Source organism: Gossypium raimondii, chromosome 13, assembly GCF_025698545.1.
Source record: "Gossypium raimondii isolate GPD5lz chromosome 13, ASM2569854v1, whole genome shotgun sequence".
Lineage (NCBI taxonomy): Eukaryota > Viridiplantae > Streptophyta > Magnoliopsida > Malvales > Malvaceae > Gossypium > Gossypium raimondii.
Window position 1 is genome coordinate 23,324,602 of NC_068577.1, and position 72,089 is coordinate 23,396,690.

Sequence of the window (72,089 nt, forward strand, 5' to 3'; positions counted from 1 at the left end):
CTTTCTCATTGGTTATCTTCGATTATTTTCCTATTTCATTCTCTGTTGCGTTCTGAGTTAAATTAGGTCATAAAATTTAGATTAAAAACATTCACTCCAATTTGTCGGCTAAATAATAGAAAAATAATAATTTCCAGTACTTTTAGTCCTCATGAATACAATATTCTCTACTCACCATAACTATACTATTGTTCGATAGGTGCGCATGCCTTACTCATATTTATAGTTAGTTTAGTGGCCATCAGTAAGCAATATATGTGTGTTTAATAATGGATATTTTGGCCTTCATACACTTGATACCATTGGATAATGTTGGCATGCCATGGGATTGTGAGTACTTACCTATATGTATAGTGATTTTGGGCGTTGAGGCCCTGGGACATGTTGGAGGGATAAAGGAATGTGAGCTAAGCTCTATTCAACAAGACATGTGAGGGGAAATAAGGAGAGTATTAGCTATATGCTTCAGTTATGGGACATGTTCAGCTCTATAAGTTTATGTGGTGCGTTAGAGATCCGTTATCCAATGAGTGGTGATAGTGCACACTTTTACATTACATAGCTCAAGTGCCAAATTATCTTAAATTGTAAATATGTTTGTATGTATTGTGATGTATGCATGAGTATGTATATATTGACTCTGTAAACAGGCTATTCAATATGCTAAAGATGTAAAATGTGTCAACTAAGTTGAAGCTATTATAATTATGCTACCTATATGCTCCACCAATGCTTGATGAATTGTTTGCATGGTAGTTGTTCTAGACATTCACTAAGCTTGTTAAGCTCACTCACTCCCTTTTTTACCCATTGTAGATTAGTTGTGTGCCGGTCTGAGCCGTATGGTTCTCAAGGAGTGATCTAATCAAGTCTTTGTGTTACTTCGTAGATGTTTATTATCTATTCGTTTATGTTTTGGGAATAAGGCAATGTGGTAGATTATATGCTGGTTTTGCTATGATTTTTAAGTTGTTTACATGATTATTTTGCCTTAGGACTTATGGATTTTACATTTGAATTATTGGTTTTTTGCCCATGATTATGAAGTTTTGAACTGTTATTTCGGACATTTTGGTGCCCATTTGATGAAGTGAATGATGCATGATGATTAGACACTAATTGGTATGAGTTATATGTTTGAAATTGCTATATTTTTTTTATTTCTAAAGCAGAGGTATCGATATTCGGGTTTTAATATTGATACCTCCATGGTTTTTGAAAGTGTAGAAAGTCAATAGTGTAATTTGGTATCGATACCTTATCACGAGTATCGATACTCGGGGTAAAATAATTGATACTTTTCGAGAGGTACCACTAATTTCTAAGGCTTTTGCTTTTGTGTGAGAAATAGAATGCAAGTTTGATATCGATTTTGCAAGCGGTATCTATACGACTTGAAAGAAATATCGGTACCACACTTTTAGTATCGATACTTATGTGACAATTTTACAATTTTTGCTCAATGGTCCTAGTGCATGATTAGCTGTTATTCTAAGGCTATTTGATGTATGAATAGCTTGTAACAATGATAACTAAGGAGTAAAATTGACTTGAATCCTATAAAAATACTATAAGGGAAGACATTTTGTTAGAATGAGATTTTACTTGTTGTATATGGCATGAAACAGTGGTATGGCAACCTTATACTCGAGCTTGGCGACCAGGAGAGGTATAAGTTGTTACATACCTACTAATATGAGAACCAAGTTAGATGAAAAGGCTTGGAAGGAAATCTTTGTTGGTTATTCTTTTTAATCCAAGGGGTATAGAGTCTTTAATCTAAAAAGTAAGAAAATTGAGGTGAGCAAAGATGTCATCTTTGATGAAGATTCTTGCTGGATTTGGGAGAAGGATGATGTGCAGAAGCACGATTTTGGATTAATGCCTAAAGAGGCTGATATAACCGATGATGTTGAACATGGTGTAACTAGTAATGAATTTGGTGTAGTTGATACAACTGATGTTGTGGTTATCAAAACCAAATCCGTAGTGAATGTGTATGAGAGGTGCAATTTTGTCTTTGTTGAACCAATAAGTTTTGATGAAGCTGTAAAGGTACTTGAATCGATTGATGTAGTGAAGGTAGAAATTTCTGCAATTGAGAAAAATGATACCTGGTTCTTGATTGATCTACCTAGCGGTAAATATGTTATAGGTGTAAAGTGGGTGTATAGGACTAAGTTCAATCCTGTTGGCACTATGTTCAAGCATAAGGCTAGGTTGGTCGTAAATGGGTATGCAGAGGTAGGTGGAGTTTACTACAGTGGCACTTTTGCACTAGTTGCTAGATACGATAACATCAGATTACTTATTGCTATTGCAGGTCAATTGATCTAGAATGTGTTTCATTTGGATGTAAAATCAGCTTTCTTGAATGGAGAGCTTGAAGAAGATATCTATGTTTGCCAACCTGAAGGTTTTGTGGTTGTTAGAAAGCAACATCAAGTGTACAAGCTTAAGAAGGCTCTTTATGGCCTAAAATAGGCACCAAGGACCTGATATTGCAGAATTGATTCTTATTTGTAGAAGTTGGGTTTTTAGAGGAGCATTAATGAAGCTACTTTGTACCTTAAGAAAGGTATGAATCCTGACTTGCTTGTTGTTTCTCTTTATGTTGATGATTTGTTGGTGATGGTAAGTAATGATGAAGCTCTCTCAGAAATTTAATTGAGTATGAAAAAAGAATTTGATATGTTTGATCTTGGCTTGATGAGCTACTTTCTTGGGATGGAAATTAATCAAAGGAAGGTTGGTATCTTCATTTTACAACAAATGTATGCCTTAGATGTTCTAAGGAAATTTAAGTTGGAATTTTGAAAAGGAGTTGACTCATCAATGCCTCTGAACTTGAAGTTACCAAAGAATGATGGTTAGAAAATCTGTGGTCCTTCTATTTATAGAAGCATAGTTAGAACCTTACTTTACTTGACTACAACATGACCTGATTTAATGTTCCCTGCAACATTGTTATCAAGGTTTATGAGTTCACCTATTAATGTTTATTTGGGAGTTGCCACGAGGGTTCTCAAATATGTGAAGGGCACAACAACTGAAGGGCTGAATTATTTAAAGGTAGAAAGTGTGAAGTTGATTGGGGTATTTTGACAGTGATTGGGCAAGGAGTTTGGGTGACATGAAGAGTACATCTGTAACACCTTAAATCCGTTTCCTTCATCGAATTAGGTTTGCAGAGCGTTATTATACAAAACAGAATAATAATTAAACTTAAGTATAAATTTTCAATAATTTATTCCAATTATAGCAAACATACACATTTGGGCCTTAAATCGAGATTTCGGGGTCTTAAAAACAATTTTAAAACGATCAGGGATCATTTTGAATAAATAAAAAAATTGGAAAATTGGGGTCACATGGCTGTGTGACATAGCTCAGGCCGTGTGAGCATTCGAAGTAGGGACACACGACTGTGTCCCAGCCTGTGCCATAGACCATGTGAATCCTGCACCAAAACTAACAGAGCACACACGACCGTATGGGGTGACCGTGTGTGGCACGCGGCCGTGTGACAGACCGTGTCCTAGGCTGTGTACTTCCAAATTAATTCCTTAAACAATCTAAAATCAAGCCAAAACTTACACATTTAAAACACACCATTTCCACAATCATTTATAAGACCAAAACTCATTCTAAACTTGCTCATAATATACTAAATCAATCATCTTATATGTTTTAACCAATGTACCAATAGTAGGTACCACAATTACAATCAATTTTGAACCTATTATACAATATAGTTTCCATCCCATAGCATACCTTATGCATACCAAATGACCATATCACAAACATATCAAACAATCTTCTTCTTTCTACCCAAATGAGAGTATGCGTAGCTACTATTATCTCATATGAATAAACATCATTTACAAGCTTTCATCCAAAGACATAAGCCAAAATGAACTTGGCATCATTTAAAAACAAATCAATCTCTAAAACAACATTTAAAACCTGATTACATTCTAATCATACCAAAATAACACACAACCTTATACATGCCACTTATAACCATTTCAATATGTTCAAAAGCTACCAAATTAATTTGATGGATAGTGTGATCATGCTTCGATAAAGTTTCCAATTGTTCGAGCTTTCTGGTGATCTACAAAACAAAGAAAACAACTATATAAGAAACTAATGCTTATTAAGCTCATATAAAAGGAGTTAAACTCACCAGTTGTAATAAATTAATCAACTATGAGTAATTCCATTTAGCCATAAATTATATTTCCCTTTTCCTATACACCAAACCTCACAAGGTTAGTAGGTGAAGAAATACACATATAATTCCAACCCAGTCAAGGTATATAACATATCAAGCATTTCAATTTCATGATTCATCTATCATATGACTACCGTATACCTTCATTTTCTTTTAACTATTCTTATCATATGTTCCATACTCTTACTTTAAATCATAGATCATTTCATATGATTATATACTCAGAAAACTTCAATTACCCATTCATACCATGAAAAGAATTTCACTATATAAATTATTCATCCACATAATTCAAATATTGCCTTTCCAATCCAAACACATCAACACAAAGTTCATTTCAAAGAACTTTTCCATACCATAAATCACATTTACTCAAGGTAACAAACTATACTTGTAACTAAGAAACTCATTACAATATCTTTTACTTACCAATAATATAAATATGTCACAATATATATAAGCACATAAATAAATTGTAATTCAATTATTTCATATCTCGATGAACTAGTAACTTAACTACACCAATTCTATGTAACAATCCATATCATTTACTCCAAATCATTAGTACTCGGTTCACATACTTGGTCATTACTCCATTTTCAGGGGCATTATAGATGCAGAATAGGGGCACATACGTGCAGTCAGGGGCACCAAAGTGCGAACAGGGGCACTGAAGTGCAAACAGGAGCATAGACGTGCAAATAGAGACACCGAAGTGTATATAGGGGCACCGAAGTGTGAACAGGGGCACAATTGTGCAAACAGGGGCACTTCTTCATTTCCATATACAATAGAACTCGTTACATCCACAAATAATTTATTTCAAATCCAATAATTACTACTAACAATCTCTTTTTAATTTCATATATATATATATGTATAATACTTACAATTCTCATTGTTATATAAATAACCAAAGATATCTCACATATATATAATTCCATTAACTAGATAATAACATTAGTATTAGCACTCATATCGTTTAATTTGACTAATTCCTCTATTTGAACAATAATAATAATAATAATTTATCGCATCTTTATTAATTAATTTTGACATAACATAAATAACTATTTACATTCATACAAAATAGAGAAGTATAATTTCCATCCTTAAAAGAACTTATCTCGACAAATACTGTTGTAAAAACGAAGCCGACGACTAATCCAACACTTAGTTTTTCCTCGGTTTTGATCCGTTTGGTTTGTTTTGTGATCTAAATGATTATTTTCCACTCAATTAAACCCTTCAAATAACTTAAAATAATTAATACAACTTATAACCCTTATCAATGAGAAATTTACAAAATCAACCCCAATATTTTACCTTTCATGCAATTTAGTTCCTAAACCCAAAACTTGCAAATTTACAATTTTTAACTAAAATTCATGTTAGTCAATTTTCCCTTAGTCTTGTAACAACCCATATTTTTCCCCATTTCACACCATTTACATTAAATTTTACTATTTCAACAACTTAATCCCAAAACATTAAAATCATCAAAAATCACTTAACAAAATACTTATATTTAACAAGTAAGATTAATAATCTATAAATTAAATTTAGAAATACACTTAAACCATTCATGATAAAATTCTAAATATTTAACAATTTCACAAATTAGTCCCCAGGTTAGCTAGATTAAGGGCCAGTTCTTTATTGCTTAAAAAAAGCACTTCTGACTCAAAAAACACTTTTGAAAGAAAAGCTGTGAAGAATAAGCTGCTTTTGACTGAAATTTTTAGCTTTTCAGAAGTGCTTTTGAAAAGCACTTCTGAAAAGGAGCTGAAAAGGAGAAGCTAAAAATTTTAGTTTTTCCTCTCCCAAAAGCATTTTTGGTGCTTAATTACTTTTTCACCCCTCCAATAATATCGTATTTTTATTTTTTTTTCTTGGTGCTTAATTACAATTGTGTTAAAATCATTAATTAAAAAAATATTTTTTAAAATACTAATTACAAATATTTAATGGTTATATTTAAATATTTAAAATATAGTTTATATATTCTAATTAAATTTTATAAATAATTAATATTTATTGCTTAAAAATATTTAAAATTTATATTTCATATATTAAAATATTAACAACAAGTTATAATATTTTTTTTATATTCTTACTAAAATATAATAATATTAACTAATTTAAATATTATTTAAATGCATATTTGTTACTTGATAATAACATGTCTAAAATGAACATTTTATTTCTCAAAAGCACTTTTTGACAGCAATGCTAAACACTCAAATTTTAAACCAAACTTTTTAAAAGCACTTCTGAAAAACACTTTTCCACAGAACTTTTCAAAAGCAAAGAAGAACTGGCCCTAAGTTACAACGATCTCAAAAATATAAAAATTACAAGAAATAGACTCAAAATAGACTTACATGCAAGGGGGGATCCATGGCCGAACCTTCAAGCTTTTTAGCTATGGTGTTTCGGTTTCCAATTGTTGAAGAAGATGGACAAAAATGTTCTTTATTCCTTTTCTTTTTCTTATTATTATTTTAACTTAAATTTTAACATATAAAAAATTTATAATTTAATGTTTTAACCGTCCACCAACATCACAATATGGTCTAATTACTATATAAGCCCTCCATCATTCACTAATTAAGCCATTTAATCAATAATATTCAATAGTGATTAAGTTTTACATCTTTTACGATTTATTTCTTTTTCCTTAATTAACTATTTAAACATCAAAATATCCGGACCAAACTTCAATACACCTAAATTACCACTCCGTAAATATTTAATAAAAATATTTATGGGTTCGGTTTATAGAAATGAAGTGCTGATATCTCATTTTCTAAAACCACTTGACTTTAGGGCCATACCACTTGAACCTAACTATTCGTTCAATTAACAAAAATCATTAATCAACTTTCAACCTATTTCTATATTTTACTCGTAAATATTAAATAATAATATTTACAGACTCATGTGTCAGATTTATGGCCTTGAAACCACCATTTCTGACAACACTGAAAAATCACTACACCAAAACAGGCTTTTAGCGGCGCTTTTTAAAGCCTTTAGCGGCGCTAAAAAGCGTCGTTAAAAGTATTTGCGGCGCTTTGATAAGCGCCGGAAAAAAACGTCGCTGACTACAGTGCCGCTAACTTTAGCGTCGCTCTTCCCACAAACGCCGCTAAAGACCAGAACCTTTAGCGGCGCTTTTCCCACAAACGCCGCTAAAGACCAGGACCTTTAGCGGTGCTTTTCCTACAAATGCCGCTAAAGACCAGGACCTTTAGCAGCGCTTTTCCCACAAACGCCGCTAAAGACCAAGACCTTTAGCGGCGCTTTTCCCTGAAGCGCCGCTAAAAAACAAGACCTTTAGCGACGCTTTCTCCAAAAACGCCACTAAAGGTCACGAAAAATTAAAAAAAAATAATTATAACAACGCCACTCCATTCTTTAGATTTGCTCCATTCCTATCCTAAATTATTATAAAAACGCCAATCCCTTTACTTGCTTAAACAAATCCTTTAGAACTGTTATCAGTACATACATCATTCTTTGGTTAAAGATTGCAGCAACAGCAAAAGTGAGATTCCACCAATTAAGAAATGTATAATGTAATTTGAAGATGTATTAAAATGGAAATTCATGAACAAGAAGATAAATGTTTTTCACTATATCTCATGTAGCAAGTCAAATTGCCTTTGATTACATAACATTCCTTTCAATTTTTTTTTTAAAAAAATTGAAACTAGTTCATATCAACTTGCTCAAGTTGAATCTATAAATTGCAGATCAACACCTTATTTGAACTTACAATTCTAGGAAAGCATAAAATGTAGTTCCATAAGCATGCATTTAAAGTAGCAAAAAAAAATTATCGATTACGGTGATGTCCAAGCTCCAAATCTAGCTCTTGTGTGTCACTTGATTCGAATTTTGACCGCTCGATCCCAATGAGTTCTTGAGATGTTTCTTGCTCCTTGAGTGTGAATCCTATAAGAATGTAAGGAACTAAAACAAGTTAAATTTTAAAACACAATCATCACATAGCACATAAACTAAAAAAAGGAAGGGACTTGTGTGTAGCAACCTCAACATGTAGGTTTAAAAGTTGTGGTCATGTTTGGTTGTGCAAAATGTTGGGTGTCTAAGAAGCCACTGCTTGGCTGGGAATCACCATATCTGATGTTTTCCCTTTGATCGTATTCTCCAACTCCCATCTGTAATAATATATAATTGTAGTACTTGATTTCATTAATATAGTTATTGATGCATAAGGAAATGGGGGAGGTGACAATGGAAAGTAGCACTTTAACACTTCAATTTACAGTGATAACACATCTCAATTTGCAGCAACTAAACACTTCAATTTGCAGCACTTAAACACTTCAATTTGCAGCACTTAAACATATCAATTAACAACATTTATACACCTTAATTACAGCGATAAAACATCTCAATTTCCAGCAACTAAATACTTCAATTTGCAGCACTTAAACACTTCAATTTACAGCATTTAAACACTTAAATTTGCAGCACTTAACATATCAATTAACAACATTTACACACCTCAATTACAGCAATAACATATCTCAATTTCCAGCAACTAAACACTTCAATTTGCAGCACTTAAACACTTCAATTTACAGCATTTAAACACTTAAATTTGCAGCACTTAAACATATCAATTAACAACATTTATACACCTCAATTGCAGCGATAAAACATCTCAATTTCCAGCAACTAAATACTTCAATTTGCAGCACTTAAACACTTCAATTTGCAGCACTATCAAATTTCGGCATCAACTGACATTGTCCCAACATCCAAAACAAACTTAAAGAAGTATATAATTATCATGTAAAAGAAAATATTCATCAAAGTATCTACCTCTCTCAACTCCTACCTTTAACAAAATTTTGACGTGGGATGGTGGAGTGATCTGTTTTGATAGTTAGAGAATTTACTAAAATGATTAATTATATAAGGATAATTATTTATAGTAAAATTTAATAATTTTATAATTCTACATTTGATTAAAGAGTGATTTAATAAAAACTACATAAAAAAGCGTGAGAATCTATCAATAATTAAAACTTTTATTCTCTTTATTTAGCACAATACAATATAAAAAGCATATATAAATATATGAATGTAGAGGGATATATAAAAAGCATATATAAATATATGTATGTCACAGAAACTATATTCATTTATGTAGAGGCAAGTCTTTAATATATAACTATGGAATCATCAAGAAATGCTTCTCTTTTCTTGGAAAAAAAAATAAGTATCAAACTTCCAGAAGTTAGATAATTGCTTACTCGGGACCACCGAAACCCATATTCTTTCCCAAAGCTCCATTATACTTCACCACAACAAGCTTATCCAAAAGCTGCTTAGATTCAGTAATATCTACTTCAAGACAGAAAGAATCCAAACAAATTATACAAGCTGAACTCTAATGTACTGTTATATTTTTCTTGATGCTATATTTGGAATACAATAAATTCACAAGTAGAAGAATAATGAGAAAATATTACCACAAGACATAGGTGCTAAGTTATCATAAGGAACAACAAGCACTTCATCACTTGCACTGCATTCGCTCTCACTTGTGCTCTCTATTTGGTCCCTTTAATCAAATATCGGATTTCAAGTAAACCAGACAATTAGAAATAGTTCCAATAACAAAACAAAGAACATAAGAAACAATGCAACAGCAAACCATGAAAACTGAACTCGCATAAAATAGACAAACTTCAGAGCAAGAATTCCAGACAGAGACTACAAAACCCAACTTGTTGTCTTCAATGATCCAAGATACTTGACAATGTTTTTATGATTCAAATTCTACAAATAATTCAAATAAGATACCAAAACCCAACTTGTTACCATTAGCAATGAGACCAGCAGCAGTAACTAACTACCATGAATTTTAAACTAAAATATAAGATTTGTTACCAGTAGATAACAAAGGAAGAGAGTCATTCGGTGGTAGGAGTACTATCAGAAAAGCAAAATATCTCTACTTACAAAGAAGTCAATGAGGTTAGATTTCCTAAACTGGATGGTATTGGACCTTCAAAAGAGTTCCCTTGAAATCTCCTATATAAACATTAGGGAGTCTTTCTTACACAGTTTGCAGTTCTTTAAGTTTAGCAAACGTTAAGGGGATCTCACCACTTAATGCACAACTGTTAATGTATCTGCCAAATTCATAAACCAATTGTTGTTATAATTTCAAGGGTGACTTGTAAAGGCAATCATGTACAGCCCCTACAAAGAACTAAAGAAAGTTAGAACTTACAATTCTCCAAGTTCGTATAGAGGAAGTGCAATGGAAATTTACAAATGAAAATAAATATGTTACTTTATTTTAGCATAAAAAAAGAAATAGTTTTTCATTTAGTAAATGGTTGGCCGGCCAAGATTTCTCATCCCCTTTTATCCCCTCTTATCTCTAATCCCTCATCAAAGCTTTTCCTATATGATAATAAAAGTAGGTATATGTACATACATCATGAAGTGAACCTTGATATTCAACATGGGACTTAACATCATAACCTTTTCATTTTTAAATGCCATAAATTTAGGTTTATTATTAAAGATTTATTATTTAATAAATTAACAATTGGGTATCCATAAAAAAAACTGAAGTAAGAGTTAAAAGAAAAAAAAAGAGTACCTACCTGTCCAGCGTGAAAAGAAGTCGTGGGCAAGTACAAACAAGGCAAAAGAAGTTTATCACCAGAATTTGAAACTACCCTTTTGCTCAACACCTTCCATATCGCTTGCTTCAACATCTTACAGACAACACCCCCTGAAAGCCAGAAATAAATTGTATAAAGAAGTATTATATCGAACAGTTGAAGTGCATTGTTAAGACTAGAGCATAAAGAAAGAAAAATGAGTCTTGCACGATATGTGAGAAAAGAAATGACAAGTAAGAGGCGTTTTTGGTAGAATAAATGAAAGGGAGATGAAGACAAAGAGAAGCAAGAGAGGTAAACCTGGTATAGATGGCAAATACAAAACTGGGAACAAACTTACGAGAGCTGGAGAACTAAGTTCCACCGTAAATAACTTCGCTTCTATACGAAGGAATATGAATAACTTCCTTTGAAGTAGATTTGTTACCATGAATTTTAAGCAATAACTTGTTACCAGCAGCAATGAGACCAGCAGTAACTTGCATCGTCGATTTCTAGCTAAAATATAAGAGAAAAAAAAACAATAATAAAAAGAAAGGGGATCTGAGTAAATAATACCCAAAATTAGAAAATAAAGAGGAAAAATGGAACAGAAATAAAAGCGATAGGGATCTGAGTAATGAACACAACAAGATGAAATACACACACAAATAAACTAACAAAATAAAAATATTAAGTCTCATATATTTTCCAGGGAAACAAACGGTAGAACTCGTAAGTAGATTGGAGAGGTTGTGTGCTAAATCGTCTTTGGTACCTCCATTTTCCTCTTCTTTTTTTCATTTTGTTTGCAAAGTTAGGGGTTTTAAGGGGGAAATTTGGGAAAAATTAGCGCCAAATTTTTTTCTAAGTAAAATGAATTTTGTGGAGTTATAAGAAAAAACGCCATTATTGCTTTTTTATAAATTGATTTATTTTTTGTTTTTTATAAATTGATTTATTTTTGCGGCGTTTTTTATAAAAACGCCACTATTGCTTACCTTTAGCAGCGTTTCTCATAAAAACGCCGCAAATTTTTTTTCATTTTGAACAAAAACACGCCGTTTTGCTATTCTAAAAAATTTTTATTTTGTTTTTTATAAATTGATTTATTTTTGCGGCGTTTTTATAAAAAAATGCCGCTATTTCATTTTGAACAAAATGACACCGTTTTGTTATGCTAAAAATTTCTTATTTTATTTTTTATAAATTGATTTATTTTTTGCGGCGTTTTAAAACGCCGCTATTGCTTACCATTAGCGGCGTTTTTCATGCAAACGCCGCAAAATTTTTTTCATTTTGAACAAAACGACGCCGTTTTGCTTTTGTAAAAATTTTTTATTTTGTTTTTTATAAATTGATTTATTTTGAACAAAATGACATCGTTTTGCTATGCTAAAAATTTTTTATTTTATTTTTTATAAATTGACGTTTTTATAAAAAACGCCGCTATTTCATTTTGAACAAAATGACACCGTTTTTCTATGCTAAAAATTTTTTATTTTATTTTTTATAAATTTATTTATTTTTTGCGGCGTTTTTATAAAAAATGCCGCTAGCAAAATTTTTTTCATTTTGAACAAAATGACGTCGTTTTGCTATTTTGGCTTTTATTATTTGCGGCGTTTTTATGGCAAAATATTATTTCATTTTGAACAAAATGACGTCGTTTTGTTATGCTAAAAATTTTTATTTTGTTTTTATAAATTGATTTTTATAAATTAAAATAAAAGTACTCTCAAAATAAATATTGTATATTTTAATAAGAAAACAAATGATAAAATGGTTGTAATTAATTATTAAGTTAGAATTATCTAAATTAAATAATTACCTATATATCCATATCATTTTTATTTCATTTTATTTTTGTATTTTTTCTTATAATTTGGTCCTCTCCAAAATAAATAGTTATACATAAATATCCATATCAATCTATTACTTTTTTAACTTATTTATTAATTCTATTTAAACTAATATTTAAATATATCAAATGGTTTATATTACATTTTTTAAATATAAAAGCATTAATTAATTGTATAAAATTTTATCATTTAACAAATCTCAAGTAAACATTAACCTTAAACCCTCTAAATTAACCAATCAATACATATAAAATCTATCTATTATATATCTCTTAAATAATTTAAACTATACTCGTAATTTTAATATATTGGATTTATTATTAACTATTTTACAATTATATAAGAACATATTTAAAATATAAATTAAAAAAAATTAATCTAAACTCAAAACCTTAACTCGACCCCTGAATCCCTAAACCTTAAATCCCTAACTCTTAACCCCTAACATCTAACCCCTTAACCCCTAACCCCTAAACCTTAAATCCCAACCCTTAAACCATAATCCCTAATTCATAACCCCTAAATCCATACTCCCTAAACCTTAAAATATGAACTCCTAAACCGGCTTTAAATCTTAAATTAATCATATACCCTAAACTAAAAACCCTAAACAAATTTATTATTATCTCTTTTATAATTATATAAGACCATATTTAAAATATAAATTAAAAAATAATTAATCTAAACCTAAAACCCTAACTCGACCCCTAAATCCCTAACTTTTAATCCCTAAACCCCTAACCCTCTAACCCCTAAACCTTAAATCCCAACCACTAATCCATAATCCCTAAACCCATACTCCCTAAACCATAAAATATGAACTCCTAAACCGGCCTTAAATCTTAAATAAATCATATACGCTAAACCAAAAACCCTAAACAAATTTATTATTATCTCTTTTACAATTATTTTAAATAATAATATTTTAATTTTTCCATGTGTTTTATTTCAAATTATTTCTACGTGTCATTATTTTTTTTTGAAGATTTTAAATATTCAATTAGAAATAAATTGAATTTTATTTAATATGAATAAACCAATTAAGATAAAATATTTTAAGCGGCGCTTTTCCAAAAATGCCGCTAAATCCCCGAAAGCTCAGAAAACGGCGTCGTTGGGCTTAGGTTTTTTTGCGGCGCTTTCCCAAAAACGCCGCTAATCTTAAAAACGCCACTAAATCCCTGAAAGCTCAAAAAAGCAGTCGTTGGGCTTAGGTTTTTTGGCGCTTTCTCAAAACGCCGCTAAAGCCTCGAGCATTAGCGCTTTCTTAAAAATGCCGCTAAATCCCCGAAAGCTCAGAAAACGACATCGTGGGGCTTAGGTTTTTTTGTGGCGCTTTCCCAAAAACGCCGCTAAAGCCCTGAGCATTAGCGGCGCTTTCTTATAAACGCCGCTAAATCCCCGAAAGCTCAGAAAACAGCGTCGTTGGGCTTAGGTTTTTTTGCGGCGCTTTTCTAAAAACGCCGCTAATCTTAAAAACGCCACTAAATCCCTGAAAGCTCAAAAAACGGCGTCGTTGGGCTTAGGTTTTTTTGCGGCGCTTTCTCAAAAACGCCGCTAAAGCCCTGAGCATTAGCGGCGCTTTCTTAAAAATGCCGCTAAATCCCCGAAAGCTCAGAAAACGACATCGTGGGGCTTAGGTTTTTTTGTGGCGCTTTCCCAAAAACGCCGCTAAAGCCCTGAGCATTAGCGGCGCTTTCTTATAAACGCCGCTAAATCCCCGAAAGCTCAGAAAACGGCGTCGTTGGGCTTAGGTTTTTTTGCGGCGCTTTTCTAAAAACGTCGCTAATCTTAAAAACGCCACTAAATACCTGAAAGCTCAAAAAACGGCGTCGTTGGGCTTAGGTTTTTTTGCGGCGCTTTCTCAAAAACGCCGCTAAAGCCCTGAGCATTAGCTGCGCTTTCTTAAAAATGCCGCTAAATCCCCGAAAGCTCAGAAAACGACATCGTGGGGCTTAGGTTTTTTTGTGGCGCTTTCCCAAAAACGCCGCTAAAGCCCTGAGCATTAGCGGCGCTTTCTTATAAACGCCGCTAAATCCCCGAAAGCTCAGAAAACGGCGTCGTTGGGCTTAGGTTTTTTTGCGGCGCTTTTCTAAAAACGCCGCTAAAGCCCTGAGCATTAGCGGCGCTTTCTTAGAAACGCCGCTAAATCCCCGAAAGCTCAGGAAACAGCGTCGTTGGGCTTAGGTTTTTTTGTAGCGCTTTCTCAAAAATGCCGCTAATGCTTATTTTCAGCGGCGTTTTCCGTAATGCGCCGCTAATGATCGATCGTTAGCTGCGTTTTTTATCCAAACGCCGCTAAAAGCCTGTTTTGGTGTAGTGAATGGGCTATTACAACATCCGAATATATTTTTAACCTTGGCTTAGGTGCAATCTATTGGAGTTCCAAGATGCAACAAGTTGTGACTCAGTCAAGTACACAAGCAAAATATATTGTTGCTACTGCTGCTGCAAACCAAGCAATTTGGTTGAGAAATTTACTTTTTGATCTCTATTTTGAGCCAAAAAGTGCCATTCTTCTTTTGTGTGACAATAAGTGAGCTATTGCCATTGCTGAAAATCCAATTCAACATGGTAGAACAAAGCACATCAATGTGAAGTTCATGCTATTTGTGAGGCTGAGAAAATTTGCTGATCAAGATGGAATTTTGTTATTCTAAAATGCAGGTTGCTGATTTGATGACAAAATCTCTTTCAAGGAATAGAAATTCTTTTCTCAAGCGCGAGCTTGGTATGTCCAATATCAACCTCAAGGTGGAGTGTTGATGTATTTTGAGTTTGGTATTGAAAATCATATATATGTTTTGTGTGCCAGTTGTTTTAGGCATTCAGTAGTAATTACTAGCTATTTTAAGTTTAGTTTTTCTGTTGTAATTTTCTTTTACAGTATATTTTACTGTTTGTTTTTACTCTAGTGTTAGACAACCGTATCATTTAGGTTAGTTTATATTTAAAAAACATTTTTTCTATTTATAAAAGGTTGTGTGTGTGAAGGTAAAGCGATAACCTTCTCCATTATTTTCTAAATTTTTTCCTCTTTTCTCATCCTCTCATTGTAACAAAATTACACCAACAAAATAAATAAAATTCAATTATATATATCTCGAAATGGTTTACTTTTTTGTACTTTTCAATTATATCTTTGACAATTTTTGCTGCATTTGATCATTCCGAGAACAATTATTTGGGGCATAATATTTGTCTAATCTTTCATCTCTTTGGATTAGGCTACATTTCTTAACCTCATTATAAAAATAAACAAGGCAGATATTGCAACTACTTGAGGGTTGACTATATTTTGATTTTCAAGGCGATATATGACTTTGAAGAAAAGAAAAGAATCAACTAAAAGTAAATATTTCTTTGTCTAATTCATGGATCTCTAAATTCTAGATTCTATAATTCGAGAGGATTATCAATAATACTATAAATTACAAGTTTGGTTCATGCTTTAATTCAATTAATCATTTTTAAAAAAAAAATGAGGCTCAAAGAATCTCGTGTGTTTATTTGATAGTCAGGGTGTTCACGGCCCAAGGTGTGGTCTGGGTTCATGTCGCGCAAATCGCTTTACTATTAGGGCTATGACCAAGTTCTTAAGGTGTTGCTTCCATGTTAAATGCATCATAGAACGCCAACTCTTATTCACCAAAATTAACCAATTGATTTTTTTATTGATGGTCAATAATTGATTTCTATCTATTAGTTCAAAGTGGCGAGGTTCATGCACGATTATCTTAGTAGTCGGTTGAGGAATCTTGCCTAATAGATATCAAACCACATCTTGAATTCAATTCTAGCCTGCCAAACTCACACCAAGAGTTCATTACTAGAACCTTCTCAATCGGAAACTCCACTTGTTTTTTTATCATCAACTGTTCGTGCCTTATTTTTATCAGCAAACATGTAGGGCTTGACAATACCGACTAGTAGTCGCTAGTGGAGATGACTATTTTGATATTTTGCTGGTCTCCACTTTCTTGCATTTCACCATATGACCTGCTCAGTAAAGCAGTCATCTTCTGGCCTTGATTCAATGATATTAGTATTTCAAAATGGGCCACTATTGTCTGTTTCATTGAATGGCGAGCCCTAAGGCACCAAATTTGTCAAAATGGTATGATTTGTTGGGATGCAAGGCCATGTGATTCCCCCCAATACATGTCTCCAAACCATTCTCTCTTTAACACTCAATTAGCCTGAGACTGCTGACGTCCCTACACCATTTGCTCTTTATAAATATAGATTCTAATGTATAGCTTAACCCCGTGCCACAGCCATTCCTAGCAGGTTCTCTAAGTTACAATTACATACTCACATATCCTCATCTTAACAATCTCACAAAAATCCATGGGTTTCCGCTTGCCAAGAATTGTTAATGCTAAGCCAAGTCTGAAACGGAGTCTTTCGTCATCGGAGACGACAGTAATTCCCAAAGGCCACTTTGCTGTTTATGTTGGAGAAGCAGAAAATAAGAGATTTGTTGTTCCACTCTCATTCCTGAAGCATCCTTCATTCCAGAATTTGTTGAGTCAAGCTGAAAAAGAGTTTGGTTTCAATCATCCTATGGGTGCTTTGACAATCCCTTGCAGCGAAGAAGCTTTCATTGACCTCACTTGCAATCTGCAAAACTCATGAGAAGAAATTGGCTAACCAAGCAGAGGTTGACTGATATTTTGCTCAAAGGGCTGACACCTCCCAAATTTTATTTTTAGGAATAGGAAGCAAGTGCGCAAGGTGGATTTTTTTCTGCAATCCCATGACCTTGTTAATTAATTTAATTATTGTAACCAAGACATAAATTAATGCAATTTTTTTAGGAGAATAAGCTCTTTCTTATTATGAATTTTGTTTATGATGTTGTGGTGATAATTTCAGCCAAAAATGTAATTCATGACTTAACATATGATATCTCATCCTGATTAAAAAGGATTCCATGCATTAAAAAGATCTATTTGCTCAGAAATTGGACCTATTTTCTTAAAAAAAGTTCTCATTTCAGGAATATTGCAGTTGAGACCTATTTCTTTGCTTTCATATGTTTTTACAGTGATGGCATGATATTGGGCTAGACAGGAGTATACATGATGAAAAGATACTTCAGACTACGTTTCCTTTAGACCCCTTTGCTGGCAGTCTGGCACACTTCAGATGAAATCCAGGACATGATGTACAGAACCTCTATATTCTGACACTAAGTTAAGAAAGGTTTGCACTACTAGAAACTAGTTAAGGATTGGCTTTTATATTTAGACTAGAAAGCTCTTTTCCCCCATAGTAGTTCAAGAGTTGACTTTAAAGTCTGGTAAACTAAAATGAGTTTTTTATTTTTTTTTGTCTGATCCATAGATACCTGTAGTCTATATTTGGTGACTATGGAGGATTATCCTAATCTCATTGTTTACAAGACTGGTAAGTGCTTCTATTCAACCAATGATCTCTTGAATATTGAGAAATTGAGGCTTCCCCACCTGTTGAATTCACAAATTAAACAATGCATGGATTGGCAACTAGTTTCATTTTGTGTTCAACACATAGAACAAATGGTATAAGCATCTCTGATGTATATTATTAGTCTCTGGTTCTAATTATTAGAAAACATGTGGGGCTTCGCATACCAACTCATTTTGCTGGTCACCACTCTCAACTACATGCTATCTCATCCATGTGATATGCCTAGTAATGTAAACTGAGGCTTTGGCAGTGGGGAAGTTGTTCTTAAATAGTGTATTTATGGAGAGAGGATTTGAAATGGTTTGTGGCAAACTGAGGCTGAATGTGTGGTGGAAAAGAAATTTCAATGGAAAAATATTTAAAAGACATATGGTTTCAGGAATCTCATGGTATTGCCTCCCAACTAATGATGACATTTGGACAAATTTGGTACCTAAATTTATCTTGTTGCAAATCTACCATAACTGAACATTCAATGTAACCAAATAAGTTTCCCATTTGAAATACTATCTATGGTTCAATTATGGCTTAGAAGATAATGACATTACTAGGCATATCACATGAAGTTGAGAGTGGTGAGCAGCAAAAGGAATCGGTATGTGAAGCCCTACATGTTTGCTAATTATTAGAATCAAAGACTAAAAATATACGTCAGAGATGCTTGTACCATTTCTTCTATGTCTGTGTTGAACAGAGAATGAAACTAGTTGCCAATCCATGTGCATTGTTCAATTTGTGCTTTCAAAAGTGAAGAAAGCCTCAATTTCTCAATATTCAAGACATCATTGGTTGAAATTGAATAGAAGCACTAACCAGTCTTGTAAAGAATGATATTAGGATAATCCTCCATTGTCACCAAAAACAGACTACAGAGATCGATGGATTAGAAGAAAAATCTTTCATTTTAGTTGACCTGAATATCATTTGTTAAATGATTTATTCATGGACAAAAAAGAGAATGCAAAAAGAAAAAAACAGCATCTAACGTAAGTTATAGGCATAGCGTCTGAACTTTTTTCTCGAAGACCAATCAATTACAGTAAACTTGAACTAAAATATACATGCTACTTAGCTACCATGTGCAACAAAGGGAACAGAGAGTTTTCTAGTCTAAATATAAAAGCCAATCCTCAACTAGTTTCTAGTAGTGCAAGCCTTACTTAATTTAGTGTCGGAACATAGAATTTGTATACATCATGTCCTAGATTTTATCTGAAGTGTGCCAGACTGCCAGCAAAGAGGTCTAAAGGAAGGTGAGAAACAAGTGCATGTTATATGCATGAAGTTCATAGGAAACGTAGTTTTAAGTACTTCCTCACCTTGTATGCTCCCTCCTAGGCCAATATCATGCCATCACGGTAGAAACCTATGAAAGCAAAGAAATAGGTATGAACTGCAATATTCCTAAAATGAGAACTTTTATAATGAAATAAGTTGAACTTCTGTGCAAATAGGTCTTGTAAATGCCTACAACCCTTTTTAATCAGGAGTGGCAGATCATAGGTTAGGTCATAAACGATGGGCCAGCATGTGAAATAAAAGGCTTCAGAACTTGGAAATTAGATTTTGACTCAAACACAACATCACAAACAAATTCATGAAACGAAAGAGCTTCTTCTCTGAAAGAAATTTAGCATTAATTTATGTATTGGTTACAACATTTAATTTAGTTGGCAAGGGCATGGGGTTGCGAGAAACAATCCACCTTATACACTTGCTTCCTACATATAAAAATGCGAGGTGTTGGTTGAGCTAAATATCAATCAATCTCTGCTTGGTTACCCAATTTTCACATCATTTCTTCTCATGAGCTTTGCAGACTGAAAGTGAGATCAATGAAAGCTTCTTGACTACAAGGGTTTCTTTTCCCTCTCTTATATCTTTTCTGCTACCTTTCCCTTCTAATTTGACTGTACAAATGTCTATCAATGGATTGGATAATAATACTATTTTTCGGTCTCTGATCTTTCTGATCTTAAGACAATCTCATGAACAATGTCATGCTCATAGCACTTACTACAACTGGTGCCCTTGTTTAGGATTTACAGCTTCAAGCCTTTTAGGTAGATAGCTCATCAAAGTGATTCATCCGCATGCATTTCTCTTTTTTAGTTCAGCAGTTAGCCTTAATTTACAACTTCAATTTTATAACCAAGATAGAACATAGGTTAATGAAGGTGTTAATACTTCTTCAATAAAGATCCACATCAAAGACCAAACTTTCCCTTTGCCTTGAGTTACGTAGTTCTACATCTACATCTAGCATTAACTGTCACCTACCAATTTTTCCTCACCTTGGATTGTCTATTTTCTAATTTGTAATGTTGAAGTGGAAGCATAAAACTAGTCAAACCAAAAATATCAATTACAAGAATGTGTCTGGTAAATTATATCATTCACCTACAAGCATAAATTAGATGTGATATAAAACTAGTCAAAGTAAAAATATCAATGACAAGAATATGTTGGATAATAAGAATTTTTGTTTCTCTTTTCATTTGTAGAGTGATTACAAAAAATAAATGAAGTTCACAAGAGCAAGGGATAGCATAAAACAATCCACCAATTACACTTGCTTCCTATGTAAAAAAATACTTGCATTTGTCTGTTGAGTTGAAGAGAGTTAATGTTTGCTTGGTTAGCCATTTTCAAATCCAACTTTCATGAGCTTTGGAAACTGTCGATCAGATCAAGGAAGGCTTCTTCACTGCAGGGGATTCTTAGAGCTCCCATTGGATGATTGAATTTGTATACTTCTTCAACTTCACTCAACTTTTGGAAGGAAGGATGGTTCAGAAATGAAATTGGGGAAACGAATCTCTTCTTTTCATCAGCTTCTCCCACATAAACAACAAAGTGGCCTTTGGGCACCACTATAATAAGTTGCCCATTTAAAATATTACTATCTATGGTTCAACCATGGCTTTGAAGATAATGACATTACTAGGCATATCACAAGTAGTTGAGAGTGGTGACCGGCAAAAGGAATCGCTATGCGCAGCCCTACATGTTTGCTGTCAAAGATTAATAATATACATCAGAGATGCTTGTACCATTTTTGAACAGAGAATGAAACTAGTTGCCAATCCATGTGCATTGTTCAGTTTATTTAATTCATGTGGGCAAAGCCTCAATTTCTCAATATTCAAGACATCATTGGTTGAAGTTGAATAGAAGCAGTAACCAGTCCTGTAAAGAATGATATTAGGATAATCCTCCGTAGTCACCAGATATAGAAAATAGGCCTCAAACTTTTATTTGTTTTCTTTTTCTTTTTCTTCTCTCGTGTTTTAAGTCAGCTCTTCAGCAACCACGAAAACAAAGAATTTTGAAATATCTAAACCAAATCCTCAGCTAGTTGTAGGCAAACCTGTAAAATGCTATCCTGGATTATACCTACACACTCTGAATATAGAATTGTATATATTTTGTCCTGGATTTCGCAACTAAAAACAGAATGCAATAACATGCCAATTTCAGTATAATTGCAATTTTGGCATTGAAACCATACACTAAACCGAGGATAATTGATATTTTATCTGAAGAATGCCAGAAAGTACTTTCTCATATTGTATGTTCTGGTCTAGGCCAATATAACATGACAATCATAGTACTTAAATAGGAGTTAATGATCATAGGTTAAGTGATAATCGATGGCAGAATGTAGAACAAAAGGCTTCAGAACTGGAAATTAGATTTTGGCTGAAATTATCCACATAATATCAGAAACAAGATTCATGAAAAGAAAGTTTCATTGAAAAATTTATATATTGGTTACAAAAATTAATTTCGTTGACAAGGGCATGGGATTGCAAAACACAACCCACCTTACACACTTGCTTCCTAAAACTAAAATTTGGGAGGTGTTAGATGAGCTAAAGATCAATCAATCTCTGCTTGGTTAGCCAATTTCTTCTCATGAACTTTGCAGATTGCAAGTGAGATCAATGAAAGCTTCTTCGCTACAAGGGATTGTCAATACACCCTTGGGGTGATTGAAACCAAACTCTTCTTCAGCTTGACTCAACAAATTCTGGAATGAAGGATGCTTCAGCAATGATATAGGAACAACGAATCGCTTCTTTTCATCAACTTCTCCAACATAAACAGCAAAGTGGCCTTTGGGCACCACTGTTGTCTCCGAAGATGAAAGACTCCGTTTCAGACTAGGCTTAGCATTAACAATTCTTGGCAAGCGGAAACCCATGGCTTTTTTATGAGATAGTTAGGATGAGGAAATGTGAGTAACTTAGAGAACCTGCTAGGAAAGGCTTTGGAGCTGGGTGAAGCTATCCATTAGAATATGTATTTATAAAGAGCAAATGGTGTAGGGTCAGCAGTCTCAGGCTAATTGAGTGGTGAAGAGTGAATGGTTTGGAGACATGTATTGGGAGGAATCACATGGCCTTGCATCCCAACAAATCATAATATTTCAACAAGTTTGGTACCTTAGAGCTCACCATTTAATGAAACCAACAAAAGTGGCCCATTTGAAATACTAATATCATTGAATCAAGGCCAGATGATGATGACTTCACTTAATAAACACTTAGCAGATCATATGGATGAAATGCAATGAAGTGCAGACCAGAAAAATATCAAAATGATAATCTCCGCTAGCAACTATCAGTCGATAAGTACGGTCCTACATGTTTGCTTGAACACATAAACAAACAAGTTAGCAGTCCATGTGACTTTGTATGGTGCATTCAACAAGGAAGCCCTAAAGAACTTGGTCAGTTGAGCCTCGATTTTTAAAGGAGTGATTGATTGAACTAAAGCACGAACCAACCTTGTAATTTATGGTATTATTGCTAATCCTCCAGAATCACAAGAGATCCATGGATTAGACAAAGAAATCTTCAACTATCATGTATTATTGTCAACTCTCAAGGAGTTGCAATCTCTGCCCTGTTTATTTTCATCATTGCCAGACACAAGAACGAGGAAGCCAATCAGTTCATGCGATGCTGCTGCTTGAAACATCATGGAGGAGTGATGATAAGAACTGTGGCCTAATCCAAAGGAGTGAATGATTTAAGCGCAACATTAAGCCCCTAAACATGTGATATTACTCCTAGAATGATCAAATCCAGCAACTTATAAAAATATAAGAGAACTTAGAAACATATATGTGTGTGTGCTGAATGACTGAAAAGTATAAAAAAGAAAGTAAATCACTTCAAGATACAAGTAATTGACTATTTATTTATTCCTTTCTTTGAATTTCCTTGAACAAAAAACAAGTTTACACAATTTTCAGGGATTAAAATCCGCAATTAAAGTTTAATTAAATGATTTAGTAGTCACATTTTCTTGTCACTTTAATTTTCTCACCTCACACTGAATTAAAGGACTTGGTCCCCCGCTAAAGGATGGCCTGAATCTGCAGATTCTGTAAATTATGGACAGATTTGATTTTTTAGAATCCTACTGATAATACGCACAAGAAAAGTGGTAGCAGGAAGTAATTTTAGACCAAGGTAGATCATGTAGGGTAGAATTAAAGATCGAACAAGAACAAGGGAGCGTCGGAAATTCAGAAAAGAAACAAAATCTTCAATTGAATGATACATTACATGCCGTCATATTGATAGAAAAGTTACAGTAACCACCATCTCTAATTTTCCACTTAGGGAGACGCATATCTGCTCCCCAAGGGAAGAAGGATGGGAAAAAGCGTCTACATGGTATTGCTGATGTTTTCTTTACAAAATTGTATAGGGTGAGATTAGTGTTAATTCTTTGGCAATCAATTCAAGCGAGAGGTAACTTGAAGAAACATGTCTTCATTGCAGGGAATTGTGAGACCCCCAGTAGGATGACTATAGCCGAACTCTTCTTCTGATAAGCCTAGCAACTCTTGAAACTGTGGTTGATTCAAGAATGAGACTGGTATCACAATCCGCTTCTGGTTTTCTCCAACATAAACTGCAAAGTATCCTTTGGGAACTTTATTGACACTAACAATACGATGGAGGCGGATAGCCATAGTTTTCTTTGTTTTTGATGGATTTGTGCCCTAGAAAGGAAGAAGTTTAGTAATTGAGAATGTGAAGATAAATGTTATCATTACCTATATATATAGATGTAACGGTTACGAGAGAAATGTTGGTCTATCAAGTGGAGTATGTTGAATGAGTGAGGAAAGGCCAATTGCTGGAGTGAGTCTGATCAGTAATGGGGAATGGAGAATCACATGGTGTTGTTTTCCAACTCATTTATCAACAATACCATGGCAAAGATGGTAATGAGAAGTTTGGCTAGCCCTTCCAGTAAGACAAACCGACCCAGACCTTCGTGATCTGTGTTAGGCATGCTTGAGACATATAAGACCTCAAAAGGACTGAAACCACAGATATATCTACCAAGTTCTAAATCATGTCATCCACAAAAGAAACTTTTCTTATCCCAAATCTCCTTGATTTCAGTTTGGGTCCATTAATGGCTGGCTAATAATGCATTTTAACAAATGTAGTCTCAATATCAACCTATTTCTTGATGATCTTTTGGAAGACAAAAGCATGTGATCTTGAACTTCTTATGACTTCTAACCAAACCCCACCAGAATGCATTATAACCACTCAATCTGCACTTCATTAGTGTTAGTACAAATATGAAAATCTCGAACACATGAACGGAACTCGAACAGAAAAAGAAGAAATAGGACAAGACTCCAAGGCGTGTATCAAGTCACTATTTTAAGGTTATATTCGCCCTCACCTATTTTCGGTGTGCAAATGAGTTTCAAGCAAATTAAGCTCGAGGATACAATGAAGCCAATGACTATTTGCGTATTGCACTGACGAGAATAACCCACTACACACTGAGCAATGTATGACAAGAAACTCAATTTTTATAAATAATTTCTGCAATAATACTTTATAAAATAATCTAATAATATTAGAAAATGAAGGAAAGAAAGAAAAAATATTAGAATTTGTTGGTGTGATTTCCAAATGAAATCTCATTTCTATTTATAGAAATTTTCTCTCTTCTGAATAATAATGTTTTTAAAATAAACACATAATTATTCATTTAATATTATAACTATTCAAATAATATTATTTAAATAGTTATAATTCTTTTCAAAAATCAAATAATATAACTTTTGATTAATTATACTCATTCATTTATAGCTATTGGAACACTATAAATATTTGAAAATGTTCCAACAATTAGTTTCCTAAATACATTCTTCCATCCATATAAACAAGTGCATTATCCACACCACAGCCAAGGCATTCTCACATCATCCTCTACAAACAAATCTTACCATTCATTTTCTAGAGTATTCTCTGATCTTCTTCACAGTAATGGCTATCCATATGACAAAACTTATGCATGCTAAGCAGATTCTTCGTCACTCTAAACTATTTGCAAATCAAGCAGCCTCAGCCTCAACCCATGTTCCCAAAGGATACTTTGCAGTGTATGTTGGGGAGAGCCAAAAGAGGAGGTTCATAGTTCCAATTTCATTCTTGAATCAGCCTTCGTTTCAGAAGTTGTTAAGTATAGCAGAGGAAGAATTCGGATTCAGTCATCCAATGGGTGGTCTCACAATTCCTTGCAGAGAAGAGATATTCGTTAATCTCACTTCAAGCTTGCTTTAGTTTCCTAGTGCTAAAAATAATTAATTAATCAGCTGAAACAATTTTTGACCATTGATGTCCATCTTTCTATTCATTTGGTAGAAAGAGATGATCAAATGTAATATACTCTTCTTAGTAATTATTTTAATACAAATTACAGCTATTCTATTCTCAAATTTTGCTCCTGTTAAATCAATTGTGCAGTTCATATTGCTCCTTTTCAGGAGTACTGTCAATCATTGGATTGAAAAACGACACCAACTTTTCTCTAAATTCGTGTCTGATGAAGCTGTAACAAAGGGTTAAAGGTAGCTTACCTGAAACATTTGTTTCTTTTCCCTATTTTGTTATCACTGATCTAATGATATAAGCACTCTGAACGAGTTAATTATAACTCATTATAATGAGAAGACATTGATACACTCATGAAACCCTTTATAATGTTCACCATGGACATATTATCTCGACCTTGCTTAGAATTGTAAAAGCTAAAATCATATAAGGCTTAATATTCAATAATCATTGTTTCGGTCCTCTTCTTTATCACATATCATAATTGATCCTATCCTTAAATCATTTGTCTAAACTATACAGTATGGATAAACATGAAAGCAGAAGGCACAAATCTCTTCAGGTTTCGATTTGAATCCTCTTTTTTCGTTTACCATTCTTGCTTAAAGTTTCGATTTATTGAAAATGTGTAGGTTAGTTTTGTTTGGTATAATGAGTCAATTTTGAGGAACTGTCCTTGAAGATATTGCAGGTAAAATATGATCCATCCCATGCAAGGCTTGTTGCAATGCTGGCCACATGATGAGACTTTGCCCTTACCATGTTGATTGCTCAATGCTGCCACAATGGAAACTGACGAAGTTAAAGTCTGTAGAAATGACCTTTTAAAACAGAGTTGGCTGCCAATCTCTTTTTCCTTTTGTTTGTCTGCAAATCAATTTGATCACTGATCTTCAAGCGTCAATTTGGTGGTCCTGGATAGGCCTAGTTGTCACGAGAGCTACTAGTACAAGCTACCAGGGGGTACTTCACGTGTACTTCACAAGGCTTTGTCCAGCAAGTTGATGCCTCGAACAATATTAAATGCCAACTGATATTAGAATTTCGAATCTTTTTAATCAAGTCCGAAGCATATTCTATCCAAGTTCAAAGAGCTTCTCATATGTTTAAAATCTTGAGCGCCCAACAGTCCTTTTCCAATCTTTAGCCGGTTCTCTATTGGCCATTTTTTTCCCATTTTAAGTTGTTGCTAAGCCAGACAATTTATCGATCACGTGTAAAGTCATTATCATCTGGCCGTGGTTGAATGATAAATAGTATTTGAAATGGGCCATGATTGTCGGTTTCATTGAATGGTGACCTATTATAGATTGCAACAGAATACACTAAGGTACCTACTTTGTCAAAATGTTAATATTGTTGGAACAATGGCAGCAGCAAAAAGAAAACCAAGTTGCAAAACAGAATTTGCAAAACTGAAGCAAGAAGTATCGAAGCAAAAGAAATCAAAGCAAAGCAAAAAACAGTGAACAAAATTGAATACTCATCAAATTGTAACTGAACATTACTTTTTTCATTCAAAATTTGAATATATAAAAGAGTTACAAATTTGATTCATTTGACAGTTACCTAATGACATAACTGCTCCCACTTAAACTAAACTAATACAAGCTTAAGTCAAATACAAAATAAGCTGACATACCAGATTTACATCGTCAATCCAATCACAAACTTAATCCAACTAACTTTGGAAACTAGTTAAAGTTGAACTAAACTAAATTACAAAAGAACAAAACATCCAAAGTTGATTGCTTCATCTGGTTCAGCTTCAGTCTTGCACACCAAGCATTATCACCAAGCTCGACAGCCAACCATGCTGCTGGCCACATGTTGCTTTGCAGTCCAGCTTTCAACACTCCTCCTTGGACTGTAAGCAACACATACCAATTCCATTTCTCAATACTTCAAACTTAGCAGCTCCTAAGGGCTTAGTCAACATATCAGCTAATTGTGCCCCTGAGCTACAATGAACAAGGCTGATCTCTTTTGTTTGTTCAGCCTCTCGAACAAAGTGTAACTTTATTTTAAAATGTTTAGTTTTCCCATGAAACACGGGGTTCTTAGCTATAGCAACTGCTGATTGATTGTCCACCCAAATTTCAGTTGCTTCAGCTTGTGTTTCATTAAGGTCCTGAAGCAATTTCCTGAGCCAAATGGCCTGATTGACTGCTGCTTTGCTGCAATGTACTCTGCTTCATTGTGGATCGAAACAACAGCTTTGTTGCTTCTTTGAACTCCAAAAAACATGCCCGATCCAAGTGTGAAGAAGTATCCAGAGGTACTCTTCATGTCATCGAGGGATCCTGCCCAATCACTATCAGAGTAACCTTCTAATTTCAGTTCCTTCCCACTTTCAAACATTACACCAAAGTTAGCTGTGCCTTTGATGTATCTAAGAACCCTTTTGGCAGCCTTCAAATGCGCCTCATTACAGCAATGCATGAACCTTGATAGCGACTAACACCAAACATAATGTCCGCCTAGTTGTCATTAGATACAACAAGCAACCTACTAGGCTTCGATAATGCCTCTCATCAACCCTTTGCTGATCACCATTGCTGGTCAATTTTTCACCTTGAGCCACAGGTGTGCTGACTGCTTTACAGTTATGCATGCAAAATTTGTCTAGGATCTTCAAAGCAAATGAGTGTTGGCTGATGAAGATACCTCGATCGACCGGTGAACTTCCATACCAAGGAAGTAAGTCATGATCCCCAAGTCATCATCTCAAACACTTGTCGATTTGGACCTTGAACTCATCAATGAGCTCAACTTTGCTCCTGTCACTAACAAGTCATCCACATACAAGGAGACAATCAGCAAGGTTTCAAATTCTGACCTCTTAACATACAGAGTAGGTTCACTAAGGCTCTTCACAAATCCAAGCTTGGTCAGATAAGCATCAACTCTGTCATACCAGGCCCTTGGTGCCTGTTTCAGGCCATAGAGGGCCTTTCTTAACTTGTACACTTTGTCTTCATGCCCAGCAACTTCAAAACCTTCAGGTTGCTCAATGAAGGTCTCCTCCTTGAGAAAACCATTTAGGAATGCTGATTTGACATCCAATTGGTGAACTCTCCACTGTTTCTGAGCTGCTAAAGCAAACAGCAGCTTAATTGTATCCAGTCTTGCCACTGGAGCAAAAGTCTCCAAGTAGTCCACACCATACTGCTGACTGTAGCCCTTCACCACAAGCCTGGCCTTGTGCTTGTTCAGTGAGCCATCAGCATTGTACTTGGCCCGGTACACCCATTTAACTCCAATGACCTTCTTGTGTTCTGGTCTGCTCACCAACTCCCAAGTCTGATTTTTGTTGATCATTTCTAACTCATCTTCCATAGCTTTCATCCAGCTTCTGTCCTTGGCAGCCTCTTCAAAGTCTGAGGGCTCAATCACAGCAACATTGCACCTCTGATAGACATCAGCCAAAGTCCTGGTGCCCCTCACTGGTGTGTCATCTACAGCATCTTCACTTGGTCCCTCTTCCATAGGTTCATCAACCAAGTCCAACTGGTCCATTTCAGACATGTCAGCTTCAACACCATTCCAATTCCACACTTTTTCTTCATCAAACTTTACATCCCTGCTGACTAAGACCTTCTTTGCTGTAGGATCATACACTCTATAACCCTTCTTGTTGCTGCTGTAGCCAACAAAGATTCCTGGAGTAGCCCTGCTCTCGAGCTTGGTCCTCTTCTCTACTGGAATAAGAGCATAACATATACAGCCAAACACTTTTAAATGTGTTACCATAGGTTTGACTCCATGCCAAGCCTCAAAAGGTGTTTTATCCTTGACTGCTCGAGTTGGCAGTCTATTGAGCGAATACATCGAGGTGTTAATCGCCTCACCAAAACCGGCTTGGAAGCTTGCCTTGAAACAATAGACACCTAGCCATATTCAAGACAGATCCTATTTTTCCTCTCACAAACTCCATTCATTGAGGAGTATAGATGTTGTGAGTGATGGTAAATCCCAAACTATCACAAAGCTTTTGAAATCTCTCGACACATATTGAGCCATTATCATCCTCAAGGCTCTTATTTTGCAACTGACCGATTTTCAAATATGCCTTGAATTTGCAGAAGGCCTCAAACACTTCTGACTTTTGCTTCAAGAAGTAGACCCAGCACAACCTTGTTAAATCATCTATAAACAGGGCAAAGTACCTGTTCTCACTGATTGAAGGTGTTCTCATAGGGCCACAAACATCAGAGTGCACCAATTCGAGCTTGTTCTGAGCTCTCCAAGCACTTGTCGTGAGAAAAAAGCGGTCTAGCACGCTTACCAAGTCGACAAACTTCACAAACATTCCACTAACTTCAATTTTGAAATGTCATCAACCAAATTCACTATGTAATGATCGATGGATCTGAATTTGCATGGCCTAGTCTCCTATGCCACAAGTCAGTGCTTTCAACAAGGCTGGTGTATGCCTTTCTTTTTATTTGGCTAACATCCAGCATGAAGCACCTATCACTCATAGAGACAGTGACTAACTCCAGACCATCCATGTCTTGAACAATACAGCAACCATCCTTAAAAACCAATGTATAGCCCTTTTCAACTAATTGGCCAACACTAAGCAGATTCTGGTCTAAGTCGGTACAAAAACACATCCGAGATCGACTTATTACACAACCGGTGCTTATCAACACATTGCCCTTGCCTTTAGCCTCAATCACCGCCATCTCCAATTCTAATCCTCGAGTGGAAGCTTCAGTCAAGGCCCTTGAACAGCTTCTCATCTGCAGCCATATGGTGTGAGCAACCACTGCCTAGTAGCCAATCATTGCTGGCCTTGGTTGTGCCAACAAAACAAGTTCTTTGTGAACACATGCTCCTCCCGAGCTTGAATGTCCTCAGCAGGTCTAGCTTGTTGCGAGCGACCTCCCTTGGTTTGCCCTTGCACACCTTCTCCACATGGCCAAACCGCTTACACTTTCTACATGAATATCCGCCTAAACCAAAGAATACTTTTCTCAATGTGTTGTCTTCTTGCAATGAACATATGGTGGGAACACCCTTTTGCTTCATCTCTTCCCGACTTGACCCTTTTGTTGTGCCAAGGCTTCTTGCCTTTTGCATTCACACTCGAGCCTTCACGGCTTTAGCACGGAAGGCGCCTTCAGATTCTCCTCCTGCCTATTTGCCCTTCTTTGCTCAAGTGCATACAGAGAGTTTATCAGCTCAGACAATGAAATGGCTGATAAATCCCTCGAGTCCTCAAGTGAAGAGATTTTTGACTCAAATTTCTCAGGGAGAGTTGTAATGACTTTTTCAACAACTCTGCTCTCTGTGAAGTTCACTCCCAGGAGCCTAATGCTGTTGACAATGGCCATTATCCTGTCTGAGTACTGCTTGATGGTCTCAGACTCCCTCATCCTCAAATTTTCAAAGTCTCTCCTGAGGTTGATCACCTGCTGTTGCCTTGTCTTGTCAGTCCCCATGAACTCCTCCTTCAGTTTGTCCCAAGCCTGCTTAGGTGTCTCACATGCCATGATGTGTGTGAATATCACATCAGATACTCCACTCTGCAGACAGGCCATAGCCTTGTGCTTCTTAGCTCGTTCCTCAGCATGTTGCCTCATCTGTACAATAGTGGGATTGGCTCTCAATGGAGGTGGTTCAGTATCATTCTCGATCACACTCCAGAGATCATGTGCCTGGAGATAAGTCTTCATTTTAACTATCCAAATGTGATAGTTTTCTCCAGTGAACACAGATGGAGGTGGTGGAGTGAAACTCATCCTGCTAGACTGAATCCGGATGCTTCGATCTTACCAAATTTTGAACTTGCTGTTGGTTTTGATTTGAACACAACAGATTGCATACAGAGGCCCCTCAAAGACTCGGGCTCATGATACCATTTGTTGGAACAATGGCAGCAGCAAAAAGAAAACCAAGTTGCAAAACAAAATTTGCAAAACCAAGCAAGAAGTATCAAGCAAAAGAAATCAAAGCAAAGCAAAAAAAGTGAACAAAATTGAATACTCAAAGAAATTGTAACGAACATTACTTTTTTCATTCAAAATTTGAATATATAAAAGAGTTACAAATTTGATTCATTTGACGATTACCTAATGACATAACTGCTCCCACTTAAACTAAACTAATACAAGCTTAAGTCAAATACAAAATAAGTGACATACCGACTTTTACATCATCAATCCAATCACAAACTTAATCCAACTAACTTTGGAAACTAGTTAAAGTTGAACTAAACTAAATTACAAAAGAACAAAACATCCAAAGTTGATTGCTTCATCCGTTCACCAGGTCTTGCACACCAAGCATTATCACCAAGCTCGACAGCCAACCATGCTGCTGGCCACATGTTGCTTTGCAGTCCAGCTTTCAACAAATATTTGTTGGGACGTAAGGCCACGAGATTCCTCACAACATATGTCTCTAGGGCACTCTTTCTTCGGTTTTCACCATTCAATTTGCCTGTGACTGCTTACCAATGACCATAAAGAGTTTGCTCTCTATAAATACAAATGCTAATGGATAACCAGCCACCCTGTGCCAATTGCCAAAGCCATTACAGTCAAGTACTTGTAAAAGAAAAAATCACAAATCACAAAAGTAACGGGTTTGCACTTGCAGAGAATTGTTAATGCTAAGAAGAGTCTAAAACGGACTCTTTCATCTTCGGAGATAACGACAGTGCCTAAAGGCCACTTTGCTGTGTATGTTGGAGAAACTGAAAAGAAGAGATTTGTTGTCCCGCTCTCTTTCCTGAAGCATCCTTCATTCCAGAATTTACTGAGTCAAGCTGAAGAAGAGTATGGATTTAATCATGCTCTGGGTCGAAGAAGCATTCATTGAACTCACCTGCAATCTGCAAAGCTCATAAGAAGAAATGATATAAAATGTATGAAAATGGCTAACCAAGCAGAGATAGATTCTTTTAGGTAAGCGAGTGTAAATGGTGGATTGTTTTCTGCGGTCCCATGCCCGCCCTTGTGTACTTAATCTAACAAATATATAAATGACCACTTAGGAAAAACAAAAAGTCGACTCGTTCTTTTCATGAATTTCATTTCTGATGGTTAATGTGTGCTGTTTCATTTTATCACTTCGCCCTATGTTACCGAATTCAGGGCTGTTGAATACAAATATGTATCGATACTACGCGTACCTTGTTTGCTACCATAGTTTCTGCTATGATGGCATGGCATTGGTCTGGAAAGTAACAAATGACATTAGAAGCGCCTAGACTTCTGATCATCTGAACTTCACGTATATTACATGGACTTGTTGTTAGTGCGGAACCTCGGCGAGGAAAATCTCGAATATACGAATAGAACACGAACAATAACTCAAACAGAAAAACGAAGCAATAGGACAAGCTCCAAGGCGTGTATCAAGCCACTATCTTCTAGTGTCACTGATCTTCAAGTGTCAATTTGGTGGTTCTGAATAGGTCTGGTTGTGCGTAGAGCAACCAGTAGGGCGTACTTTACAAGGATTTGTCCTGCAAGTTGATGCCTGGAACGCTATTAAACACCATCTGATATTAGCATTTGATTGCAGGAAAAAATATAGTATCATTTGAAGGGACGATATATACCAATAATATTCACCATAGATCTATCAAAAATCCTAGGACAAGGTACATATTATATACTACTAGTTAACCTTGACTTCTTAACCATAGCTTCCATCACAACCATTTATTTCTTGGTTGCTTCCATGTTAAATTAAAATTTATTTCATGCATCCAGATTTGGAGCGTATCTAATTCTCTTTTGCAGCTTTACTTATCCAATTAGTCTAATCCTTTCCAACATTTTCTTGTTCATATTTCCTTTATGTCCGAAGCATGTTTAGCCAAGCTCAAAAAGCTTTCCATACTTAAAATCTTGAGTGCCAATTTCCAATCTTTAGCCTGCTCTCCATTGGCCATTTTTTCCCCATTATAAGTTTTAGACCAGGCTAGAGTTATTAATGAAGGAAAATATGCTTGTGGTAATGCAAGAGCCTGAGTGTTGCAGCTGAGAGCAACTAACAGCAAATTTCAGCAAGAAACTTGAGTAGCAAGTGTCGTGTCTTGCAGCAAAAACAAGCAGAAAAAACAAAATAGAACCTTTTCCAAGCAAGAAAAATGAAGAAAGCATTTTTTTAATGAAAGAACTTGATTACATTTTTGTTCATTCATACATCATATAAATGGCTTAAAGCCAATACATAGATCAAGCTTCTAGCTTGTCAAAATAGTAGGTTAACCAAAACAATACCTACCACCACTAAGTTTCCTAGTAAATTGGAATAATAACTTGTACAAATGAATAAAGCTGGTGAACAGCTCAATCACTATCAAGATTACATCAAATATCATTTTATCATAGTTCAAAAAGAACTAGATTTCATTACATAAACAAAAAAAATTCAAAATGAAGCTAAACACCCTTGCTTTCTCGTGCAAACTGCTGCTTTTGCATGGTGGTCTTCAATGCTGCATGCTAACCACCTTTCAACACTCCTCCTTGGTTAGCATGTTGCTAACTCCCATCTTCATTCTTAAGCTTTGAAACCTTGAAACATTAAGAGGTTTTGTCAAAATATCAGCTAATTGTTCATCAGAACTGCAATGAACCAGTTTTACTTCATGAGCTTGTTGCATTTCTCGAACTGCATGAAGCTTAATGTTAAAATGTTTTGTCCTCCCATGAAAAATAGGGTTCTTTGCAATTGCAACAGCCGATTGGTTGTCACACATTATCTCTGTTGCTTCCTCTTGTTCAAGGTTGAGGTCGATTAGAATTTTTCTAAGCCACATGGCTTGATTAACAACTGCAGCAGCTGCTACATATTCTGCTTCTGTAGTAGATTGAGCAACCAGTGCTTGTTTCTTTGAACTCCAACAAAATACTGCTGAGCCAAGATTAAAAAGATAGCCTGAAGTTCTTCTCATATCGTCTATCGAGCCAGCCCAATCACTGTCACTGTAACCAACCAATTTCAAGTGTTTTGTTTTGGTATACAGCATTCCATAGCTCAGGGTTCCTTTGATGTATCTGAGAATTCTCTTAGCAGCTTTAAAATGACTTTCATTGCAGCAATGCATGAATCTCGAGAGTAAGCTCATAGCATACATTATATCTGGTCTAGTGGCAGTTAAATATAATAAACAACCAACTAGACTCCTATAAGTTGTCTCACACACTGGTTCAAAAACACTATGACTGGATAGCCTTTCTCCAACAGCAATTGGTGTGTTGGTGGCTTTGCAATTTTCCATTGAAAATTTGCTGAGAATTTTCATGGCAAAGGTTTTTTGGCTTAACCAAATTTCTTTCTTTGATTGTGTTACTTCCATGCCTAAAAAATAGGTCATCAACCCCAAATCTGACATTTCAAAATGCTGTTGCATTTTGGTTTTAAAACTGATCAGCATCTCTTGATCTCCTCCTGTCACCAATAGATCATCAACATATAATGACACAATGAGCTGAGTTTCTGCCTTGGTCCTTTTGACATACAAAGTTGGCTAGCTAATACTTCTCTCGAATCCCAGACTGATCAAATAACTGTCAATTCTGCTGTACCAGGCTCTTGGAGTTTGTTTCAAGCCATACAGGGCTTTGTTCAACTTGTATACCATTTCTTCTTTGCCAGTCACTTCAAAGCCTTGAGGTTGCTCCACATAAATTTCTTCTTCAAGGGATCCATTGAGAAATGCTGACTTTACATCGAGCTGATGTATCTTCCACTGCCTTTGTGCTGCTAATGCAACTACCAATCTGATGGTGTCAAGCTTGGCCACTGGTGCAAAAGTTTCTAGGTAGTCTAATCCAAACCTCTGACTAAAGCCTTTGACAACCAACCTTGCCTTTAATTTGTTTAAACTACCATCAGCATTCTGTTTAACTCGATAAACCCATTTAACTCCAATAATTTTCCTGTTTACTGGTCTTTCAACTAAATTCCAAGTCTGATTCTTTTCAATCATGCTGATCTCTTCAATCATTGCCTGCTTCCAACCCTCCTGACTTTCTGGCTTCTTCAAAACAACTTGGTTCAGCAATGGCCACTTGTGCTCTTTCATAAACATCACCAATGATCGAGTTCCTCTGATTGGTTCATCATCCACATCCATTTCAAATGTGTCTTGATCAGTTCCAACTTGATCAGATGCAAGTTCTTCAGTTACTGCCTCTGGTTCATTTTTATCCCAGTTCTAGCATGCCTTCTCATTGAACACAACATCTCTGCTCACAAGGATCTTATTTGTGGAAGGTTCCAACATTCTATAGCCCTTTTTAACTGCACTATAGCCTATCAGAATCCCTGCTTGAGCTCTTTTATCCAGCTTTCCTCTTTTCACAGCTGGAACTTGTACATAACATATGCAACCAAAGGTTCTGAGATGAGCCAGTGATGGCTTGAACCCAAACCAAGCTTCAAATGGAGTTTTCTGAGCTAGGGCCTTGGTTGGAAGTCTATTTTGAAGATAGACTGCAGTGTTTACTGCTTCAGCCCACAGGGTTTTAGGCAGATTTTCTCAAACAAGAGGCACCTTGCCATATTCATCAAACTTCTGTTTTTTCTTTCACTAACCCCATTTTGTTGAGGTGTATAAACATTTGTAAGCTGGTGTTTAACCCCTGCATTCTCACAGTAAGCTTGAAACTGAGCTGAGGTATACTCAGTTCCATTATCTGACCTTAGTGTCTTAAGTTTGCAGCCAGCTTCAGTCTCTACAGCAACTTTAAACTTTAAAAACACATGAGCCACTTCTGATTTATGTTTCATAAAATAAATCCAGCAGTATCTTGTATGATCATCTATAAAAAGAATAAAGTACCTGTTCCCATTAAGAGATTCGGTCTTCATTGGTCCACACACATCAGTGTGCACAAGCTGCAACTTCTCTGATGCTCTCCATGCTGTGTTTACAGGAAATGGCAACCTTGCTTGCTTTCCATGTTGACATACTTCACAAATTTCATCACTTTTCACTGTTTTGATGAAATTTTCAGCCAACTCTTCATTAATCATCTGAGCCATTGATTTGAAGTTAACATGTCCAAGCCTCTGGTGCCATAGCTTGGAATCATCAATAGAGGCAATACAGGCTGAATGTGAGTCATTTGGCCATTCCACTTCAAAGCACTTGTCAGTCATAGTGACTGTCATGAAATTTGATCCATTTGGATCAAAAATTTGGCATTCTTTCTGCTTGAACACAACTGAGTATCCTTTTTCTAGCAGTTGAGCTATGCTAAGAAGGTTTCTGTCAATCTCAGGCACTAATAGCACATTAGAGATGACTTTGATGCCTGCAGGAGTGTATATCTGCACATCCCTTTTCTTCAGCCTTTATAAACTGACCATTTCCAATTTTTACTTTGGTTTTACAAGCTCTGTCCAAAGTTTTGAAAATGGTTACATCTGGTGACATGTGATTTGTGCATCCACTGTCCAACAACCAGCCTTTTGAGCTTTTCTTCTGGTTTGCTGAGCATGACACAGCAAAAACTTGTTCTTCATGATCACTGGTGTCCTCAGCTACTCGAGCTTCACCTTTTGTTGCTGAAATTGGTTCTGTCTCGGTTTGCTTTTATTTTTGCAAACCTTTTCCACATGCCCTTTCCTTTTGCAATGTTGACATACAAGATCTCGGTCCGAACCAAAGAATCGCTTGGATGACCAATCGCTTTTGCAAGATCTCTGTGGTTGATCTCTTTTCCTTGTGCTTTCAGACCTTGACTTGTCCCTCCAAGTCTTTTTACCTTTATGAGCAAAGGTGCTCGATGTTGGCTTGGCTTTGGCTTGGAAAGCTCCTTCTTGGTGCTCTTCTAGTCTGCTGGCCCTTCTTTGCTCTTGTGCATACAAGGCATTGATTAACTCAGTTAGGGAGATGGTTGTCAAGTCCCTTGAGTCTTCGAGAGATGAGATTTTTGCCTCATACCTCTCAGGTAATGTGGATATGACTTTTTCCACTATTCTGGCTTCACTGAACTGCTCTCCTAGGAGCCTTATGCTGTTCACAACAGCCATAATTCTGTCTGAATACTGCTTGACTGTTTCTTCTTCTTTCATCTTGAGATTTTCAAAGTCCCTTCTCAAGTTGAGAAGCTGTTGTTGCCTTGTTCTCTCAGTCCCTTGAAACTCTTCTTTCAGCTTGTCCCAAGCCTCCTTTGGTGTTTCACAAGCCATGATTCTTGTGAAAATCACATCTGAAACACAGTTTTGTATGCATAACATGGCCTTGTGCCTTTTTGTTCTTTCATCAGCATGTTGCCTCATTTGAGCAACTGTTGGATTTGCTCTGAGAGGTGCTGGCTCAGCATCTGAATTGACTACCTCCCATAGGTCGAATGCTTGTAGGTAAGTCTTCATTTTGACTACCCAAATATGAAATCCTTCTCCATTGAAAGTTGGTGGTGCAGCTGGTGAAAAAGCTGATGAAGCCATGGTTTCTAGTACTAAACTGCAACAGGTCCTCTAAGAAGATGGCTCTAGATACCAATTGTTGGAGCTGAGAGCAACTAACAGCAAATTTCAGCAAGAAACTTGAGCAGCAAGTGTCGTGACTTGCAGCAAAAACAAGCAGAAAAAACAAAACAGAACCTTTTCCAAGCAAGAAAAATGAAGAAAGCCTTTTTTGAATGAAAGAACTTGATTACAGTTTTGTTCATTCATACATCATATAAATGGCTTAAAGCCAATACATAGATCAAGCTTCTAGCTTGTCAAAATAGTAGGTTAACAAAAACAATACCTACCACCACTAAGTTTCCTAGTAAATTGGAATAATAACTTGTACAAATGAATAAAGCTGGTGAACAGCTCAATCACTATCAAGATTACATCAAATATCATTTTATCATAGTTCAAAAAGAACTAGATTTCATTACATAAACAAAAAAAATTCAAAATGAAGCTAAACACCCTTGCTTTCTCGTGCAAACTGCTGCTTCTGCATGGTGCTCTTCAATCTGCATGCTAACCACCTTTCAACACTGAGCCCTCATTGTCCCCTTCCAATCTTTTTCCCAGTCATGGATTGTCTATTATCTAATTTGTAGGGCACACTGTTTTGCCAACAGACAACAGTATGAATTTTCAGCCCTAATATTGATTTGTAAGCATTGGCCGTTTGGGGACAATACCATGTGACACCCTCTTGAACAATGTCCTAACCCCACCAGAATACATGGTAACCACTCAATCTGCAATTCATTAATATCCTATATACATTCTTCCATCTATATATACAACTGCATTATCCACATCATAACCAAGGAATTCTCACATCCTCCTCTACAAGAAAATCTTACCATTCATCTTTTTGAGTCTTCTCCATTATTATTCTTCATACTCAAAAGTTACTAACAGAAATGGCTATCCATGTGCCAAGAATTATGCATGCTAAGCAGATTCTTAGTCATTCTAAACTGTTTGCAAATCCATCAGCCTCGAACTCAATGGATGTTCCCAAAGGATAAATTGCAGTGTATGTTGGGGAGAGCCAAAAGAAAAGATTCATAGTTCCAATCTCATTCTTGAATCAGTCTTCATTTAAGAAGTTGTTAAGCATAGCTGAGGAAGAATTTGGATTCAATCATCCAATGGGTGGTCTCACAATTCCTTGCAGAGAAGAGGTTTTTGTTGATCTCACATCAAGCTTGCACTAGTAGCCAACTGATAAAAGAAATTTAATCAGCTGATACAAATTTTGACCATTGATGTACTTCCTTCTATTCGATTGGTAGAAAGAGATGATTCAAATGTATACTCTTCTGAGAAACTATTTTAATACAAATTACAGCGGTTCTATTCTCAAAATTTCCTCTTGTTAAATACATTGTTCAGTTCATATTGCTCCTTCACATTAGTTTGGAGGCAATACGATGTGATTCCTCAGACCATGTCTTTTAAAGATTTTTCCATTCAAATTTCTTTTCCACCACCCATTCAACCTCAGTTTCCACAAACCATTTCTAATCCTCTCTCTATAAATACACATTCTAAGAACAACTTGCCCACTGTCAAAGCTTTCCCAGCCAAGCCGGTTACATTTCTTCTAGCTACTACACCTAAGAAGAGTCTACATTCACTGGGAAACCATGGGGTTTCGCTTGCCAAGAATTGTTAAAGCTAAGAGTCTAAAACAAACTCTTTCATTTTTGGAGAAGACAGTGGTGCCCAAAGGCCACTTTGTTGTTTATATGGGAGAAGCTGATGAAAAGAAGAGATTCGTTCCCCAATTTCATTTCTGAACCATCCTTCCTTCCAAAAGTTGTTGAGTGAAGCTAAAGAAGAATACGAATTCGATCATCCAATGGGAGCTCTAACAATCCCCTACAGTAAAGAAGCCTTCCTTCCTTGATCTGATCGGCAATTTCCAAAGCTCATGAAAGTTGGATTTGAAAATGGCTAACCAAGCAAACATTAACTCTCTTTAACTCAACAGACAAATGCAAGTATTTTTTTACATACGAAGCAAGTGTAATTGGTGGATTGTTTTATGCTATCCCTTGCTGTTGTGAACTTCATTTATAATCACTCTACAAATGAAAAGAGAAACAAAAATTCTTATTATCCAACATATTCTTGTCATTGATATTTTTACTTTGACTAGTTTTATTTCACATCTAATTTATGCTTGTAGGTGAATGATATAATTTACCAGACACATTCTTGTCATTGATATTTTTGGTTTGACTAGTTTTATGCTTCCACTTCAACATTACAAATTAGAAAATAGACAATCCAAGGTGAGGAAAAATGGGTAGGTGACAGTTAATGCTAGATGTAGATGTAGAACTACGTAACTCAAGGCAAAGGGAAAGTTTGGTCTTTGATGTGGATCTTTATTGAAGAAGTATTAACACCTTCATTAACCTATATTCTATCTTGGTTATAAAATTGAAGTTGTAAATTAAGGCTAATCTGAAGTAAAAAGAGAAATGCATGCAGATGAATCACTTTGATGAGCTATCTACCTAAAAGGCTTGAAGTCAGAAATCCTAAACAAGGGCACCAGTTGTAGTAAGTGCTATGAGCATGACATTGTTCATGAGATTGTCTTAAGATCGAAAGATCGAGACCAAAAATAGTATTATTATCCAATCCATTGATAGACATTTGTACAGTCAAATTAGAAGGAAAGGTAGCGAAAAGATATAAGAGAGGAAAAGAAACCCTTGTAGTCAAGAAGCTTTCATTGATCTCACTTTCATCCGCAAAGCTCATGAGAAGAAATGATGTGAAAATTGGGTAACCAAGCAGAGATTGATTGATATTTAGCTCAACCAACACCTCGCATTTTTATATGTAGGAAGCAAGTGTATAAGGTGGATTGTTTCTCGCAACCCCATGCCCTTGCCAACTAAATTAAATGTTGTAACCAATACATAAATTAATGCTAAATTTCTTTCGGAGAAGAAGCTCTTTCGTTTCATGAATATGTTTGTGATGTTGTGTTTGAGTCAAAATCTAATTTCCAAGTTCAAGCCTTTTATTTCACATGTCGGCCCATCATTTATGACCTAGCCTATGATCCGCCACTCTTGATTAAAAAGGGTTGTAGGCATTTACAAGACCTATTTGCACGAAGTTCAACTTATTTCATTATAAAAGTTCTCATTTTAGGAATATTGCGTTCATACCTATTTCTTTGCTTTCATAGGTTTCTACCATGATGGCATGATATTGGCCTAGGCGGGAGCATACAAGGTGAGGAAGTACTTAAAACTACGTTTCCTATGAACTTCATGCATATAACATGCACTTGTTTCTCACCTTCCTTTAGACCTCTTTCTTTGGCGATCGCACACTTCGAGATAAAATCTAGGACATGATGTATACAAATTCTATGTTCCGACACTAAATTAAGTAAGGCTTGCATTACTAGAAACTAGTTGAGGATTGGCTTTTATATTTAGACTAGAAAACTCTCTGTTCCCTTTGTTGCACATGGTAGCTAAGTAGCATGTATATTTTAGTTCAAGTTTACTGTAATTGATTGGTCTTCGAGAAAAAAGTTCAGACGCTATGCCTATAACTTACGTTAGATGCTTTTTTTTTTCTTTTTGCATTCTTTTTTTTGTCCATGAATAAATCATTTAACAAATAAATATTCAGGTCAACTAAAATGAAAGATTTTTCTTCTAATCCATCGATCTCTGTAGTCTATCTTTGGTGACAATGGAGGATTATCCTAATATCATTCTTTACAAGACTTGTTAGTGCTACTATTCAATTTCAACCAATGATGTCTTGAATATTGAGAAACTGAGGCTTTCTTCACTTTTGAAAGCACAAATTGAACAATGCACATGGATTGGCAACTAGTTTCATTCCCTGTTCAACACAGACATAGAACAAATGGTAAAAGCATCTCTGACATAAATTTTTAGTCTTTGATTCTAATAATCAGCAAACATGTAGGGCTTCACATACCGATTCCTTTTGCTGCTCACCACTCTCAACTTTATGTGATATGCCTAATAATGTCATTATCTTCAATCTTGATGGAAATCTACTTCAAAGTCGACTTTAATGGTGTTTTTCGAGTTGTTTTCTTCAATATTTTCTGATGGCTCCCTCCCCTCTTCTTATATTTAATATATATATGTCTTAGAATGCCCGAAAAACCTAAAAATTACATTTTTTTGCTTTTCCAGAGTGCAGTTTGTGAAATTCACACGGTCTGGCAGATGGCCGTGTGGTAGTCCATGTGGATCACACTACCGTGTGTCCAGCCCGTGTGGAATGACTCAGTCCGTGTGACTCCTGAAACTTACTTCGATTTTCTGATTTTCACTCTTTTTTTGCTCCCAAGTGCTCTCTTAAGTATAGAATCATGAATTTGAAGGATTAAAAGTATAAAATTCATCATTCTAACTCGAATTATCATTCAAAAATGCATTAAGAATGATTCTAAAACATGTTACTTTTGGTATTTATCAAATATCTCCATACTTAAACGTTTGCTTGTCCTCAAGCAAAATTCTCAACCCATATTCAAGTTAAGTTTCTCAATTTTTCATTTTCATCAATAATGCTTCAAGGTAATTCACAAATAATCATGCATTGAAAATTCAACCAAAAGGACACTAAAGATTGAAGCAGTCTAAGCTAAAATTTTTAAAGCATAAAAATACAGGTGTCTCCATTTATCCAAATAATTACCTTAAATTCAAAATTAGCGAGAATTGACATCCTAAAAAATTACCTTAAAGCACTCAAAGTGTTTAAGGTTCATGAAATATGCACTCAACAGTTAAACGAGAAATGTCATTACCATATGCTTGCTTGAAAATCAAATCTCCACCACTAGAAAATGAGATGACATACCAATTAAGAGGTCTTTAAAAGGTTGTAATATGGCTTAGGTTAAGGGTATGGAAAAGGCTAGAAAAGTTAGTTATAATTGTGATCGAATTAATAAGTTACCAAACTAGAAAAACAGCCAGTTGCTGAATTAAGAGAAACTACAAACTAACTATTCAAGCTCAATCAAATATTTTTTTCTTTTTTTTTTCATGTTTTTAGAACAAAAATAAAATTCAGCAATTCAAATAATGAAACATAATTAGGAAACTAATCAAATCAAATCTCGACAAAAAGGGAGTTAATAAAAAATAAAATTTTACAACATATATATGCGTTACGGGTTAATAAAAAGGGTTAGAAAAAAATGTGTTAGGATCAAAGGGGTTTACTAGGGGTTAATTCAACAAGTAAGCTTTTTATAGGTTAAATGAGTTAAATCCTAAGTGCCTCTATCATCTCAGTATATCAAGTCAATATTATTGTCTTGACATGTATAATAGAAGCAAGTTTTAGAATAACAAATCAAGTTGACATACTCTCAACCAAAAATAAAATGAGCACAGAATAAAATATATGCTCTATAGGCTCAAAAGCTCTCAAAAGTTATGGTTTTGATGTTAAACTTGTAATTTAAAAATTTTAAGATAATAATTCAATTCAAGGACATAACTTAGAATATTTATTTCTAAAGAACAACTTATCATGCTTGACTCTCTCGTGTCTTAAAGTATAAATCAATCAATACATAACAAACCACAAATTAATCTAAAATAATATCAATAAAAATTCCAAATAGAAAAACTTCACTCTGATGAAAAGTGTGAGAAATTTACTTAAACAGAACAAATAAATCAGGGATTTTATCACAAATATACAAACAACCTCCCCACACTTAAGATGTACATTGTCCTCAATGTATAAACATATATAAGCACAGAATAAGCACAATATCAAAAAAAGAGAGAGAAAACTGAAACTGCTCTAAATATGGATAAAATCGCCAGGATAGGGAAAACTAAAATCGTGAAAAAATCTAAGTGAAGTGCATGTTTCCAAGTAAACTAATAAGAAGATAAAGAGATTACACACTCGAGTAAAAACAACCATCAAAATAATTAAAATAACAACATAGTGCAAAGGAAAAATAAAAATAAAGAAGTCTCACAAATCAAAATAAAACAATGAAAAATAAAAATAAAAATAGAAGTACAATCGAAAATAATATAAAAAAAGAAAATTAAATGAAACAGATCAGTGATCGTCGTCGAGAGAGGGGTTGGGATCGTGCGGTGCATAATCAGAATGAGAGATATGAAGGTGCTGGCGAATTTGATGTAAAGCCATATCGCTGCTCAAATCGGTCAAATCGCTCGGAGAGGTGCTTGAGTGTAGCAACAAGAGTAGCGGTAGGGTGACTCAGTGGTAGAGAATGAGATGGGTTCTCATGGTGAGGAGGATCATTGTCGGGAAAACATAACCGAATAAACAATAAACACATACAAAAAGCGAAATGGACTTGCTTGGATCACCCCACGGAAACCACATCGTTCACACTAATCTGCAATGGTTTAAGAAGGGAGTAGGTGAGCTTAACAAGCTTGGTGAATGCCTAGAACAACTACAATGCAAACATGTTATCAAGAATTAGTGAAACATACATGTAGCATAATTATAGTAGCCTTAACTTAGTTGACATATTTTACTTCACATACATATACGATAGTTTATTTACAGAGTCAATATTCATGCATACAACACAATACACACAAACATATTTATAGATAATTTGGCACTTGAGCTATGAAACGTAAAAGTGGGCACTATCACCACTCATTAGATACACGGATCAACAACACAGCACATAGATTCATAGAGTCAAACATGTCCCAAAAGTGAAGCATAAAGCTAACTTTCTCTAACACACCAAACATGTCCCGTTGAATGGAGCTTAGCTCACATTTCCTTATCTCTCCAAACATGTCCCAAGGCCTCAACGCCCAAATCATATAACATATAAGAGAGTACTCACAATCCTATGGCATGCCAAATATATCCAATGGTTTTAAGAATCACAAGGCCAAATATTCATATTTAAACACATATATTACTTACCGCTTTTTGTTTCCTATCATAGCACATTTGCATCATTATTATCACTGTCACTTAGCATGTATGACATGCTTACATATACTCTTTCACAACAATAATCATGAGCATATAACACAAATATAGCATCTTATTTCAATTCACATTTTCATAATAACACAATCACATATTCCACAAAATAAACATGAGCACAAGGAAGCTTACACTCAGAATTTAGAGTAGGGGTTTAGGCTACAATTAAATTCCCAAATAACGTATTGAATTGTGTCCACAAGCAATTATTCCAAACACTCACCAATACGCTTTCGCCGAAAAATTGAAAGCGCAAACTAGCCTTTCCCAACTCATAGATGGTCCTAGCGAATTTCAAGCTTCCACATAATACTTTACACAATAATACATTAAAAAATCATCTAATGACTCACCACAAGCAATAAGAAAAACATAAGCTTAAACTAAGTTCTTATGCAACCGAAACCTTTAACATAACAAACTTTAAATCTGAATATCTCGATCTATACTCAGCCTTTTCCCCTAAAACCGATTCCATTCACCTTATAATTTACCTACAACTAATTCCTAAGTTCTAAGCTACACAAAACTACTCAATTCATGGTATCGACTTTTTCGACATGTTTTTGGTTATTTTTCCAAAAATTCATTAAAACTCAGGATATCTTTAACGAAACTACAAAGCAAGTTTAGAAACCTCTTAATCATGTCAAAACCTACTGATTAACACTTTGAAATCACATTTTTACTCGAACATTTGAAATTCACCATTAACGACTCTATTTTTGGCTTTTATTTAAAACATGCAATTTAATAACTCAAAACTTAATTTCAAAGGCCTAATAACATTAAAAACTAATAAGAAAGTGAATGATTACCTTTGGTGGAAGAATAAATGAGTTTTTGATGCAAATCTAAAAAATCCACAAGTGAAGAAGATGATGAATTCAATTAGATTTTGGGGTGTTTTGTTGAAAATTTATGAAGGCTTAATACTTAGGGAATGATGGAAATCAAGAGGATGAAGATTTAACAACCAAAATTGAATGAGAGGGTTGGGAGAGCCAAATGGACGGCAAGAAAAACTATAGGGGAAATACTATCGTGAAATTAAAACTGTAGGTGGGGTTTTTAGGTTGCATTTTAAAATTTGGTAAAAATGCAACATAAATGCTCACAATTTTGCCCATGTTACAAATTAGTCAATTTTCTAAAATTAAAGGTTTCTAGAAGACCTTTTCAAAAATTGATTTGATTTTCTAAAAACCATAGTAGAAAACATTATCGATATACCATGTAACAAAATTCTGAACACTCTAAGGCTAAAATTACTAAATCACCCCTAAAACTCTTAAGCCCTATTTTTGGGTGTTACACCTCTTCTTGGCACACAAGCTCTATTTTAAGGGAAGCCAATTACTTGTAGTATTTTTTGCAAGAGTAACATAAGACCAAACTCGAAAATCCAAAAACCTTGACCCTCTTGCCATGTGGTCCTCACTTTGTTGGTCAATTTTTTAGCAATATAATCATAATCTGGAACAAAAATATCCTCATCTTTACCATTGTAGTGCAAAAACTTGTTGATAATGACTAGGTTGAAGGTGAGGTAATGGACTTGCACATGTGCCAATGTCACGGGGCTAGAACTTTAGTCTCTTAATTTGTGCAGCCTTAGGTGATTCCTTCGTTTCAACCAAGCCTCGAAACTATCTCGACACATTAGTTTTTTCCTGAATAGTCTCACTATCAGGTTGTCCCATCCCATGGAACTTTTGCCTCGACTTTCATTGCCTTTTACTTGAACTGTTTCAGTCGCTTGTACATCTTGTTCGCAAGAAGCCACAGCTCTCACTTGCCCACATTCTGACTTGTCTCAATTGGAATCCTCTTCATTGTCACGACTAGGCTTCAACATGGCCACAGTCCATTGGCCTCATCGTTTAAGAACTTTGAAAGGGCCTCTACGTTCTTTTCAAGCCAACATGTCAGAATTCAAAATACTACCAAAGTGTTTGAAATGTAAATTACTCGTAGCATTTACTCATCCTGACTTTCCAATTTGCATCGCTACTTTTCCCCCAAAGTTTGGTGCACAACTCACCTTACTCAAAGGTGATAGCTCCATTGATGACTTTACAGGCCTTATATCAGTTTCATGCTCCACTAGCATTTCCAAAGGGGCTTCCGTAGCACTCCATTATAATGTGTTAATGTTCCTCCTATACGAAACATCCTCGACTAGCTGGCTTGAAGACAACACCTTGGTCCTAACCTTTATATCTCAATTTACCGGCACGATGATTCGTGATAACGGACTATTAACAATACCAATTTGATCAGCCCATGGAAAGAGAACCACCTTAACCCTGTTAAAGAAGTTTAAGCCAATTATAAGATCATAATCATCTAACTGGATTACCTTAAAATCTTCACTGCCCTTCCATTCGTTGATTTGTAGCTTCACACCTCGAGAAACTCCCATAGTTGGGGCCTCCTTAGAATTTACCATCTTAATCTTCTTATTTAATTTCCTAATCGAGAGACCAAGTTTCCTCACAGATTTTTCTAATATGAGCAAGTTTGATACTTCGATGTCAACAAGAGTGCTCATTTTCTGGCCTACAATGTTGATGTCCACTGTAATACCCAATTTGCCCGGCCCAATAAAAAAACAAAAAAATATTAAAAATCTATAAGTCCATTTACACTGCCTAATTACAACAAAAACTAAACCCAATTACAATGGCCGAAATACCCCAGCCCAATTACATTGAAACCCAAAACGAAAAACAATTTTCAGAAACCCCTACGGTTTCCAGAATATCTCAGCCGTCGCTCCAGCGCCTCTTTGGCTCTCCTCGTAACACGTGCACCTCCACGCCACGCTCCTCCAGGCCGTACCTGCAGCAAACAACAAACAACAAGAAACCAAAAGGACAAAACAAAAAACAACAAAGGAGCAACAGATTTACAGCGAATTAAAATTTGTAACAAGAGAGAAAAAGAGAAGGAAAAATAGGAAAATATGGATTTTTGTATTTTCTTTTTGGGCTATATAAAGCCAAATACGAAATTTGTAAGGGCTTACACAGAGACATTGAATACAAAAAAAAATACTCAGAGAAATCAAAACAAAAAACTCGAAAGGTGATTGTAGATTTGTCTTCTTTCTTTTTCTTCTTTGGATTCTTTTTATTTCATTATTCGGGTGCAAAATAAAAGAAGAGAGGAGTTAAAGGATAGGGGCTTACCTGGCCGTCGGATCTCTGACCATCTCCGATACAATCGGAGTCTTGGGAGAGGTCGAAGGAGCGAGAACAACGCAGCCTTCAAGGGCTGGTACCTAGGGTTTTTTTTTGTTGGGGTGATAAATCAGATTTTAAGTTGTTTTAGGTTTTATTTATTTATTTTTTTAAGTTTTTAAAGCGTGAAATGGCACCGTTTGAGCCTCATTACAATGGCTTCAAAACGGTGCCGTATCGTTCGACACCCGATGACCCGATCCAAATGCAGCGTGACCCGCGTGTTTTGGTAAGTGGAGGGTTATTTGCAACCATGACCCTCCACCTTGTAACAGTATTTCAATTCGGTACTTCTTTATTTCATTTCCTTTTTAAATTTAATCTTTTATTTCATTTTTTGTTTCGATTCGATCCGCAACAAAGTGCCGCGTTTTGAGGGACGGGAATATTTCCCTTTTGGTCCCCGATATTCAGCAGTATCTCGTTTCAAATTTCGCATTTTGATTTATTCCCATTTGTTACCTTTAATTCTGCTTTAAGTTAAAATTTGACCCTTATTAAGTTGTTTTATATTTTCTTTTTTAAATATTTGTTATTCCATTATTATTTAAATATAGGAAATTTTAAATCTAATATTATTTTTAATATTTATACTTCACATCACTTTAAAGTTATTATACATAAGATTTATCGTATAATATTATTATGGACTATATTTTAAGTTTACTACATATTATTATTTTAAACCTATTATGCATTATTTTTTTATATTTCATCATGTATTATGTATTCATATTTTGAAGTTATCATGTATTATTATTCTAAAATTATTATGTATTATTACTTAAAAGTTATGCTTTATTATTATTTTATTATTTGTACATATTTTTAACGTATTTCATTTTATTTATAGAATTCTCCTTTATATTTTGTTGTGCTTTTTTTAATTGTTCTTCGTATAAATAAAAAGCTCCCTCTCGGGAATTTGATACGTTGTGTCCTAATGTATTAGATGTGACATGTTGATTTCTCGAGACGAGAATTTTCCAAAAAATAATGAGGGCAATATTCAATGCTCAGAATTTTGAGAAATTGTGCCCTAACGTATTGGGCTTCGATTTTTCATCTGACTTAAAGCAATTGAATATCCTTTTTAAACTTCGCCGCACGAAATTTGAAAATCACAATTCAAGCTTATTCTCGAGGACTAAAAATGTCGTGTCCTAACATATTGGGTGTGACATTTTATTACTTTGAGATAAGTAGGTCTTTAGCATTCGTTTTGATTTATCTAGCAATCTTTTATAAAATTAACATTAATAAAAAAGGAAGGAGCGTATTTTAAAATCTTTTCAAATTCTCGACACTAAGACATTAAACAATCAATTCGGTACCAATTTTGGGCGTTACGAGGGTGCTAAGCCTTCCTCGTGCGTAACCGACTCCCGAACCTATTTTCTCAAAATTTGTAGACCTAAAATCGTTTTCAAGGTGATCTGATCACACCTCTTTGAAAGATCGGTGGCGACTCTAATTTTCGTCTTTTAAGTCGACAACTAAAATTTTTGTTTTTTTCAAAAAAGGTGGTTTCTACAGCTTGGCGACTCTACTGGGGACATTTAGAGAGTCAGGCCGTAAAATTGATTGTTTTTTTTCTTCTTATTGTCGAAAATTGAAAATTTGATTTGAAAAATTACGATCCTCTCATTGCATTGTTTGTGATTGATTACTATGGATTGAGTTCTATATTTTGGCATCATATTGCAGAAAGACTGTTTAGTCTTACCCTTTAAGTGGAAGTCAGAAACTACTCCTTCGTGAGGTTTTCACCTCCGTGCAGGATAGTGGATCACTTTCGAAATACATCTGTACCTATGTCTTCGTGAGATTTTCATCTCCTTGCAGCCATAGGGAAATGTATTCCCCTGAACCGAACTCAGTCTGCATGAGCCTATGATGGGTGAGGATCGAGGAATCTGCTGGTTCAGGTACCTTGACTTTAGAGCCAAACCGCATGTAGAAGACCTTAAGAACCCATCTTAGGTAGAGCCACTCCAAATCCCTAGTGGTTACCCGACTAGGTACTTTTGTTTTCCTTGCTTGCTTCTGTTTTGTACTAACCCCTCTTGTTGTGTTTTGATTATGATTGCATTGCATTTGCATCTTAGAAAAGAGATGTTGATTCAAGTTCGATTACTAACTTAGAAAGCTTGTCATGGAATACAGATTTCTTGATAAAGTGGTAGATAATACAGTTTCCCAGATATATTCCAAGAAGGGTGATGGAGGAATACATGACTTTACTTCATGTCCCGAGAATACAAGCTGATTATCCGAGAGCCTTCGACATTCCAACTTCTTTAAAGAAGCTGATAAGCAGCACGAGGATGGGTAGACGATGGATCTCAACCTGGATCAAGCAAAAAGGAGATAGATGAGACATCCCTTTCTAAGTAAGGCTTATCTTAACATCCGGATCGAGAAAAGATTGACGTTGTTTCTTGGAGTATGAGGGCGAGGCTGTACATGCATCCGTTTTATGTAAAGAAAATTGACTTCTAGTAAAGTTTTCTAAATGTAATTGAATCAGATTCAACGTCTCTTTAGGCATTCATTTCATGCATTTGCATTACAAGCATTAAAATCCATTGAAAGAGTCTAATTGAGTAAATTTATTTTAGCTAATCTGGAAAACCAACCAGCCAAACACCCTTACGGTACTCGTCGCAAAACTAAAGAAATGGATCAAAGATTAGAGAAACTGGAGCAAATGCAAAAAAAAAATGCAAGAACAGCTACAGATGCAAATGAAGGAGCAGTTGGAAAAAATTCAACAAGATATTAAGGACGAAATGCGAGAGTCTAAAAAAGACATGATGAATCGATTGAGTCAACTATTGACTGGGGGAAATGATAAAGGAAAGATCCCTATGACTAATGCCGAATAAGGAGACAATGACAAATCTCTCTATCCTCCTGGCTTTACCCCTCCACATGGGCAGACCCAAGCGGAGATGCACCCGTGTAATTCCTCTGTCACAATCAGGCCTCAGCGGTTTCATGCTGGTGTCTCAGTGCCAATGAACTTCCAAAATGGATCAGGCAGTAACCCTGGAGATAACCCTGTTAATCTCGCTATCCCTGATTTCGATGAAATGGCTGGAAAGGACAAAGCAAATAAAGAATTTCCAAAACAGCTAGAAGAAAGGTGTAAATGGTTGGAGGAAAAATTCAAAGCCCTGGAAAGCGCTGATAGTTATCATGGAATTGACACTAAAGATCTGAGCTTGGTGCCAGACTTAGTACTTCCTCACAAGTTCAAAATGCCTGAATTTGAAAAATACAATGAAACTAGTTGCCCCGAGGCTCACATCACCATGTTCTGCAGAAGGATGACTGGGAACGTCAATAATGACCAACTGCTAATACACTGCTTCCAAGACAGTTTGGTGGGGGCATCATCTAAATGGTACAATCAATTGAGCCGTACCGAGATTAGTTCATGGAGGGACCTAGGACAGGCTTTTATGAGGCAGTACAGTCACGTATCAGAAATGACTCCTGATATAATCACCTTGCAAAATTTGGAAAAAAATCGAATGAAAGCTTTAGACGGTATGCACAGAGGTGGAGAGAGGTTGCAGTCCAAGTTCAGCCGCCACTCCTAGAGAAAGAAATGGTGATGCTTTTCATCAACACACTGAAAGCCTCGTTCATCACGCACATGTTGGGAAGTGCTTCAAAGATTTTCTCAGATATAATCATGAATGGCAAAATGATTGAAAATGCCATCAGAAGTGGAAGAATAGATGGTGGATAGAGTGACAAAAATTCAGTCTCAAGGAGAAAAGAAAATGAGATGAATAACATAGGTTACTCAAGATCAATTACTGTAAGTCATCCGAGAAAGGGGGTTACTAGTCAACAAGGTTCATTGAGACAAGAGCCCGGAGTGAAGCAATGTACCGAAAAGCTCCAGTTCACGCCAATTCCAACATCGTATAAGGAGCTGTATCAAAGCTTGTTCGATGCGCATGTTGTTTCCCCTTCTTACTTAAAACCCTCACAACCTCCGTATCCCAAGTGGTATGACGCGAACACACAATGTGACTACCATGCAGGAATTACGGGACACTCAATAGAGAATTGCATCACCTTTAAAAAGCTAGTGGAAAAACTCATCAACATGGGTGTTGTCAAGATTGGTGACTCATCTAGTGCAGAGAATCCGCTACCCAATCATGACTGACAATGGGGTGAGTGCAATATATGAAGAGGTGTCGAGAAGTATTCACATCAATGCTATTTATGAAGACACAAATGAAAAAGGGTCATTGTTAGATATTCGCCCTTATCAACTCAGAGGTGTTCTAAATAATTGGACTACGGAAGAAATCCCTATAGTATTTAGAATTTACTTAGAGTAATATTCAGAACACACTTGTTGCTTTTAGCCTAGAAGCAATGAGAACTTCTTTTTGAAATAGGCTCATGTCTGAATGTTATTATTTTAATGAAATGCATCATTGTGATCATTTTTGAGCCAATATTCTTTCAGTCTTTTTGAATAATTATTCTTTCATTCTTTTGGATTTACTTCCACATCAGTCATTCATTCATAATCATATTGTACAAATAATTATTCATATATACATTGTTTTGTATATTCTTTGGTACTTATTATTATGGGTCTCCAAATATCAATTACATGAATGACGCTGCTACAGACTAAGATTTTCCTTTTCAGTGAGGCATGTGTTTAGAGGGACCTCATGACTTTGAAAATGACATAGATCGTAGCTTATCTTCGGACTTTTTGAGAATGGTAGAATAAGAGGATAGACAGATCATTAGAAATTGTGAGCTTGGTGAAGATTAGAATTGACCTGACCGTAAACACGAAGCAAGACCTTGTTGAGTTACCTCTAGAGTTCAAAGATGTCTTTGTATGATCATACCAGGATATGCCTGGGTTAACCGCTTATAATGAACTCTACACAATAGCACGATTTCAGAAATTTGCAGTATGAACGATGCAATTCTTTGCTAGGGCAATGCCTTTCTCGTTGAGTTAGCATAGCTTTGCCCATTTGAAGTCGAGTTTCCATCCTTTCAAGATGCTGTTGGATTTTATCCTGATGGAAGAGGAAGATCAAAAGTTTTCAGTCGTAGTTTCGCCCCAAAAGGCTCTATGAAGGAAATCTGATATCAAAGAAGATTCTTCGAAAGGGATAACAATGACTTGCCTAACCCTATGGGCTCAGATTCAATATAAAAAAATTAAAAAAAAGGAGAAAAATCAAAGTCAAAAGCAAAAAAGAAAAATTAATCAAAGTCAAAATAAAAAATGAAAAAATAAAAAATGATGAAAAAGTAAAAAACCCGCAAAGGGCGCCTTGAAACTAAAGGGGATTTGAGTTGAAAACCCGAAAGGGGCGGCTCAAATATTGATCAGAATGGGGCATGAGGTGATTAGAGCAACTCGAATCTTGATCAGATTGGGGCATATGATAATCTTGCTATACCTGAATCAATAGGAAAGGGTAGGCGACATCTTGGAGTATCGACAAAGCACTGTAGATCTCCTAAACACATGTCCAACTTAGAATGGTCTTCAGAAAGTTTGTACAGAGAAGTTTAAGCTGCGATATCTGGGGCACCCAATTTTTTATACTGTTTATACTGAATTTGTTGTTCTTGGAATATTTCCATCTTTTCCAAGATACACATTCCCAATCAATTTCTTTGTTATCCTTCTTTACTATTTTTAGTAATTTATTCATTTTGAGCTATGCTCAGAACCAACTTTATTCTTATCCATTGTTATGACCCTTTTTGCAAGCTTGTTGCATTAGAATAATGATTAATGGACTATTAAAACTTTCACAAAGGAAGTTTTACATATTACTCTGAAAAGTTTTTAAATAATATAGGAATCTGAAACAAGACTATTGTTTAGAACACACCAAATTTAAATGTTGGAAATTGGAGAATGAAGGGTCTAAATTTGGACTTTCTCTTTGGATTTTGTTGTCAAAAACATTGATTGAACAAAATGACAAGATGTCGGGTTAATGACAAAGCTTAAATAAGCAAGCAAGCAGTAATCATCAGGCAATAGGAAGAGGTTACCTCGGAGAAGAGAGCCTTCATTTGCGCATGAGTCTTTGGTACGACACCTTGGGAATGGTGTAAGGAACTAGAACGATTTAGAACCTGTATCCTTGAATTGTGATAGGAAAGGATTGAGGAAAAGCCACATATTTCTACCCTTGGATTACAGCGGGAGAATGATGGTACAAATTTTGTGCCCCAATGGATTAAACTTGGAGGTTCACAGTGGGGGGCAACCTGGCTAAATTTTTCTTCAGAAAAGCCAGTCAAGCAAGAAGGTGTTGTAGCATGTCAGTCATAAAGCCTTAATAAACTTCGAACAATGATAACCTAAGCGATAAAGAAAGATCGTTGTAAAAAAAACGACATTCTGCATTCATGCAAACATCATTCATACATACCTAGTTAGGAGCATTTGACCCATTCTGATCATGACATCCTAATCACTAGGCATAATTAGGTTCATAAAATGAATTATACAGGTCAGGTTCCCCAGAGAACAAACTGGTGAAACTATATGTCCTATCTCCCTGAACAGTAGTGGAATAGGTAGAAGATTGTAAGTCCTAGCTCCCTGACCAGCAGTGGAATAGGTGGAAGACTGAAAGTCCTAGATCCCTGAACAGCAGTGGAATAGGCGAAAGATTGTAAATCCTAGCTCCCTGAACAACATTGGAATAGGTGGAAGACTGTAAGTCCTAGCTCCCTGACCAGCAGTGGAATTGGTAGAAGATTGTAAGTCCTAGCTCCCTGACCAGCAGTGGAATAGGTGGAAGACTGTAAGTCCTAGCTCCCTGACCAGCAGTGGAATAGGTAGAAGATTGTAAGTCCTAGCCCTGACCAGCTGTGGAGTAGGTTGAAAATTACAGATTTTATCTCCCTCGGTTGTAGTGGAGCAGGTTGAAGATAGCAAGTCTTGCCTTCCTGCATCGATAGTGAAGCAGATCGAAGCCAATGATCCTATCTCTCTGAAGTTGCAGTGGAGTGGATCGAAGCACAATTCCTATACCTCTGAAGATGCAGTAGGATAGAATGAGGCTACTTGAAGAAAACGAGTACCAAGGTCTAGCACGACCGGGCAAAATTGGCCCTTTTAAGTCTTTGCTCCGTTCTTGTTACACAACAATGAGCAAAAAGGGGCAATTGTAATACCCAATTTGCCCGGCCCAATAAAAAATATTAAAAATCCATAAGTCCATTTACACTGCTCAATTACAACAAAAACTAAACCCAATTACAATGGCCCAAATACCCCAGCCCAATTACATTGAAACCCAAAACGGAAAACAATTTTTAGAAACCCCTACGGTTTCCAGAATATCTCAGCTGCTGCTCCAGCGCCTCTTTGGCTCTCCTAGCAACACGTGTGCCTCCACGCCATGCTCCTCCAGGCTGTACCTACAGCAAACAACAAACAACAAGCAACCAAAAGGACAAAACAAAAAACAACAAAGAAGAAACAAATTTATAATGAATTAAAATTTGTAACAAGAGAGAAAAAGAGAAGGAAAAATAGGAAAATAGGGATTTTTTTATTTTCTTTTTGGGCTATATAAATCCAAATACGAAATTTGTAAGGGGTTACACAGAGACATTGAATACAAAAAAAAATATTCAGAGAAATCAAAACAAAAAACTCGAAAGGTGATTGCAGATTTTTCTTCTTTGGATTCTTTTTATTTCATTATTCGGGTGCAAAATAAAAGAAGAGAGGAGTTAAAGGATAGGAGCTTACTTGGCCATCGGATCTCTGACCATCTCCGGTACAATCAGAGTCTTGGGGGAAGTTGAAGGCGCGAGAACTGCGCAGCCTTCAGGGGCTCGTACCTAGGGTTTTTTTTGTTGGGGGTGATAAATCAGATTTTAAGTTGTTTTAGGTTTCATTTATTTATTTTTTTAAGTTTTTCAGAGCGTGAAACAGCACTGTTTGAGCCTCATTATAGTGGCTTCAAAACGGTGCCGTATCGTTCGACACTCGATGACCCAATCCAAATGCAACGTGACCCGCGTGTTTTGGTAGGTGCAGGGTTATTTGCAACCATGACCCTCCACCTTGTAACAGTATTTCAATTCGGCACTTTTTTATTTCATTTCCTTTTTAAATTTAATCTTTTATTTCATTTTTTGTTTCGATTCGATCCGCAACAAAGTGCCGCATTTTAAGGGACGGGAATATTTCCCTTTTGGTCCCCCTGTTATTCGCGTATCTCGTTTCAGCCCCCGCATTTTGATTTATTTCCATTTGTTACCTTTAATTCTGCTTTAAGTTAAAATTCGACCCTTATTAAGTTGTTTTATATTTTCTTTTTTAAATTTTCGCCATTCCATTATTATTTAAATATAGGGAATTTTAAATCTAATATTATTTTAATATTTATACTTCACATCACTTTAAAGTTATTATACATAAGATTTATCGTGTAATATTATTACGTACTATATTTTAAGTTTACTACATATTATTATTTTAAACCTATTATGCATTATTTTATTTATATTTCATCATGTATTATGTATTCATATTTTTAAGTTATCGTGTATTATTATTCTAAAATTATTACGTATTATTACTTAAAAGTTATGCTGTATTATTATTTTATTATTTGTACATATTTTTAACGTATTTCATTTTATTTATAGAATTCTCGTTTATATTTTGTTGTGCTTTTTTTAATTGTTCTTCGCATAAATAAAAAGATCCCTCTCGGGAATTTGATACGTTGTGTCCTAATGTATTGGATGTGACATGTTGATTTCTCGAGACGAGAATTTTCCAAAAAAAATGAGGGCAATATTCAATGCTCATAATTTTGAGAAATTGTGCCCTAACGTATTGAGCTTCAATTTTTCATCTGACTTAAAGCAATTGAATATCCTTTTTAAACTTCACCCCACGAGTTTTGAAAATCAAAAGACAAGCTTATTCTCAAGGACTAAAAATGTCGTGTCCTAACGTATTGGGTGTGACATTTTATTACTTTGAGATAAGTAGGTCTTTAGCATCCATTTTGATTTATCCAGGCATCTTTTGTAAAATTAACATTAATAAAAAAAGGAAGGATCATATTTTAAAATTTTTTCAAATTCTCGACACTAAGACATTAAACAATCAATTCGGTACCAATTTTGGGTGTTACGAGGGTGCTAACCGATCCTCGTGCGTAACCGAATCTCGAACCTATTTTCTCAAAATTTGTAGACCTAAAATGTTTTCAAGGTGATCTGATCACACCTCTTTAAAAGATCGGTGGCGACTCTAATTTTCGTCTTTTAAGTCGACAACTAAAATTTTTGTTTTTTCAAAAAAGGTGGTTTCGACATCCACAAACATCAACCTTTCCATTTCATTCCTTTTCGTAGGAATGAGTACCAATGAATTGAGCATCACTACCTTCTTCTCATTAGCTTCCGTTTCCTCGTTTTTACTAGTCGCAGACTGCTTTAATCGCTCTGAAGAGTTCCACCTACCATACGAATCACTACAAGAGAAGCACTTCACTGGCTTCTTCTCGCTCTCATTATCCCTCTTGGCATCGTCTTTACTCACGATCGCACCAAGTTTCATGGATGCTTACTTTGGCTCATCATTCCCTTTGATAGCCGAAAACAAAGATATCTTTGGGAAGCTCGTCATCGTATGCGGTCTTTTGCAAAGGTAGCATCTAATCTTGCTCCTCTTCTCTTTTGGGTTGTTGGGTTTTCACTTCCCATTTTGTGGTTTCCCATTACAATCGTCTCAACTACTATCGTTGTCGTACCGCTATGTCCCTCTTCATCTTCCTCGTGGTTTTCCCCACCATTGCCCTTCCTATTGTGCTTAGACAACTTGAACTTATCTCTTCCCAAAACAAGTTAAATTAAGGACTCTGCTACCATCCTGGCTTTGCTAAGTTCTTAGACTCCTTGGTCTTGCAACTTTTTCTTTGCCCATGGTTTCAACCCATCCATGAAGGAGAAAAATGTTTCATTCTCGTTGAAATCAGAAATATGGAGCATGACTTTACTAAACTTCCACACATGCTCCTTAACTGAGCCTCGTTGCATAAGCTGCTGCAACATTGCTCAAGCTTCGTCCTCAATATACTCTAGATAAAAAAGTGCCTTAAATTCCTTTTGGACCTCCACCCAAGTCCTAAAATCGATTCCAACACGTCTCACATCTTTGGATATGATGTCATCATAACAAAGCAACGTCAGTGAAATACATAGCAATAATATTTACCTTAATAGCATCATCCTCGATACTCATCACTCGAAAGTACTACTCTATTTTCCAAAGAATTTCACTTCACTTGTGGACCTTGCCCCCTTGAACTCTTTTAGTTTGGGCATATCCATTTCTTGTTGCTTCGGCGTCGATGCCAACATTCCATTACCCAGGGCAGCCTCGTAAATCTTGAGCTCCGCCTTAAGCTCAACAATCTCTTCCTTCAAGGCTGTCACTATAGCCTCGAGAGCATCATCCTTTCCCACAAGCCTGTTCTCCAAGGTACTAATAAAATCCCACACATAGTCCCTAAGCTTCTCCTTCATTGATTGCAACCCCTCGGTGAGTCCTCCCTCAACTTCATCGAGTGTCTCCTTCACATCTCCCATAAACTCTTCGAGTATGACCACTCGCCCTTTTAAAACCCACAGCATGTCCCTCGATCAACTTACTTTTCTAGCCCTTATACAGGTCTCCATTGGCTCAACATATTCGGTAACTTCTTTCGACATCTCAAAGGTGCCTTCGCAACTAAAGCTCAGATGCCAACTTTCATAGGGCTAAAACTTTAGTCTCGTAATCTATGCGGCCTTAGGTGATTCTTTCGTTTCAAACATCCCTAAGTCAACCTAACCACCAACAATCGAGGATTCAGAAAAAATTCCTCCAAGGCAGAAATTTTTATAGCGAAAGCAACATAAATAAAAAGAAGGCTAAAAAAAACACAATAGCCACAGAAAATAATGCATGATACATGTTTGAATAAATGTTCTCACTTTAGTATTCACAACTAAATAATGGAATACAATGGATGATTTAAAATTGAGAGGGAGGCTTTCTATTTATAGTTGAGCTCCCCCAAAACCGACGATCTAGATCTAGTTACATCGATGGGCGAGATTAAGTTTATCCGTAAAATTAAGGGATTTACAAGATTTACATAACCAAATCAAGTCTAATATTATCAAATATGATTCCCCTCAAACTTTTAAGATTAGTTTCCCTAATTACCAAGGTAGCCTAATTTTCCATATCTGCATCATTGGGCCACCCTGGCTTCTCCAGTAGTTTTTTTAAATCGGTCCAGTTCTCATTGGTCAAATGATCCCCATCTAATCAATAAACCTTGATCTTCCATAAATCAATGTTGAAAATTAGGCTTTTCTGACATACTTATGAGCTTTTTTATCGAGCAAAATATAGTTTTTAGCTTAGTTTTTCATTATTTTTGTATTCTTATATTTTTCAGGTAATAAGTGAAAACCTCTCATTTTTGGTCTATTTTTACCCAAATTGGTCAATATTGCCACTGGAAGGTCTAACATGTGTTTAGGTGATGTAAGAATTTATCGAAGGTTGAAAATAAGTGAGAACGACATCCAGGGAAAGGGTATTGTGATATCCAACACCTAGAATCGTGATACCTCTAGCAGTATAGAAGACCAAGGAGACCCTTCAATGGAATTACGACATCCTCCTTGGGTATCGTGATATCATCTTCGTCGAATAGGCAAACTTGGACAAAAAGGACAACCTTTGTCTACCTGACCCACCAATCACACAAGGCTCATGTAGGGGTAATTTTGTTATTGAAAAGTCATCAGAACACCCTTCAAAATAGCCAAAAATTGATGAGGAGGAGAAAGACACATTAACTTAGTTTTAGGTTTAGTTTTCTCTAGGTTTTTTATGTTTTTCTCTGTAATATTCTAGGGTTTTTATTTTTCTCTACTTCTACCTTAGATTAGAGTTTATTTTCTGCATTTACTTCTTGTTCTTACTGTTCTTTATGTTAGTTAAGTTAGTTAACACTGTAGCTAAGGTTTATTTACATTTCCAGGCCCTATACATTATTTTCAAGACTCTTTAAGCTTTAAGTTAATGTATTTCAGTTTATTTTACTTTAAATCTATTAAAGTTAGTTCTTTTTATGTTTCTTGCTTTAGATTTTACTGTTAGATACTTTTGGTTCCATGCTTTGTAAGTTTTCTTGCATAAAAATCTCAACTTCCATATTTTTCTCAAGCTTTACTTTAATGGCTTCTTTGTTTTCCATTATTATGTTTATTTTCTTAACTTTGAGTATGTGTAGATAAACCCCAAAGGAGGTTGGCTGATGGGGATGTGGATAAAGTAAAATATTTGGACAAGGGACTAAATCGTAACAAATTAGAAAAATTTGAATAGAACTAAGAACTTAGGTAGTGACGACCCTAAGAAAATATTAAGATAAAGTGAGACCGGAAGGAAATATTATCGTACACTCATTTGTTAGTCCCGAATTAACCGACAAGATCAAAAGATAAATCAGGCTGAATTTGTCTAAGTTGGTAAAATTGAGAGCAGAAGATAAAATGGAGCCACTTGGTAATTTACGTGATTTATGTCCTTAGTTTGAGATTTGGTGAATCACATCGGAGTCAACCAACCCCTATTAGTCATTTTCTAGATAGTCCATCTAGTTTACATTTCTTGCAATTTAGTCCCTATGGTAAATATTTAATTTTCTTACAAACTCATCTTTTATGAGTCGTCGTAATATAAAATCATTTCAGTATCTACTTAGCCTTTATTGTGTATGCTAGTTATTGCTCAATCACCACTTTCTTTGGGTTCGATCGTTGGAATACTTTGGTGTTTCATTGTAACACTATTATTATTACAACTGACCTGTACGCTTGCAGTAAAACTGGGCTTTCAAAATAGCTTCATACATTTGTTGTTTTAATGCACACACGCGCAGTTGATCAAACCTCCATGAGATGCATGTTGTGCGATGGTCACGGGCTTTGCACCTTGGCCAGTGACACCTGCATAAACTGTTTTCACTCTCATCAATGATAAACTTCTACCAGTTCGAATAGAAATGAAGCACCACATTCTTCATATAAGGCTTCACATAGGCTAATTATTGCATTAAAGCATTCCCTTCCAAAAACACTTAAATGTCATGTTCGATAAAAATGTATTCTTGAATATTCCTTTCATTGGTAAAGCCTTTTTGATCCATTAGCTTTATCCTCTTGACACAATAGGACTATGAAATCTTGGCTTCTTAGGCATAGGAGCATGTCTTGCAACATGAGTAGCTTGCCCAAGGATATTAGGAACTCAAAAGGACTTATGGAAAACTATGACATTAGATAATTGAAGTAAAAAAAAAAAGAAAAAGAAACTTCTTGTAAGGAGACTGATAAGTCCTTTAATTTAGGTTTTTAGCCCCAAATAATAGTGTTGAATTGTTTTTTGTTCAAGGAATTTCAAAGAAAAGAATAATTATGTTGATATATTTTGAGTTTGATATTGAAAATCAGATATATGTTTTGTGTGCCAGTTGTTTTAGGCCTTCAGTAGTAACTACTAGCTGCTTTAATTTAGTGTTTTTATTGTAAGTTTTCTTTTACTGTATGTTTTATGATTTTTTACTCTAGTATTAGATAGTTGTATCATTTAGGTTAATTTATATTTTTAAAAAACCTTTTTTTATTTATAAAAGGTTGTGTGTGTGAAGGTGAAGTGATAGCCTTTTCCATTGTTTTCTAAATTTGTTTTTCTTCTCCTCTTTGTAACAAAAAATACATCAATAGTGGTATCAAAGCTTCTTCTTGAGGGCTGTGAGATTTTATTGTTACTTTTGAGTGATTTTAATGGCTTCTTCTAATGGCCTTTCAATATCTGTTCCTATTTTCACAGTAACTCATTATCATGTTTGGGCAATTAAGATGAAAGTTTATTTTAGATCTCTTGGCTTGTGGAAGGTTGTAGAAACTGATGAAGATCCACCAGCACTGAGACAAAATCCCACCATTGCTCAGCTCAAAGCTTATGATGAAGAAATCTTGAAAAAAGATTAAACTTTAGCATGTATTCACTTTAGTTTAGTAGATCAAATTTTTACAAGTATTATAGATCTTGAAAAACCAAAGGGTGTTTGGGATTAACTCAATGAAACTGATGAGTGAGGTGATTGCGTGAAGAAAATAAAAATTTTAACTCTAAAAAGAGAGTTTATGATACTACAAATGAAGGAGGCTGAGTTGATTAAAGATTATTCAACTAGGCTGATGGTTTTTGTAAACTAAATCAGACTTTAAGGTGAAAAGCTACCTAATGAAAAGGTGGTTGAAAAAGTCATGATCAATGTTCCTCAAAGATTTGAAGCCAAATTTTTAGCTATTGAGGAATCTTGTGACATGATGAGTCTAACTATTGTAGATCTTGTTGGCAAGCTAGAAGCACAAGAATAGAGGGTTTCTATGTGAGCCTATGAGGGAAGTGAAGGTGCTTTTCTTTATTCTCATAGAAGATTAAAGTTCAACAATTTCGTGAAAAAATTTGAAAGCTTAAACAAGGGCAAAGTTGTCGTTTCTTCCACTAGTGGCCAGAATGAAAAGTTTCCACCATGTCCTATTTGTAAGAGGACAAATCATGTTGAAAAGGATTATCGATTCAAGCACAAGTCCAAATTCCAGTGTATTTTTTGTAGTAAGTCTGGTCATACTGAAAATTTTTGTTGGGCCAAGAAGAAGCAAGAAAAAAAGAAAGCTCAACAGCAAGCAAATGAAAACAAAGAAAACCAAGAGCAAGGTGAGCATCCTTTTATGGTTTCTCATGTTGTTAAACCATCTCATCACTCTATTTGGCTTGTGGATAGTGGGTGTTCCAGTCATATGAAAGCTATGGCTGTATACTTTAACTCACTTGAAAAGTCCTTTAACTCAAATGTGAAGTTGAGAAATGATGCTACTGTTTAGGTTCAAGGCAAAGGTTCAATTTCTGTGAATACTCTACAAGGTAAAAGGATAATCTATAATGTTCTTTTTATTCCTGATTGATGTGTGTTTTCTCGTGACTAACTAAAAATACGATAAAGGTAAGTGCACCTATCAATAAGTAGTATATCTACGGTGAGTAAAGATATCGTATCCACGAGGACTAAAAGTACTAGTAATTACCGTTTTCCTATTATTTAGCTGACAAATTGGAGTGGTTGTTTTAAACTAAGATTTAATAAATTAATCTAACTAAAGAACTCAACACAGAATGAATCAGGAAAATAATTAAATAATAACCAATGAGAGAAATAATACCCAGGAAAGAACCCACCTAGGCTTAATATATTATTATGACTCTAAATTAAACAATTTATTCACTTGGTATCTTAATTTGCAGAAATCCCTAAATTATGCTAAAATCTCTTTCGAGAGTAAGAGTAACTGACTCTAGGTTGATTAATTGAAATTTCTTTCTAATTAAAACCCTTATTGTCGCATTAAGTCGATCTATGGATTCCCTTTTTAGATTTGACATTAATCCGGTAGATTTATGTCGTCCTATTTCTAGGATTGCATGCAACTCCACTCAATTACGCTAGATCTTCTCTTACACAGGGACTTTCCCTCCTCTAATTTAAGTACATTAAACATGAATTAATATCCTAAAAATATTAAAACAAGAGATAAACACACATAACTCAGAACAAGAATAAAATAGTTATCGCGTAAAACATAAATCAAATAATAGAATTCATCATAGGGTTCATCTTCCCTAGGTATCTAGGGAATTAGTTCATAATTGTGAATAAAAACATCTCAATGTTAGAATAACGACAAGTAAGAAAGAAACTCATCAGAACTTCAAAAGAAATTAAAAGGAGGTCTTCAATCTTGATGGAGTTCTGCTTCAGAGTTGGCTCCAATGGTGTTCTTCGAGTTATTTTCTTCAATATTCTTTGATGGCTCCCTATTCTCTTCTTCTATTTGGTATTTATAGACTTTAGAATGCCCAGAAAGCCTAAAAATTTCATTTTTCTACGTTCTTGGGATGCAAGTTGTGAAATTTACACGGTCTGGCACATGGCCATGTGTCCAGCCCGTGTGGGAAGGCCCAACCTGTGTGGCTCCTGAAATTTATTTTATTTGTCTGATTTTTGCTCGTTTTTTGCTCCTTTTGCTCCCAAATGCTCTTCTAAGTATAGAAAATTGAATTGAAAGGATTAGGAGTATAAAATTCACAAATTTGCATGAATAATCATCGAAAAACACATTACAAACGAGATTAAAATATGCTTCTTTTATCATTTATCAAATATCCCCACACTTAAGTGTTTGCTTGTCCTCAAGAAAAATCCTCAACTCACAGTAAATTTAATTTTTCACAACTTGTAACTCTCATCAATAATGTCTCAAAATAATTTGCAAACAATCATGCATTGGCAATTCAACTAAAAGGGCACTAAATATTCAAACAATCCAAGTCAAAATTTTTAAAGTGGAAAAACATAGATGTATCCCCTTATTTAAGTAATTAATTAAAAATCAACATGAATTGACATCCTCACTAAAGATTCACTCTAAGCACTCAAAGTGTTTAAGGTTCAAGAAATATGCACTCAACAATCGAACATGAAATATCATTACAATAAGCTTGCTTGAAAATAAAATCTCCACCACTATAAAATGATATAACACACCAATCAAGAGGTGTTTAAGAGGTTGTAAAGCGGATTAGGTTAAGGGTATGGAAAAAGGCCAGAAAAGTTGGTTATAATTGAGATCAAGTTGATAAATACCGAACTAGAAAAAAATAAACAAATTTTGAATTAAAAGAAAGTTCATCAATAAATACTTATTCAAGAATAAAAACGAGCTTCTCAATAAAAAATGAAAATAACTATTCAAGCTCAATCAACAAAAAATTAAATCAATATATATTTTTTCATTTTTTTAACTAGATCAATAAGAATTAATTCAACAATTTAAACAAAAGAACATAGTTAGGCAACTAACCAAATCAAATCTCAATAAAAAGGGAGTCAATAAAATAGGAAAGAGTCAACTAAAAAATGGGTTATGGGTTAAAATTCACGGGTTAATCAATAAAAATGTGTGTTAGGCTCAATGGGGTTCATTAAGGGTTAATTCAATACGCAGGCTTTTTATAGGATAAGTTGGTTAAAACCTAAATGCCTTTATCATCTCATTATATCAAATCAAATGTGTGGTCTCGACATGCATTATCGAAGAAAGTTCTAGAATAACAAATCAAGTTGACATTCTCATAACTAATAATAGAATGAGCATGAAAAATGTATGCTCTATAGGTTGAAAATCTCACAAAAAATCATGGTTTTGATGTCAAACTTGCAAATTTAAAACTTCAAGATTATACCTCAATTCAGGGAAACAACCTAAATTTTTTAATTTCTAAAAAATAACTTATCATGCTTGACTCTCTCATGTCTTAAAGTTTAAATAAACCAATGCAAAAATATCTACAAATTAATCCAAAAAGGATCAATAAAAATCCCAAATCGATAATAATTCACTCTAATGGAAGTATGAGAAAATTACTTTAACACAAGAAATAATTCAGGGATTTTTTAATAATTATATAAATAACCTCCCCACACTTAAGATGTACATTTCCTCAATATAAAAATAGATATAAACATAGAATAAGCAAAATATCATAAGAGAGGGCGAAAACTGAAACTACCCTGAATATGGATGATATCGCCAGAATAGTGAAAACCATAATTGTAGGCAAATCTATATGTAGTGCATGGTTCTGAGCAAACTTATAAGAAAATAAATACAAATAACAAAGAAGATTAAGAGGTTAGAAACTCAATTAGAAGAAACCATAAAAATAAAAACATAGTTCGAAAGAAGATAAAGGAAAGATGTCTAGGAAATACAAATAAAACAACTAATAAAAAAACAACAATAAAAATAAGACTGAAAAGAAAAGAAATAAAATTAGTGATCTTCATCGTGAGAGGCATCGAGATCGTGATGTGTTGACGCTGAAGAATAAATATGGAGGTGCTGACAGATCTGCTGTAAAGTCGCATCGATACTATCGATTCGCTTAAAATAGTGCCACTCAAAACGAGTGAACCACTTAGAGAGGTCTGTTAGGGTAGCAGTAGAAGTAGTAGTACGATGACTTGGAGGTTGATGATGAGGTGGATCCTCGTGGTGGAAAGGGACATCATTAGTGAAGTCCTCATGCTTATCCTGAGGGTCAGAAAGAGATAATCGATATCGAGGAGGATCCACTCCATGCAATCACACAATCATCCTCATGTGACTCATGCTCGACAACCCCCGCGGGGGTATCTGTCAAACTGGTGTGAATGAGGAGAATTGGTCTGAAGTTTTGAGGAGGTCGAAATGTTGTGGGAGGTGAGTTAGCTAAAGGCCTAAGTAGATATGACCTTTCTTACTACGTTCTGTATAATGGAGGCAAGCTAGGGCGATGAAGTAGGCAAGATCGAAGGTGCGCCCCATGGCCATGATCCAAACGTAGTAAGTATTGAATGTACCAACGACCCCAGTGTTCTCCCTTCGATTGGTCAATGTGTGGGCCAATATGGCATTAATATAGCACAAGGCTGGAGGAAGCGAAGTTGCCTTCAACTGTACTCGGGGTCATAGGGCGTCGTGCTAGCCGTAAGCTCTGTCCAGCATGGAGATGGTGAATAATGTATGTGCTGATATAAAGTCAGAAACCCCTCGGCACTCATGAACTCCTCCGTATAGTGTCTTAGGGTAGCTCTGAAGTTTGGGATGCTCAGATGATGTATTGTACCGCTGAGTTTAAAAGTAATAGTGCTTGGCTCGTCGTGGCTCGACATCACGTGCTGAAGGATGAATGTCAAACAAAACTCGAGGGTAAGCTCTGAGTATGTTGGCTTGACGATGGAGAAGAACTGGTCCTAAGGGGTTGTAGCAATCAGTGCACATACTCGATCAATTAGGTAAATCTGCTCCAAGGCTGCCCAATCAATACATTGGCCTAATCCCAATGACCGTTGTTGGAGATGCTGATAGAGGTCTTCTTGAAGACCCTATGAAAATCGTAAACGTGGATGGCATGCATCGACGGAAGTGCTTGACGAAGAGGTCACACACAGAGTCTTCCGCTTTGTCGAAGCGAGGACGACGACCTTATGTAACAGCTTATTTTTAGTGAAATTAGAACAGTAGTTTCGGGACCACAAATCTGATGTGAAAATATTTATTTTATTATTATTTTAGAGTCTACAAAATATTAGCAAAGTCATAAAAATTTTGTTAAGAAATTTTATCGTTTGCATGCTTAATTTGGTAAAAAGGACTAAATTTAAAAAGGTGAAGAATTTGAGTTCTACAAGATAAAGGTACTAAAGGGTTATGATATTAATTAGTTAAGGGATTTAAGTGGTAATTAGTCCATTTTGATTGTGGGTGGACAATTATGTGCATATTATTAAGTGATTTTAATGTTTAGTAAGATAGTTATAATTCTAAATTAATAAATAAATGAAAGTAAAATAGTTCAAACAAAGTCATCATCTTTGTTTTGTCCATCCACCACTGAATTTTGCAAAACTATTAAACGATTAGGGTTTTTCCATTAATATATTCTTACGGTTTTTATGTTTGATGGAAGAAAATGAATCTTTGTTGTTAGATAAACAACTTTTGTAAAGTGAATTTTGTTGAAAATGTCAAATAGGGATTTATTTGTAAAATGTGAAAAATGCATGGTGAAAATTGTGAAATTGTGAATTGTATGAGTTGATATGGACCTATATGAAATTCAGCTAACTTGGGTAGGGATGAAATTGCATGAATTTCAAGTTACGAGCTTAATGACTAAATTGTAGTGAAATCAAAACAATAGGGGAAAAATTGTTATTTTGTAAAAATATGAATTTGGATTGAATTGATTAGAATGGTTATTCAATAGATTAGTCGACTTTAGACCGGGCTAAAGAAAAAGATTCAGATTAGTCGACTCTGTTTCTACGCCTTTATCGTCGAGGTCGGTTCGCGTAATTACGTAATGTTTTAATCCTATCTTTTGAGCTATATGTAAATTATGGATTGTTTTGTAAATGATCGATGCAAATCCCACGATGTTACCACGTCTACTGTGCTCCGTTTGAACCTTAGGAATTCGTACGATACAAATGACATGTCATTAGGGTTTACATATTTCGGGTGTTGGTCTTGAATGCCTTACCGGTGGATGAGGTCGGGCTTGTGTTACAGATACTCCATAACTCATGTGAGTAGCATCGTGTAGCTTACATTCCGACCCACAGCTCGTGTGAGCAGACCAATTTCACTGCTCGTGTGAGCATTCTTATTTCACAGCTCGTGTGAGTAACCATGTATATGACAGGAAAGATTATGATTATATGATTATCATACTTTGTGTGAGCTATCCTGCATATCCAATGATATTCTAACGGTTCAACGGGCATGAATTTAAAAGGATATGGTAAGTGTTCAATATGAACCAAGACATGTGTGTATGAAATACATTGGAATGATGAGTTACATGGAAAATATGTTATGCTATGATCGATGGTGAATCCAATTGAATTATGCTCAATTTTAATGGTTATCCATGTTACATTCATATGAATTATGTTCAAGCATGCTAACATGTTTGTGTTGATGCTTAGGCTTGTGCCAAGCTATGATACGACCACTCCCCAGAAACGTCATTGGTTCAGCTCATCAGGCGTCATTCGCAAACTTTCGCATGTTGATCTAGTTTGTTCTAGCTCAATGGAGCTTTATTTGAGCTGATTCTAGCTCATTGAGCTTGAACTTCGATTTATTTTAATTTATGTTTTTACATAGTTGCTGGAATAAATAATTAAATTGCTGCTAGTTAAATTAGTTAATTAGTTTAAGTTAATAAATTTGTTTAAAAATCTGGACATATTAATTTTCATGTTAAATATGTTTTATTTGTTTTAATGCATGCTTTAATTTGTCTAAGTCAATTGCATATTCTTAATATGTCCTACTCCAGCCGAAAATTAATATGGTTAATTAATTTGTCTTGGTTCATGCATGAGTTAATTATGTATTAAAGGAGGCTGCCGAATTTACTGTGCATAAGTGTCTTGTTTTATTTTGTCCAAAACATGATTAATGAGATGAATTCTTGTTGTAGGTATAATGGCTTGGACGACATGAATTTGTGCAGCCATTAAAAACCATTTTTTCGTGAACAACAGCAGCAATAATGGGAGCATGCTGGCCAGATTAAATGTGCAGCAAAACATGGATTAAGTGAGATGTTCAGCATGCAAGGAACGACATTTAAAGAGAAGGTGGCTGCTGCATTTTTCCAAAATTGTCGAATTTCATGTATGCAGGGTGCATGGACGGCAAATAAATGAGAAAGAGTTAATGGTTATTTTCCTAAGCATGTTTTATTTCGGTCAATGCAAAAGCAAGCAATTAAGAAGGCGTACATGGTTGGAAATAATTATGCTGCCGACTTCTCCTTTTTCAAGCATGGAACAACATTAAAAGACCATCAATTTGCTGCCCAAATTGAAAGAATTCAACAATTAAGCTTTAGCTCATTCCTCTTCCCTAAGAGTCTATTTGTGCATAGCAATAGACAAAAGAGTATTCACACATGGCCATTCAGCTCTTATATTCTTTTCACACTTGATGGCTGTTTAGAACCAACTTTTCACACATGGTGACCGATTGTCTTCACTAGTTCACACTAGAAGCTGTTTTGGGTGTCCAAGATGTCACTAATGCTGCTGCTGATCATTTGAATTCCCAAGGCAGATTTATTGAAAGGAATTAAGGCTTTGAGCTGCTCAAACAATGAACTCTTCAGGTCTAAGTAATCAGCTTAATTAATCAGTTCTAAGTAAACAGCTTAATTAATCAGCTGAATTGGAACATTTAAGCTGCTGCTATTGCCGTCTCCAAGGTCTAGAAATTTCTCAATAGATTGAACTTAGATAATAAGCTATTATAGCTTATTAATTTAGCTCAATTAAATCTATTTATTGTGACTATTCGGCTGGGCACTACTTAGACTATAAATAGGTTGTAAACAGCTTGTTAAAGGACTTTTTGTCAAAATTCTGAATGAACTATTGTTCTTGTGAGGTTTCTCCCTCTCATATTTCGTGTGAGTCTCGATTTTGCTTATCTAGCATGCTAGTGGCGTCAACCAAACTCTTTCCGAACTTATCACCAATCCTGGTGTGGCGTTCATCCATTTCAATATACCTTTGGTTCTTACTTTGCTAAGTAACGGGTCGAGGTCCATATTCCTATTTCTATCTTTTCACCTTAAACCATATAAGATTTGGGGCGATACTCTTTATAGTATTGAAACTTTCTTGACGTTTAAGTTCTATTTTCCATCTCCATCAATAACCTTTTTCTATCCCACATTGTTTCTATCCTAAACCGAACCTACCAACACAAAACCACTCATCTAACACCCTTTATAAGCTTCCGCATCCTTAGCCTGAATCACCCAATTTTCGAAAACTCCAACTACTCCTCGTCGACGATCGGGCAACTACGTGAAACGACCCGATTAACCCGGGCCAGATCGCATCATTTGGTATTAGAGCTTGCAAAACGAGGAGCACTGACGTTCGTATCAAGCTTAAAAATAGATTCGTAACGTAAAAAAAAAAGAAAGTAAAGAAAAAATAAAAAAATTCGAGTTGTAATTAATTTTTTTCTCCTTGTATTTAGCTTACTATTGTATTGGAGTATAAAAAAAATCGAAATTCAAAAAAAAAAGAGAGAATTGGAAAAAAAAAATAAAAAAAAGTGAAAAAAATCAAGCAAAAAAAAAGTGTGATGTTTAGAAAGTTCTTGCAAGTTTATTATTATTATTATTATTTTCTCTCTTCTATTAGTCTCGATCACCGAGATCCTTCTACCATTATTTACCCCTCCTAATGCCACACTTTAAACCAAAATTTTCTTTGTCCAGCCTACTCTACACCCGACGTTATCCCTTGAAACCCATTTTGAAGTCGACCCCAAAGCCGCAATAGGTTTATATGAGACAAAATACGAAATTGTGAGAGTGAGACGAGTGGAAAAAGGCACGAGTGGTGAGTGCATTAGAGCTAGCAAAAGCCTAAAAGAGAGTTCAAACACGAGAGTGAGTGAATTCTTCTTTGAGAGTGAAACGTGAGATTTTGGGTGAGGTATTTACTTTCTATTTTATTTTAACCATTTTTCTTTTTAGCCAAAAAAAAATTATTATGTCTCAAGAAGAATTTTCCGAATCAGAATTCCAATATTTGATGCAAGAAAAACGTAGAATGGTGAAATCAAAATTTGATAAATTGCATGATAGATTGGATCGAGTGGAGGAAAGAGCCCGACGGAAGCCAAATCCACCAAGTCAAGAAACGGAGTTGAGATCATCACGACGACACTACTCG

At 35.4% G+C, this 72,089-nt stretch overlaps 4 protein-coding genes, 1 long non-coding RNA gene and 1 pseudogene across 9 annotated transcripts; 3 read left to right on the forward strand and 3 right to left on the reverse strand.

Moving 5' to 3' along the window:
- Window positions 1-8,137: 8,137 nt before the first annotated feature.
- On the reverse strand, window positions 8,138-11,719 carry LOC105766960 (uncharacterized). Of its 5 annotated transcripts, XR_008192841.1 has the most exons (8): window positions 11,218-11,719; window positions 10,897-11,027; window positions 10,388-10,413; window positions 10,241-10,312; window positions 9,748-9,839; window positions 9,529-9,619; window positions 8,281-8,424; window positions 8,154-8,197 (listed from the first exon to the last, which is right to left on the reverse strand). It is a non-coding gene; the product is annotated as an uncharacterized LOC105766960 (long non-coding RNA). The 5 variants fall into 5 exon arrangements; XR_008192842.1 differs by lacking the exon at window positions 10,241-10,312; XR_001125395.2 differs by lacking the exons at window positions 10,241-10,312; window positions 10,388-10,413 and having other exon boundaries at window positions 8,138-8,197; window positions 8,295-8,424.
- Window positions 11,720-17,009: 5,290 nt separating this feature from the next.
- LOC105767059 (auxin-responsive protein SAUR21) lies at window positions 17,010-17,586 on the forward strand. Its single transcript, XM_012586590.2, has one exon. The coding sequence runs from the start codon at window positions 17,109-17,111 to the stop codon at window positions 17,394-17,396; it is 288 nt and encodes a 95-aa protein (XP_012442044.1). The 5' UTR covers window positions 17,010-17,108; the 3' UTR covers window positions 17,397-17,586.
- Window positions 17,587-21,946: 4,360 nt separating this feature from the next.
- On the reverse strand, window positions 21,947-22,511 carry LOC105767048 (auxin-induced protein X15). The gene has a single exon (XM_012586587.2). The coding sequence runs from the start codon at window positions 22,417-22,419 to the stop codon at window positions 22,129-22,131; it is 291 nt and encodes a 96-aa protein (XP_012442041.1). The 5' UTR covers window positions 22,420-22,511; the 3' UTR covers window positions 21,947-22,128.
- A 2,904-nt stretch (window positions 22,512-25,415) lies between these two features.
- On the forward strand, window positions 25,416-25,980 carry LOC105767022 (auxin-responsive protein SAUR21). Its single transcript, XM_052626632.1, has one exon. It carries the CDS (start codon window positions 25,529-25,531, stop codon window positions 25,823-25,825), a length of 297 nt encoding a protein of 98 aa, XP_052482592.1. The 5' UTR covers window positions 25,416-25,528; the 3' UTR covers window positions 25,826-25,980.
- Window positions 25,981-30,978: 4,998 nt separating this feature from the next.
- On the reverse strand, window positions 30,979-31,626 carry LOC128036154 (uncharacterized). The gene has a single exon (XM_052627046.1). The coding sequence runs from the start codon at window positions 31,624-31,626 to the stop codon at window positions 30,979-30,981; it is 648 nt and encodes a 215-aa protein (XP_052483006.1).
- Window positions 31,627-39,144: 7,518 nt separating this feature from the next.
- On the forward strand, window positions 39,145-39,941 carry LOC105767040 (auxin-responsive protein SAUR23-like; annotated as a pseudogene).
- The last annotated feature ends 32,148 nt before the right edge of the window (window positions 39,942-72,089 follow it).

Bases quoted from the DNA above. Each gene is read 5' to 3' on its own strand.
- LOC105767059 (XM_012586590.2), top strand. From the start codon at position 17,109: ATGGGTTTCCGCTTGCCAAGAATTGTTAATGCTAAGCCAAGTCTGAAA.
- LOC105767048 (XM_012586587.2), bottom strand. From the start codon at position 22,419: ATGGGTTTCCGCTTGCCAAGAATTGTTAATGCTAAGCCTAGTCTGAAA.
- LOC105767022 (XM_052626632.1), top strand. From the start codon at position 25,529: ATGGCTATCCATATGACAAAACTTATGCATGCTAAGCAGATTCTTCGT.
- LOC128036154 (XM_052627046.1), bottom strand. From the start codon at position 31,626: ATGAGTTTCACTCCACCACCTCCATCTGTGTTCACTGGAGAAAACTAT.